Here is a 72,089-nt window from a genome sequence, read left to right on the forward strand (position 1 = left end):
AAATTATCCACACTTGAGTTCGATGATTGATTTGATTAGCTTGATTATTGATTGACTAGCTTTATTGCATTGTTACTTCCTATCATTCACAGTCGGTCGTTGATTCACAGTTCGATTATCGGTCGATTAGTTTGATTATACAACACTTACTCCAAATAATATGAAAATCAAAATGAAACTAAAATGAAATTAATCTTTATTAATCTTTAATTCCAATAACAGTCAACACTTGACTTTGACTTTGACTTTTGGAAAACACGGGGTGTTACAGAACCCTTCCATCAAAATTCACCATATGGACTTCCTTACCCTTTCCTTCAGCCATTTTGTCTCGGACTCCCTTTACCAAATGAGCGAGTTCTCCGGACTTAACAGCCTCTTCTATTCTTTTCTTGAGTTGGAAGCAATCATTGGTGTGGTGACCTTTTTCTTCGTGAAACTCACAGTATTGGGTGGAGTTCTCATTTTTTCTGCTTTTGGGGAGAGGCCTAGGAGGCCGAAAGTTTTGTTTAACTTCTTCTGTTGCAAGGATTTCTTGAGGGGTCTTTGTGAGGGGTGTGAAACTTATGCCTTTCTCTCTGCTTGAAGGGTTCCGGCCTTCAGACCTTCGAGGATCTGAACCCTTTGGCCGCCTGTCATAGGAGTTGAAGTTCCCCCTTTTTCTAGCTGGGCTATTGCTTCGCCAGCCGGATCCTCTTTTCCTTTGTTCTTTAATATCTACAGCCTCCTCTCCCCGGATGTGAGCTTCGGCCCTTTCAAGAGCCTCTTCCAGGGTCTTGGGCAGGGATTTGTTGAAATCTCTTGTGAGATATTTAGAGGTGATGGCATTCATGAAACCAGCCACTCTCATTTTCTCGTCCGCCCCTACATAAGTTAGACCTTCCTTTTTGTATCGTTCAATGAACGCACGAAGACTTTCATCATCTCGTTGTTTTATCTGGAAGATCACTGTTACGTCTTTGACATATCGCCTTTGTTGGGAGAAATTCGCCAGAAAACCCTTGCTTAGGTCGTCAAAGCTTCGAATGCTTTGAGCAGGTAGATCGTTGAACCAGATTCTGGCGGATCCAACAAGAGTTTGCATGAACATCAGGCAGCATTCAGCGTTTGACCATTTCTCTATCCGGGCTGCACCAGTGAAGATCTGAAGATGGTCCTCAGGATCTTCAGTCCCATCATACGTTCTGATGTGGGACAACATCTTAATCTTTGATTGGAAATCATAATCGGCTATCTGCCTTGAAAAGCATGAAAGGTTACTTGGCTTGTAAGGTTTAGCCAAGTCTTCTTCAGCCCTTGCATCCACATTGTTGCCATTGCCGTAATTCCCCTGAGTGGCTAGCACTTGATTAATGAAGTGTTGCCACGGGAAGTTGGCCATCATCTGGGTCATCATATTGGGCATGAGGTTGAAGCCTTGAAGGCTTCCTAGACCAACCGAGCAATTTATTCCGAGAGGGGTGCTCATAACAGCGCTTCGTGCTAAAGGGAGCACGGACAGAGCTTGCTCCCACGTGGTTGTTACAGATGCTGGATAGCTTGTTACTGGGGACTGTAGGAGCTGGTCAAGTGTTAGCTCATGTCCCAAAGGAGCACCACTAGTAATCGGTTGGGAAGAGAAGATAGGATGCACCGTAGGATTTGTCATAGTGGACAGATAAGGGTGAGGATTTGAAGGATTACTGGGACCAGCCTCACTTCTTGTAGTAAAAGGAGGTAGAGGTGGTCCGGGAGACAGTGTTGGTTCGGGTTCATCATAGTCTAAACGAATCCTCACTCCTTTTTCTCTTTCTTTACTCACATGCTGGTTGAGAAGTGACCTTAATTCAAGGAAGTTGTTTGCAACCCCCTCGGGGGTAAGTTCAACACGTGCTGGGGTGTCAGAGACACCGATATTGGGAGATGGGACCCCGGATCTGGACGGAGTCGGTGTGTTGGAGGTGAGGAACTCGGGTGTGCTCCCCGGAGTTGAGAAAGATGTTGGTATAGCCACGTGAGCTTGGCTACTACCCGGGGTAGAAGTGTTTGGAATCTGATTTACTTCTCCCGGAGATCCACTTTCAGACATGGTGATTTTAAGTGAAGAGAGCTACACTACTAGGTCCTTTTTTGAGAAGAAATAGCGGCGTAGCCCCACGGTGGGCGCCAACTTGTTGATGCAACAAATATAAGACCAACGGTAGTAGCTGGGTTGGTTAGGCAAAAGGGTTGAAGGGTTCAACTTTGCCTAACGCAGGTCGCGGGGTCCCCCACGTTTGCAAGACGTGGAAGGAGGTTTACTAGTTTGTTGTTGTTATTTGCTGAAGATTCCTTCTCTGAAATGTACTCAGATTCGGAAGTGGGAGCAAATGGAATGTATGTGGTGGATGTGAAAAGGAGTGACTTGTATGTAAGCAAGTACTCCACACGAATGACCAGAGATTAGAGAATCAGAGCTGCCCAGGAGATGTTTTCTGAAGTAAATGAAGTGTCAATTTATAAGAGAAGACATCTCCCGAAGTAGAATGTGTTAGACTAGTAACCTTGCTTGTAGTGGAGGGTTTCCCCTTTTGGGGGGTTAAAGGCTTTTGACCCCTGGATAATAGCGTGCATTGTGCAGACCTGCTTTGCTTTTGCGGCTATGGGTTGGTGAAGCGATCTCCGGATGTGACTGGCCACTGTTTCCGCCTCGCTTTTCCCATCTCACAACTTTTCAACCATTGAACCGTTTAACTATTTGAACATTTACATATTTAGTCATTTTATTTAGTCTTGGGCTACCCCCATCATTATTACTAGTTTTAAGCCAAGCGGGCTTGTTTAATCTCAACCCTAAGCCGAAGGCTAACTAGCTAACCGATACAATCAAAGGTAATTATAATATAGCATCATCTATTGTAATTTTCAAAAGAATTTGTTTACTTCTCCGACACACTTATACTTTATTAATATAGCACCAACTCTTTTTTATGAACATGAGATTAGTGTTTTAGGATTTGTCATTACCTTAATTATATACAATTAAGGATAATTTAACTACAAATATTCATTTCTTGTTTCTAATGAATTTAAAGTTTTAAATCCACTATAATGAAAAATTACCCTTTGTATCTCTATGAAAATAAAGTATGGTATTAAAGAATGAACATGTAATTTACATGGTATGACCAATCTAATATATATGGTTTGAGTACAACTATAAACATAAAACATAAATTGTTTTAGTCAACTAACCCAAAATTATGATAACATTAAGAATAAAATAAACCATTCATTTCTTCAGTTATAAAAATATTATAGGACAAGAAACTTGTTGAAATGGTGTTTATTCGTTTTTTCTAACATTCTAAAAGACATATAATAAGACTTGTTTATTTATAGAACCTACACATGTATAAATCATGTGCAGGTATATTTCCCGTATATGTGAAGGTAAATGTTTAAAATGCAAATGAAAAAAATTGTGACTATAACATCGATGTTTGAATGCAAGAAGTATTTTTTTTATCAAAACCAACCATGATAGAAAAAGTAAATGATTTTGATTTGTTATCGTAATCTAATTACAACTTGTTGATGGGTTACACAATGGTTGTGTTTTGAGATAGATATGGTTGTCTGGACCAAGTAGATTAAATCGCAGCGTACATATCATTTTTGGATCATTTTTTGTTTGCGAAACATGGATTAGGCTATAGGCTATAACTGTGTAAATTTGAAGTGACTATGCACTTTATTATTCTATTGTTGTGTAAATTTGATAATTGACTTTTCTATTATTCAATAATAATTGTAAAAAAGAGTCCGCCACAATCGCTTTTTAGGGTGTGTTGTATTTGAGACATCATTTTTTTACACATCGGCAACTCTTATAAAAAATGAACTACTAAACTTATATAAAGATAGTAACGCTATAAATAAAATAACTAATGTTGTTATTTTACGGCTAAATTCTTGATATCTACGTCTCCACAATGATTAAAATCCTTGGTTCACCATTTGTACTCATTCATCACTGTCTTTAACATTACTTTATAAAGATATAGAACTAAACACCAAAATTTAAATGATATATTATAATATGTTTTTTAGTATTTGATTTCGATCATTACTAAACCTACCCGTGTGGTTACACGGGTCCTACACCTAGTAAAATTATTATAGGACAAGAAACTTGTTGAAATGGTGTTTATTCGTTTTTTCTAACTAAAAAACATATAATAAGACTTGTTTATTTATAGAACCTACACATGTATAAATCATGTACAGGTATATTTCCGATATGTGAAGGTAAATGTTTAAAATGCAAATGAAAAAAATTGTGACTATAACATAGATGTTTGTATGCAAGAAGTATTTTTTTTTTATCAATTCTAACCATGATAGAAAAAGTAAATGATTTTGATTTGTTATCGTAATAATTTAGTCTTTGTAATGAACCCTACATGTGGGTGTCTTTTGTGTTCATTATAACACTAAGGAAAAACAAAAGGTAAATTAGTTGCAAGTTTTGGTAACTACGATTCAGTGTGTTTATAACAGTGTGATCATTATTTTTTCAGAAAATCATGAGAATAACAATTTCATGGCTATATTATAGTGTGTTTACATATCACGTATTCATTTTATGTTTGCATATCATTATAAATGGCTCAATTTACTCTAGGAAAAAATGTTGATAAGAAAAAATAGATATGCCAAAAGTATATTCACGTCAAAAAATAAGATATAAAAAAAGTAGGGTCCTAATAAACACACACCCTAAAATTTTAATTTCACATCATGTATAGGGCCATATAATGTTATACGGCCGTATAGAATAACCTGGCATTACAAATATTAGGCTGTATAATATTATATGGCTCGTATAGATGGATAAAATATTAGGTCGTATAACATTTTATACAGATCGTATAACATTATATGGGTCGTATAACATTCTATACATAGGCCCCGTATACATGGAGACAAAAAAATATTCTCTGACATTTTTTTGTGCAACAGTTAGTTATACGATCCGTATAACTCTATACGAACCATGTAGACGTAGGGGTGTGAAAATAAGATTTAAAGGTGTGAGAATAGTATGAGAAAAAAATATATAGGTGAAAAGATAAATATTCGACAAAAATTGTGCTTATAGTTAAAAAAAAAAGCAGTAAAAGGGAGACTAGTTTTGTTTTGAAAATTGTTCACAATAATACATGAGTATAAGGCTATAGGTATACTTTCACACCCTTAACTATACGTAGGCGCCACATCACCTACTTAACCCTCTTTTACTTCACTTTACACTAAGGAAATAGTTTAACTCTCATTAACGCCCCTTAAATTAATATATATATATATATATATATATATATATATATAGGGTAAGGATCCTGTAAAAAGTGCTCAAAGTGTAAGAAGTGTGAGAAGTGTATTATAACACTATATATAATACTATATAACACCATATAAACACCGTATAACAATATGTAACACCATATAATACCATATAACACTATGTAACACTATATATCATTATATAACAAATATAACACTATACATCTATCATAGACATGCTATCAGACAACCTATAGTGTTATATTTGTTATATAATGATATATACTGTTACATAATGTTATATGGTATTATATGGTGTTACATATTGTTATACGGTGTTTATATGGTGTTATATAGTATTATATATAGTGTTATAATACACTTCTCACACTTCTTACACTTTGAGCACTTTTTACAGGATCCTCTACCTATATATATATATATATATATATACACATATATAGCATGTTGTGTGCATGCAAATTTTGCAATGCATGATTCCCAACCTCTCTCTCCTAGTTAACTTCTTAACATGTGATGCTTTTAATGTCTTTTAACACCCTTCAGGAGCGGTACAACAGATGTTAACGGATACCAACTAGGATTAACACATATGAGTGTTAGAGTATACCAGGTGGCCTAAAGTAGATAGCGAAAGAATTTTCCGTATTTTATAGCTATAAAAAGTATAATTTAACTTGCATATATATTAATATTAATTAATTCATAAATATACTAAAATAAAATACAATTATTTTTTTGTAAGTTTCTCTAATTTTGTAACATGAAAATTACACTATAAGTAGTGATTATTTTAAGGGGAGGACATAGGATTCTTGAGAGTTGCAGGGTTGGAAGTAGTTTGTTTGTGGCAGTGCACGTTGGCCCAGTGACAAACACAGTTTGTGAATCGCAACAAAAACTAATGGAAAAGGCTGCTCAAATTATATAAAGAATCTTGTGCACATATGGTGGAATAATGAATGCTTATGTTTTTAAATAATATTTAATACAATTTTCTTATATTTAATTTAAGTTTTATTGATGAATATATCGTTTTCTGGAATGATATGTATGAAAATAAAATATTACTTTATATGTATTTTATTTATTGGTTTAGTTTCTAATGATAATTGCCCATATTTAATATTATATTATCTTATTAGATGAACACATGATTTATGATGTGGTTAAAAAAATTGTGTACATAGTATTGGGACTTAAAGCAATAGTGTATTCGGATTCGGGATTCGTCTAGGTGGTGGTTAGCGTCATTCTTTATCTTCTCGGGGCTAAAGCGGAGGTTGTAAACGCAAGAAACCCATCAGAAGGTCAATGAGGTTGGAGTTTTGTAAACTCTTTGATGCTCAACTCATCACATATCAAGAAGTATAAAAAACCATCATGTGTAAGTAAATATATATGATGCATATAAAAAGTTGTTGAGGTCTATGTAAGATTAAATATATTATGTTTAATATTTAATCTATAGCCATCTTAATCATTTACATTATAGAGATCAAAATATATTAGAACCTATTATTAATTAGTTGGTAATTGTTGATGGACCATACTACCCTTAGTAACTAATTAGGTTTCCTCCTGTGTGCTTATATAAGGAGAATAAGGTGGAGGTTTAAGGGTTACTCAGTTTCACAATTCACACCCCATAAGCCATAACATCATCACGAAACCTCCTCTCCTAAACCGATACCCTTCTCGGTTTCTAAGTCACCATCATCAGTCAGCACCCTAAGGAGGAACCAAATCAAGATGACAGGCATGTCGAACTCTCTCACTGGATTCTCCTCTGCACTATCTGCTGTCACAGGTATGATTTATTTGTTTTCCTTCATGCACAAACAGAACTGAACCAACATGTGGTATCAGAGCATATGTTGATTAGTCAGTTCTGTTTTCGTATCCATAATTCTGGGATTGAAACTTGGAAAACGGAATTTTTTGAAACCGTATGAACATGACAGCCGATTTCGAGTTCATCAAGTTTGCGACTCGAGATCTCTGTTTTTCGATGAAAAGGTCATTTATTTGTTCACCGAATTAACTGGATTATAATTTTAGCCGAAATCTGTTTAGTAAAATTATTAAAATTCAGGTTTCGGGTTCCAGAATTTTATTTTTTATGATTAGGGTTCATCATGTTTATGTGAAAATTCGAATATTCTGTTATGTTTTGGAATATGATTTGGATTATTAAGTGTTTTTCCTGATTTTGATCTAATTTTGTCCTCTAAATTTTTTAGAAAACTGTTAAAAGATAAAGAGATTTAAATTTCGAAATCAGTTAACAGAATTAGATCAGCTTAAACAGGAAAGGATATCTTTTAATCCCTTAGATTTCGAATTTTCGGTTATGATATCACAATTACAGCTGTTAACGAGGTTGCTACTCGCAACCATGAGGTTGCTACTCGCAACCACGAGGTTGCTACTCGAGACCACGAGGTTGCTACTCGCAACCATAATGTCATTAGTCGAGACCATGAGGTTGCTACTCGCAACCATAACGTCATGACTCGCAACCATGAGGTTGCTACTCGCAACCATAACGTCATTAGTCGCAATCATGAGGTTGCTACTCGCAACCAGAATGTCATCACTCGCAACCGTAGTTGCGACTCGCAACCATAACGTGATTAGTCGAAACCGTAGTTGCGACTCGCAACCATAACGTGATTAGTCGAAACCGTAGTTGCGACTCGCAACCATAACGTGATTAGTCGAAACCGTAGTTGCGACTCGCAACCATAACGTGATTAGTCGAAACCGTAGTTGCGACTCGCAACCATAACGTGACTAGTCGAAACCGTAGTTGCGACTCGTAACCACAACGTGACTAGCCGAAACCGTAGTTGCGACTCGCAACCATAACGTCATTAGTCGAAATCGTGGTTGCGACTCGCAATCTCATTATTTTAAGCTGTTTAAATGTGAACTAAGGAAAAATTTTTGCTATTAAATAAATGGTTTTGTAATTTACTTAGTTAATTAATCAGAATCAGATAATGTAATGTTTTACAAAACCAGAAATAGCTTAACTTGAATGAGCTTTTGATATATCATTTCTGGCCAAAGCTGACTTGATACATCTACTTATCATTCAAGTATTACGAAAGCTATGCTAAGTGTGCATCATAAGCATGAATGTTTTAATATCTGGCCAAAGCTGATTTAATTCTTTCATAGATGGCATACTTAGCAAGTGCATAACTAAAGTGATTGTTTCAATTTCTGGCCAAAGCTGATTTGTTACAACCACTTTGCACATATGCTTAAATGATTACACTTCTGGCCAAAGCTGTTTTGTTTTCGTTTAAGTAGAATTTTTAGTTAAGTCTATTATTTTGATGTTAGTAATAGACATTATCACAGCTTCATTATGTAAAATGGTCATTATTTTGCCTGCCTTAGTTTAACGTGCCCATAGATCACATTAGTTTTTCTTCCTTAGTATCATAACTTGCTCATCTTATTTCCACTATCAGCACCCAACTGCGGGATTCCACCTTTGACTGGTGATAACTTTGCTGCTTGGAAGGATGCTCTCATGCTTACTCTCGGATTGCTTGATTTCGATTATGCTCTAAGAGAGAAAAAGCCAGCGGACCTTACCACTCAAAGTACTGCTGCTGAGCAGTTAACTCATGAAAAGTGGACTAGGTGTAACCGCATGTCTCTCATGTTTATGAAGCAATCCATAAGCAATGCAATCAGGGGAGCTATTCCTGATTCTGAAGATGCTAAAACCTACTTGGAGCATGTGGAGGCTCAGTTCAAAGGGACGTCTAAGGCGCACGCTAGTACTCTTATTCTCAAGCTGGTGACAACTAAGTATGATGGGAGGAGCGGCATTCGCGAGCACATCATGATGATGAATGACATGGCCAATAAGCTGAAGGGGCTGGAAATGGAAATCAGTGATGGTTTCCTTGTTCATTTCATCATTACTTCGCTTCCTTCTTCTTTTGAAGCATTCAAGATCAACTACAACACTCAGAAGGAAAAATGGACGATGAGTGAGCTGGTCGCCATGTGCGTACAGGAGGAGGAGCGTATGAGGATGGATCGCCATACTGATGTTGCCAACTTTACTACCTCCAATCCTAAGAAAAGGAAGCACAATTATCAGAGGAAGGATGCTTCTAAAGTCCATAAGTCTAATCCTAACTCTAATGCAAGTGCACCTTCCAGCACAATTATCAGAGGAAGGATGCTTCAAAACCAAGACAACGCTGAACCCGATAATCTACTCAGGAGGTCATCCAGGCAGAGAAGGCCTCCTAATTGGGATGATTATGTTACCTACCTGACTGAAATGGATCCCGGAAAGCTCAATGATCCTATCTCTTACAATGAAGCCATTAGCAGTGATCAGTCTTCTGAATGGAATAAAGCAATGATTGATGAGCTTGATTCCATGAAGAAAAATGACGTTTGGGATTTGGTAGAATTACCCAACGGAGTCAAACCCGTAGGATGCAAATGGGTGTTCAAAACAAAACTGGATCCGAATGGTAACGTTGAACGCTACAAAGCGAGATTGGTTGCAAAGGGCTACACTCAGAAAGAGGGAATTGATTATCAAGAGACGTTTTCACCTGTCTCTCGTAAAGATTCATTAAGGATCGTCATGGCCCTAGTAGCTCATTTCGACTTAGAGCTGCATCAGATGGACGTTAAAACCGCTTTCCTTAACGGAGACTTGGACGAAGATGTTTACATGAAGCAACCTGAAGGCTTTGAGCCTGAAGGTCAGGAGCATCTAGTCTGTAAGCTGAAGAAATCCATTTACGGGTTAAAACAAGCATCACGTCAGTGGTACCTCAAGTTTGATGAAGTCATGAAGAAGCAAGGTTTTATGAAGAATCAAGTGGATCAATGCACCTACCTCAAGATGAGTGGGAGCAACTTTACTATACTTGTCCTTTACGTTGACGACATTCTATTGGCAAGTAATAGTTTAGACATGTTGCATGAGTCGAAGCGGTTACTCTCGCATAACTTCGACATGAAGGATCTCGGAGATGCGTCTTACGTCATTGGCATCGAAATTCACCGAGATAGAAACAAAGGGATCTTAGGATTGTCCCAAAGGGCCTACATAGATCGTGTCCTTACACGATATAACATGCAACAGTGCAAACCCTCCATCGCTCCAGTAGTTAAGGGAGATGTTTTCGGTTCGTTTCAGTGTCCGACAACAGAGGTTGAGAAGGAGCAAATGAGCCAGATACCTTATGCATCAGTAGTCGGGAGCTTGATGTATGCTCAAGTCTGTACTCGTCCAGATATCGCTTATATTGCTGGAATGCTAGGCCGTTATCAGACTAATCCTGGCCTAGATCACTGGAAAGCAGCTAAGAAGGTACTTCGATATCTGCAAGGGACGAAAGACTATAAGCTGACTTATAGAAGAAGTGATCATTTAGAAGTGGTGGGCTATTCTGATTCTGACTTTGCCAAATGCAAAGATGACAAGAAATCCACTTCGGGCTATATCTTTATGTTAGCAGGCGGCCCTATCTCTTGGAAGAGTCATAAACAACAGTTGACCACAACTTCCACAATGATGGCAGAGTACATTGCTGTCTATAATGCAACCTGTCATGGAATGTTGATTAGAAATCTGGTCACTGGACTCAAAATAGTTAATTCCATTTCTAGACCATTGAAGCTTTACTGTGATAATTCAGCTGCCGTTAGTTTCTCGAACAGTAACAGTTCGACTGGAGCTGGTTTATATCTCGATACGAAATATCTATTTGTACGTGAACGTGTTGAGGAAAATAATCTTTGTATCGAGTATATTAGTACTAAGGATATGCTTGCGGATCCGATGACTAAAGGTCTCCCTCCTAAGGTTTATGAAGAACATGTTCGTAATATGGGATTATGTAAAGACCTTATTTGAGCATATTGTACTAGCTTATGTTTTATGTTTAATGAAATTTCCTCAAGTTTGATTTTGTATGTCTATTAGAATATGTTCAACCGGTATAATGGCATATAGACAAATAAAAGTTACAAATCAAACAAAGGGCTTATGCGTATTTTGATCATAACGACTAGGTTTTAAATTAAGGCTATAGTATGATTAATGGGGGTCCTGAGTCGCATAATGATTCAACGGCTGTATTTCTCTGCTATAGTACTTGTTTAAGGCTAAAATGAGTGTTAACTCCTGATCAGGCTTATCTAATACTCATAGTAAATGATTACTCGGCTAAGTGGGAGAATGTAAGATTAAATATATTATGTTTAATATTTAATCTATAGCCATCTTAATCATTTACATTATAGAGATCAAAATATATTAGAACCTATTATTAATTAGTTGGTAATTGTTGATGGACCATATTACCCTTAGTAACTAATTAGGTTTCCTCCTGGGTGCTTATATAAGGAGAATAAGGTGGAGGTTTAAGGGTTACTCAGTTTCACAATTCACACCCCATAAGCCATAACATCATCACGAAACCTCCTCTCCTAAACCGATACCCTTCTCGGTTTCTAAGTCACCATCATCAGTCAGCACCCTAAGGAGGAACCAAATCAAGATGACAGGCATGTCGAACTCTCTCACTGGATTCTCCTCTGCACTATCTGCTGTCACAGGTATGATTTATTTGTTTTCCTTCATGCACAAACAGAACTGAACCAACAGTCTATGTATGAGCCAAGTAGGAGAGTCTCGAAAGAGAGAAGACTCAATATGGAGGGTTATGTTCACTTAGGGACAAATAGGCTAATTTCTAATAGGCTTGAATGGTGTGACTCAACTCAATCAAAGGCACTATACACCAAAAGTGGATATACCCTATGTGATCCGTTTTAGAGCTCTCACATCATTTTCATTATTTATATTTATATAATTTAACTAAAAACATCATTCTTTTTTACTTTTGTTTATATTTTAAAACAGCTCACATCCGATTCTCCAGTTCTATCCATATCTTATTCACATACACTTATTTTAAAGTGAACGTCAATTCGAGTCCATGTGGTACTTCAACTGTCACTTCGAGTCCTTACTTCTAAAATTCGTCAGCTTAAGTCCCCCGGCTTTTCAATTGACATCAATTTACCCCTGCCGTATAACGCCGTTAAATTGCACCGTTAACGATTAACAATTGAAGGACAAAATGGTTAATTCATCCTAATTACTTAATCACATTAATTTCGAACCCCCCTTCTTAACCCCATCAAATCATCCGTCTCTCATTTCACACACACCTTCCAACCTCTACACTTCAACCACCAACCGACGATCATCGCTCACCAGTCACCGGACCTCCCCTGCACTTGTTCACTGTCGCAGTTTGAGACCAATATGTTGTTAAGATCCATGATCATGAATGCATCCATTACAGGTGTAATGTGTTAATCTAGGTTTACTTTGGTTGAATGATTTTGGTTTAATTTAGTGTTAACTGGGTTTACTTTGGTTCAGTGTGTTGATTTCAGTATAATGTGTTAACATAGGTTTACTTTGGTTCAATGTGTTGATTTGTATTTACTTTGGTTGAATGTGTTACAATAATTACGAATTAAATCCTCCATGTTGACTGATTTTTTGTAGTTGAAGTGAGAGTCAACTTGACCCTCACACACGTGGTGCTTCACGTGGTTGTGTTGCTAAGTGGTTAATGAAGGATATCCGTGGTACAATTTTACTTTTATTTTATGAACCCGGTTCATATTAAATATGTGTTTATTTTGTCACAAAGATTTAGTCAAAACATTTTTGACAAATAAGAATGCATGTAGAAATAGGTTATTCAAAAAAATCTTTAACTAGCTAAAAACATATACACATTTTAGGCAACAGAAGCGAATGTAGCAAAATAACACGAACATTTTATACCAAGGAGCACCCGTAATGGAACAAGATCACCAACATGCAAACACGAAATAAAACATCAACCATAAGGGGTTTAGATATACCTTCGGTTAGTGAATAAACGGTTGAGATACCGAGGTTCAACGAACGAGTGCTAGTTACACGAACGAGAGATACGCGAATGGGTCAATGGCGGCGGAGGTGGCCGGGGTCTGGTGGCGGCGGCAGCCGGCGGTCCGGGCCGGCGAGCTCTTGGCCGGTTGGGCTCTTGGTCAGTTATGGGTGTAGAGAGAGTTTTGTTAAATTCTTGTGTTCTTTTCTCAAAACAAGACCCACATTTATATAGGCCATGGACAACTTGTATACTCGCCAAGTGTCAAGACATGCAAAATTGCATGTGTTTTGATTGGCCACAAGTTAGGTGGATGACAAGTGGTGAGAAGATTCCTTGCATGTAATTCCATTGGCTGAAATCTAGGTGCTCGCCAAATGGCGATGCAAGAGAATTCTTGTCCCACCCGATTTACGAACCCGTCTCTTAGTTCAATACCCGCGTATCGTTCGTAGTTACCAGTTAAATCAGTTAAGTGGATTTTAGTTTGTTGACCACGGTGTAACTCTTACGGGTCAAGACCCGGTCGGCAGCGTTGACTTATTGAACCGGACATAAATATCCAACAGCTCCCACATGGACGGTCTCTGATAAGATCTCAACGCAGACAGCCAGCGGTGCTCTAGCTACACATAGTTGCCCCCAACAGGTCATGACACTTTAAAGTCACTAACCAAGGTATCTTCCCTTCAGCAACGGCTTGCTACTTGAGACAATAGACTTATGGCAATCGTTGTCATCTATCCTTTCTGTAAAAGACATCAATTGAACAATGAGACATGGATCAGATTCAATCTCACATGGCGTTCAATCATTATTGTTTTCGTTTACAGAATCAAAGTGGTCCAATCAAACACACAGTAAGTTTGGGTAAGGCCTTACACTTCACCAGTTTGAATCAACGAGGGCGCCCAGATGTCTAACTGTTACATATAATGTAAGAGTACAGAATTCCATCTTGACTACATACAACTCCGACTGAACTTCAGAACCACTCCCAACCAATGCCTTTATGACTGGCAGTTACGCGACAGCGGTTGACACTGATCAAAGAATAGTCTTTAGTAAAAGAAAGTTCTAGTATGTATCTCAGGTCAGAGGATACTAAATGAGTATGCCCAAATCAAAACATCTTATGACTAAGATCCATGAAGATGATTTGATGCGAGTTACATCCAGCGTCATTCACAATGAGGCCTGTGAATTTGGAAGTCAACTCCTTGAGTCCAAAATCAGAATAGTCTTAATTCAGAGTCGTTCCCACGAGTCTGACCGACTACGGATAATTTAGAATACAAGATTCATGGATTAAACGTATCAAATTTGAACACAGTTGTAGGATTCAAGAATTGCATTTAACTAGTAAATCAAAATGAATACAGGAATACAATTGTTTGATGTTCGTACATCCAAATACTAAATTAAAACATTTCACTAGCTAATCTAAGCCCAATAGCGTCCATATGACGGTCATGTTTCTCTTGAGTCATTGGCTTAGTAAACGGGTCAGCGAAGTTTTGATCTGTGTCAATTTTGCTTATAACGATGTCTCCATGTTCCACAATCTCACGTATGTAGTGAAACTTTCTCAAAATGTGCTTGGCTTTGTGATGTGATCTAGGCTCCTTGGCTTGAGCAATAGCACCTGTGTTATCACAAAATATCTGGATGGTTTTCATGATACTTGGAACCACATCGAGATCAGTTATGAACTTCTTCATCCAAGCAGCTTCCTTTGCGGCATCCGATGCGACAATGTACTCAGATTCCATGGTAGAATCAGCTAGAACACTCTACTTGGAGCTTTTCCATGAGACAGCTCCTCCGTTGAGAGTGAACACGAAACCCGTTTGTGAGCGAGAGGTATCTCGATCAGTTTGAAAACTAGCATCAGTGTAACATTTTACAGTGAGCTCCTCATTGACTCCTCCAAATATCAAGAACATATCCTTTGTCCTTCTCAAGTACTTAAGGATGTTCTTAACTGCAGTCCAGTGGGCAATCCCAGGGCTCTGCTGGTAACGGTTGGTCATGCTCAAAGCATACGAGACGTCTGGTCGAGTACATACCATAGCATACATGATAGAACCAATCGCTGAGGCATATGGAACTGCTTCCATTTGCTTTATCTCACGCTCCTCAGAGGGAGCTTGTGATTTGTCCAAAACGGTTCCTTTAGTCATTGGAACACATCCTTTCTTGGAGTTTTCCATCTTGAAGCGTCTCATTACTTGATCTATGTATGTGCTCTGAGTTAGCCCAAGAAGTCGCTTAGATCTATTCCTATAGATCATGATTCCTAGAATGTAAGCGGCTTCTCCAAGATCCTTCATAGCGAAGCAAGATCCCAACCAATGTTTAATCTCCTTAAGCATGGGGATGTTGTTTCCAATGATCAATATATCATCTACATACAAGATGAGAAATGATATAGCACTCCCACTAGCCTTTCTGTAAACACAAGGTTCATCTTCGTTCTTGACAAAACCAAACTCTTTGACTTTCTGGTCAAAACGAAGATTCCAGCTTCGAGATGCTTGCTTGAGTCCATAAATGGACTTGTTTAGCTTACATACCCTAATAGGATGTTTTGGATCGATAAAACCGTCAGGTTGAACCATATAAACATCTTCGGAAAGATGTCCATTAAGAAAGGCGGTTTTAACATCCATTTGCCAAATTTCGTAATCATAGTACACAGCTATGGCAATTAATATCCTGATCGATTTGATCATAGCAACGGGTGAGAATGTTTCATCATAGTCAATACCTTGAGTTTGAGTGAAACCTTTCTTAGCCGTGCTTTATGTAACATCCGTCTCAATTTAACATGTTTGTAACCTTAATTATGCATTTTATATGAAAAATGTGACTTTCTAAAAACTTTGTCAAGTCAGAGTTCATACGTGTTTAAAGTAAACAAAATATAGTTCCAAATGTTTACATAGTTCACTTAAAACGAAAACAACATAAGTCATTGCGGAAGCTTCATTTGACATGTGTTCGGTTCCCTTGATTGCTTGATCGTCTTCCGGATGCTTGCTATACTCACCTATGATCAAAACCAACTTAAAAGTTAGTTTTGACAGCTTATAAACATGTATAAATAAGTTCGAATATCAAATAATGATAATCAAAATAAAATTTCCAAAATCATGCCTCCCGCGTGTCGCGGAAGGCAACCTTTAATCTGTCGCGAGTCGCGACACCTGTCGCGTGTCGCGCCCCAATTGAGGGACCCTAGGGAGACTAATTTCCAGCAGGTCCGTTTCTGAACCTGCATTTTCTGCCCAGCTCAATTATTCAACAAAAATCGAACTTTAAACGGCCATATCTTTTTATCTACTAGTCCGTTTTAGGCGATTCTTTTTCCTATGCGTTCGAAATTTAATTCTCCATCTTATGGAGTTAAAACCTGACATTCCACTAGTTCAAAAATTCAGATTTCAAGCTCTCGGCTCGAAATCTCTTTTAACACTTTTGACCCGTTTCATGATTCCTTAAACCACTTTCACCCATCATTTTGCTACATTAAAGTATCTACTTTTATTTCGTAATCTTAGTACTAGTTCCTAAACAACCTCTAAGGGTCGTTTGCCCGGTTTACCCATCAAGGGCTTTTTGGTCAATTTTAATCCTTCATTTTACGACGAAGGACTTTCGCTAATATTTGACCGAGAATATCGCTTTTAACAAAAATTCTAAATATGCATACCTGGCTTGAGTCATAGGATTGACCCGTTTAAATATCTTTCACTATTAGTTTCTAATTAATACCAACGCGAACCGTATGATATTTCCTGTAATCACAAAACTCAACAAGCGATTATCAATTAATATTGTCAAATGATCTCGCCAATGTCATTTGACCCGTTTAGTCCGAACAACCCTTTTCTGTTATGAGATGATATCTAGTTACCATCTCGCCCTTTTACCCATTCCAGTTTACACCATAACGTAGTGTTTCAAAATTTCTTATTAGTTCATCGTCATATGACTAATTTACCAATTTACCCTTTTTGCCATTGTTTATGATTTCTCACCATTGCACTAGTTCCGACTCATATTATTTGCGTTGGAACATTATAACTCTATTACTAACTTTTCCTTATTCATTTTCAATACACACAACTGATGTATACTAAAAAGGGTGTAAGCTTTTACTTACCTCGCATCCAAATTACGCTTTCCTTTTCGTACTTGCTCCATTTGACCCGCTTCATTCCCAAGCCTCCATCTAGCTTGTCAAGAGTCAAACTATCATCATAATTCACAAGGTGGTTAGATTAGTCATTATAACCACGACTATTCCACCTTACGTATTTTCTATGTCAAAACTACTATTCGACTCCGTCCATGGTTAGTTTAACTTTTCAAAGGTTAATTACCCTTAATTATATGATATGTGCATATAAGCTAAATCGACTTCATAATTAAAATTTGTATTACCCCACATTACACGTAATTAGTCGAACTAGGAAATTACGCGTTTGATTCATAATTTCAACATATGAACATTGTGGGCATAATTTATAACATCAACAATCAAGTTTCGTATCACTGAAAATAGGCTGTTTTTGGTGACCTGTTTAACCTGTTTACAAGTCTTCAAAAATTATGATTTTTTTATGTGGCGTACCTATCAGAGGGTTAGACCTTGTGTTAAAATTTCACGATCTAACTCTTTACCAAAAATTCGTAAAAATTCATCTACTAAGCTGCAATCAGATTCGTCACTTCTGACTGCAGCTTACGGAAAAATTCATTAAAAATTTCTCGTTTATCCGATTGACGAAATTCCAATTGGCGATTCTTCTAATCACTTAATACTTTCTACAGTAAGAATTTGAGATCATAACTCAATTCCTAAATTGAGTTATGACATTCGTAATGGGCTGCAAATTCTGCCAGAAAATGCAGCTTGAACCTTTGATACGGAAAAATTCATAAAACGCTCAATTTTCATCGAAAAAATGCGATTCCAGTGGGGTTTTAAAGATATTTCCTGGAATTACATTTTAGACTCAAGAAACAAACGTTTTTGTCATGTTTTGTCCACGTTATAGCCAATACAAGTCGGCTGTAAATTCTGATCAGAAGCTGTTTGAATTCAGCTTTCAATCGAAACATGTTTATGACATTATAGCACTATTTTTAGCCATCAAAAACCCTAAAAACATCACATTACACGAATTTAGCATCATCACACTTATCACCTTCAATGGTGATCATGAATTCACAAGATTTAGACCTAATTTCATCATATGCTTGTCTAGGGTTTACTCCTAGACACTACAATGTTCCTATTTCATCATATAACGAACATGCAACCATCTAATTCGAATTCTCTAAGTTCATCCAGAAATTTAGATGGAAATTTTCTACAAAATTTACATACCTTATGACCCTTTTTCAGAGGAGATCACCAATCTATGCTCAGATTTTGTTTTAGAACCGATTTTTGCCTTCAATTTGTGAGATTTGTTGAGTTTAGGGTTTGAGGAATCCTGTGTCGCCCCTCTGTGTTTGATCGAACCAGACATACTGGTTTTAATTTTTTTTATTGTTTTAATTATTATTAATTTCAAACTTAACAACTTTGGTCCCCCATCTATTATTTGGTTCATTATTAACTAGGTCACAATCTAATTATTTTTAACAATATTCCCACTAATTAACTATGTTAAATGTTCCTAGTTAACTTAGTGGGTTCGGGAAATTTATGATTAAGTTTATTTTAAGTCCCGTTAACTCGGGCCTCTTATAAACTTATTTCCTTAAAAGCTTTTATTCACTTGTATTTAATATTAGGATTATTTATTTAAATCCTAATATTTACCGGGTTACTTTTACCCGTCTTTTAGTATTAATGGGGTTTAATTACCAAACCCGTTTTCGGGGTGTTACACTTTATAGGTTTGTATATTTCCATGCATGTCGGTTTTTCTCTTGAAAACCCATTTGCTCCCTACTGCCCGAGATTGGGGGGGGGGGGGTAGCTCAACCAAGTCCTAGACTTGATTGTCACGCATGGATTACATCTCGGCTTTCATGGCCTCTAGCCATTTCGCAGAATCTGGATTAGAAATAGCAGATTTGTAACTAGTAGGCTCGTCATCAGACTCGGCTACTGTCAGGACTTCTGAACCCTCAACATGCCAAAGGTATCTATCGGGTTCTTTACGAGTCCTGATGCTCCTGCGAAGGCTTGTGTTTGGGTCTGATTCAGTATCTACAATTTGTTGTGATTCAGACGTTCTGACCTTGTCAACGGTTGTTTGTAGTCCTTGAACTTCTTCAAGATCTACTAAGTTACTTCCAGTTCCTCGACTAAGAAGTTCATCTTCAAGGAACCTTTTAGCCTTCCTTTTGATGGAAATCGTATTTGCATCAGGATGGTAGAAGTAATAACCGTATTGGTTATAGTATCCGACGAAAACAACCTTTTCGCCTCGAGGGTCGAGCTTGTCATCAGAGTCACTTGTGATGTAAGCATCACACCCCCATACTCTTAGGTAACTCAAATTCGGCTTATGCCCATGCCATATCTCATACAGAGTTTTGTTTACCTTTTTGGTCGGCGCTAGATTTACGAGTCGAGCAGCAGTCATAAGAGCAAAACCGCAAAAGGAGTGAGGTAAATTTGTTCTACACATCATCGATCGAATCATATTTAGTAGGGTTCGATTTCTCCTTTCACATACGCCATTAAGTTGGGGTGTGCCTGGTGGAGTGGGTTGTGAAACTATTCCACGTTCCTTTAGATGATCGAGAAATTCCAAGCTGAGGTATTCACCGCCTCGATCTGAGCGAAGCATTTTAATCTTTCAATTAAGTTGGTTTTCAACTTCGTTTTGAAACTCTTTGAACTTTTCAAAAGTTTCATGCTTATGCTTCATGAGATAGACATAAGCATATCGACTATAGTCATCGATGAACGTAACGAAGTATCTCTCGTGATTCCTAGTCATGGTTCTAAAAGGACCACATACATCTGAGTGTATGAGTCCTAGTAGATCACTGGCTCGTTCACCAACATGGGTGAAGGGATCCTTGGTGAGTTTGCCAGCTAAGCAAGACTCGCAATCATCAAATGAGTCCGTTCCGGTGGATTCAAGAATCCCCTCAGATTGGAGCCATTTTACGCGTGCCTTGCTTATATGGCCAAGTCTACAATGCCATAGGAATGAATCACTAGCACCATTTTTCTGACATTTAGAAAGGTGATATATGTTACTGCTAGGCTGAACATTAATTTCATAGATACCATTTCGAGGTTTAGCCTCAAAATAGTAAATACCATTTAGATAAGCAGAAATAGCAACACCATTAAAAACATATCTAAATCCTTGTTCAAAAAGCAACGAAACTGAAATGATGTTCCTGGTTAAACCAGGTGCATAAAGATAGTTGTTCAAAACAACAACAAGACCAGAAGGACATGTAAGATTAAATGTGCCAGTTGCCAGAACTGGGACTCCTTTCCCATCGCCAACAATGAGCTCCATGTCTCCCGGCTTCAGTTTCTTCCACTTCTCAGGCTCCTACAAGACATTAATGATGTGATAACCACACCCGGTATCAAATACCCATGTGTTGCTTGAAACAGTGAAAAGTTCGATAACATATATTAGAATACCTGAAAAAGTGCCTTCTCCATTAGCCTTATTCACTTTGAGCTTGGCAAGATACTCAGGGCAGTTACGTTTCCAGTACCCCATCTTGTTACACTCATAGCATTGCCGCTCTTCTGGAAGAGGGGCTTTCACATCTTGCTTGCTTTTGTTGGTGGCAGGTTTGGCAGCAACAGGAGCCTTTCCTTTGTTTTTGCTGTTATAACTTTTCTCTTTGTTTTGGGCTTTTTAACACCACCAGATCGAACCATTAACACTTGGCTTACTTTGTTGGAAATGTTCATCTCTGCCATTTTGAGCATCCCATGTAGCTCTGGCACTGTCTTTACCCAGTCATTCATGTTAAAGTTCATAACAAATTGATCATAGTGACTGGAAAGAGAGTTGAGAATGAAGTCAACAACCATCTCATCTTGGAGAGGATAACCAAGTTTGTTTAGTTGGTCGATGTAGCCTTTCATCTTGAGGACATGAGCACTAACTGAGGAACCCTCTTGCATTTTACAGCTTATGAGCTGTTTCATGGTGTCATAGCGTTCCTAACGGGCTTGTTTCTGAAACATGCCCTTGAGTTGTTCAATCATGTCGAAGGCATTCATGTCTTCCATATTCTTCTGAAGATCTGGAGACATGGTGGCTTACATGAGGCAAGCAACTTCCATGGCATCTTCTTTATGTTTGTCGAAAGCCTTCTTCGCAACCACAGTGTTGTTCTCGAGTGCGGTTGGGATCGGGGTTTCCAAAACATAAAGCCTTTTTGCCATCTTGAGAACGATTCTCAAGTTGCGGTGCCACTCAAGAAAATTGGTGTTATTCAGTTTGTCTTTCTCAAGTATGGACTTGAGAGCAAAAGAGGAGTTGTTTTCAGATGACATCTGTTTAAGCAAACAATTATTTAATTAGTATTTTTAATGTATTTCCTTATTTAGTGAGGTGAGATAATAAGGAACGAGAATCCGGTTAGAAGCTCTTTCTAAAGGCAGCTGGGGCATGCAACATTAGCAAGAGGTTCAAGCGGACTGACAGCGATTCTCAATTGTGAGAAAAGCACAACTCCCGGGGTTTATGAGGCTGCGAAGACAACCTTTGTCCTTGCATTGATACGTTTGGCCTCATCTATGCCACTTTTGTTCTCGAGACGGCTGGGGCATGCAACATGAGAAGAAAAGTAATAGTCGTCCTAAAACGTTCACATGTGGAAGGGCCGGATGTGTCAACGGAACCCTTGCACCTTAGAAGGATAAACTAGACACCAAGTGTCGTGCTGTGGCTCCAACACTGATGGTTCACATTATGCCCCAAGTGTTACTAGTAGTAGGATGGCATAGACCATTGATTTTAATTTTTACCAAATAGGGTCGTTATAGTCGGTTTTAATCTAAATATTAAATTTACGACATAACCAAAAGGACCCTTTCGCCTCTCGGGACAATTAGTTTTAGATAACCTATAAAACTAAGTTTGTCGCGACTTGGAATAACCAATTAAAGTTAATAGTGAAAACTATTAAGTTTATGAGTTTTAAAGATGTGAGAAAAAAAAAACATGTTATAAAACTCTAGTGGTTAGAAAATATGCAAGTTGCTAGAACTTGCTTTTTTCCGATTTCATTTTTAAAAAAAAAAATTTAAGAATACGTTTTGGTATTAGGTTGGAGTGTCACAACATTTATCAAAGGGCAACCATAATAGCAAAAATGAATATGTAAATCATATGGGCATGAATATGATCTTGCTAGAGCCAAGTAGCAAGATCAAAGGGGTTACGGTCACAAAACACAAAACAACCACAAGGATGGACTTGAGTGCATCTTGTTGTCTTGAGCGACTCCCGCTAACTCCAAGACTCCTCTTGGCATTCGGTTTTGCTTCGGGTCTTCGGTTAACAATATTTAATAAGTAAATATAACAAAGACAAAGAACCTTATCTATTACAACTTTGAACCACAAAGCGTGCCAAAACTATAAACTAATCTATTACAACTTTGAGCCGCAAAACTGGCCAAAACCATAAGCAAAACCAAATATAAACACAACCACGAGGTCGGGCCTGATTTACATATTCAACATAACCAAAAGTATGTCGGACAATTTTTGGTCAACAAAATACTAACAACTAAAATATGACCATATATATATATAGCCCAAAGATAAAAATAAATCAAAAACTTTAGACTTTTAAAGTTTGTGATTTATTATTCCGGTGAAAAAGACCGGTTTCGATTTGCATGTGGTGAGCATCGGCTCTGATACCACTAAAGGATATCCGTGGTATAATTTTACTTTTATTTTATGAACCCTGTTCATATTAAATATGTGTTTATTTTGTCACAAAGATTTAGTCAAAACATTTTTGACAAATAAGAATGCATGTAGAAATAGGTTATTCAAAATAAACTTTAACTAGTTAAAAACATATACACATTTTAGGCAACGGAAGCGAATGTAGCAAAATAACACGAACATTTTATACCAAGGAGCACCCGTAATGGAACAAGATCACCAACATGCAAACACGAAATAGAACATCAACCATAGGGGGTTTAGATATACCTTCGGTTAGTGAATAACCGGTTGAGACACCGAAGTTCAACGAACGAGTGCTAGTTACATGAACGAGAGATACGCGAATGGGTCGAGTAGCGACGGAGGTGGCCGGGGTCTGGCGGCGGCGGCAGCCGGCGAGCTCTTGGCCGGTTGGGGTCTTGGTCGGTTTTGGGGTTATGGGTTTAGAGAGAGTTTTGTTAAATTCTTGTGTTCTTTTCTCAAAACAAGACCCACATTTATATAGGCCATGGACAACTTGTATGCTCGCCAAGTGTCAAGACATGCAAAATTGCATGTGTTTTGATTGGCCACAAGTTAGGTGGATGACAAGTGGTGAGAAGATTCCTTGCATGTAATTCCATTGGCTGAAATCTAGGTGCTCGCCAAATGGCGATGCAAGAGAATTCTTGTCCCACCCGATTTACGAACCCGTCTCTCAGTTCAATACCCGCGTATCATTCGTAGTTACCAGTTAAATCAGTTAAGTGGATTTTAGTTCATTGACCACGGTGTAACTCTTACGGGTCAAGACCCGGTCGGCAGCGTTGACTTATCAAATCGGACATAAATATCCAACAGTTACTGTCCCTTCTGTCACAGCCCCCGATCCATATCTCCCGGGAACGGGCGGCCGTGAGCCAGTTTCGGTGGTATCACATTTATTTATCCAATTTGGCAGCGGAAATTTTCATCAGGACCGTAGTTAGGAAATATTTTAATCAGAGTAAACCACCATGTTTTATAACATTAAACATATGGGTAAAACCAAGTTTTCAATACACACGTTTCATAGGAATAAATCCTATTTATTTGAATGAAAACATCCATTTTATTATTAGGTAACTTTATTGCCACTTTTCCAAGCCTCCAGTGCTGTCCAGCTGGCTTCTATTTGGCTTTCACATTTTGTTACCTGAAACGCGTTTTAAAAACATTTTGTCAGTGGGAAATACTGGTGAGTGATTCCCAGTTTAATCAAGTTTAAGTAAAAACCAATTTGCAGTATTGAGGGCACATCCGCAATTACATTTGTATCCAATACATCACAATTAACATCAGTGGTACGGTCATACTCAACTTATGGGATGTTACCACGCCAGTAACCAATTTTGTATACAAAACCCCAACATACCCACTATAATTGTATTCTTTACAAATACTCAATAACTGCTTTGTATATATTTAATTAAGTGAGGTTTTGTAAAAACAGTAAACAAAAAGGTTTACAAAAAGTGAATCAACTCACATTGCTGTTTTAGGTTTTTCGTAAGGGTTTCCTGGAGATAATCTATAAATTACACAAATGCACGTGTGTTAGTATAATAACCCATTTTAACATTAGTAATACCCTCCCCGAGACGGCATTCCAACGACTACATCGGGCAGAACCACGACAGCCGTTACGGAACCCTAGATCAATCGGGCAGCGTATCTAATACGTCTCCAGGGGTTACAATACTTACATCGTAGCAGAACCTCGCTATTTTAGGGGGTATAATGCCCGGGTATAGTAACGCCACTACAGAAATTAAGAAAGAAAGAAAGGAAATGAACGACGGAAACTGAAAGCCCGTTGCCTTCTTATATAGGGCTGTAATCACGTCTCCACGCGGCCCGCGTAAAGAACAGGCCAACCCTTACGCGGCCCGCATCAACCTGGGTCAACGGCGTAGCTTGGTCCGGTCACCATATAGGCTCGACACGCATCGGACACGTGGCCGCACCGGGCTATGCCACAATTCTGGACACTCGCGGCCCGCTTTAACTTAACCAAACTTGTACGCGGCCCGCATGAACTTATGATTTAAGAGAAGTCTGGTTACACCCTTGCGCGGCCCGCATTATATTGAGGTGAGGTCCCATGCGGCCCGCCTCAACTTAATTTTTATTGTTTTTAATTTACTTTATATATATATAATCTATTTTGGGCTCGGTTTTCACATACGGGGTGCATATAAAGACATATTGATATATTTAAAGATATATTAGGGTGTCGGAAATATTATGAGGATGTCGGTTTTACCGAGGGTTGTTATATCCTCCCCACCTTGTTTTAGAGCTCGTCCTCGAGATCTACTGGAACAAGTGTGGATATTTCTTTTGCATTTCTGATTCAAGTTCCCATGTGTATTCAGGTCCTCTTTTAGAGCCCCACTTTACTTTGACCAGAACTAATCTCTTATGCTTGAGATTCTTAATTTTTCTATCTTCAATCTGTAGAGGCTTCTCTACAAATTTGAGTTGTTCATTAACCTCTATATCTTTGAGAGGTACTACGAGTGATTCATCAGCTAAACACTTTTTGAGATTAGATACATGAAACACATCATGTATTCTGCCATTTCCTCTGGCAGTTGTAGCTGATAGGCTACCGGTCCTACTCTTTCAAGAATTTTGAAAGGTCCAATATACCTGGGACTTAGCTTTCCTCTTTTGATGAATCTTACCACTCCTTTCCAGGGAGAGACTTTCAATAATACTTTATCTCCTATTTGAAATTCTAATGGTTTGCGTCTGTTATCGGCATAACTCTTTTGTCGATCACGTGCTGTTTTCAGTCGTTCCTTGACTTGAATAATTTTATCAGTTGTTTCCTGTACTATCTCGGGTCCAGATAATTGTTTTTCCCCAATTTCTGCCCAACAGACTGGGGTTCTGCACTTTCGTCCATAAAGTGCTTCGAATGGTGCAGCATTGATACTTGTGTGATAACTGTTATTATAAGAAAATTCTATTAAAGGTAAGTGTTCGTCCCAGTTACCTCCAAAATCAATTACACAAGCTCTAAGCATGTCCTCCATTGTCTGAATTGTCCTTTCGCTTTGTCCGTCCGTTTGAGGATGATAAGCTGTGCTTAGATTTAACCTGGTTCCCATTGCTTTTTGGAAACTTGACCAAAAATGAGCAGTAAAACGGCTATCTCTCTCGGAAACAATTGATAAAGGAATGCCATGTAAAGAAACGATTTCATTTACATATAATTTGGCTAATTGTTCCATACTAAAGGTTTCCTTCATTGATAAGAAATGAGCTGACTTGGTTAACCTATCTACAATCACCCAGATTGTATCATTACCTTTCCTTGTTTTAGGTAATTTGGTAACAAAATCCATTGTTATCAATTCCCATTTCCAAACTGGTATTTCTAATTGTTGTAACAAACCTGAGGGTTTCTGATTTTCAGCTTTAACTTGTGAGCAAGTTAAACATTTAGAAACATAAGCTGCTACATCCTTTTTCATTCCTATCCACCAGAAATTTTTCCTTAAATCCTGGTACATTTTATCACTTCCTGGATACATCGTATATTTAGACTTATGGGCTTCTTCTAATATACGGTGACGTAAATTTCCTAATTTAGGTATCCACATTCTCTTTTTATGGAACCTCCAAATTCCATCTGTTCCTTGTTCTAATTCCTTAATCATTCCCTTTAATTTTTCAGTATCCTCCTTGATTACTGATTCTTGTGCTTTTCTAATCTGATTGTTTAAATCTACTTGTAGATTTAATTTAAGAGAATGTACCCTTTTTGGCTTTTCGTGATACTTTCGACTTAAAGCATCAGCCACCACATTGGCTTTTCCTGCATGATACTAGATATCACAATCATAATCACTAAGCAACTCCATCCAACGTCTCTGTCTCATATTCAATTCTTTTTGCCCGAAGACATATCTTAAACTCTTATGATCCGTGAATATGGTAAACTTACTACCATATAGATAATGTCTCCAAATATTAAGGGCAAAAATTATGGCTCCTAATTCCAAATCATGGGTCGAATAATTTTCTTCATGACTCTTAAGCTGTCTAGATGCATAAGCTATAACCTTTTGACGTTGCATTAATACGCATCCATAACCTAACTTAGAAGCATCACAAAAGACTACAAAGTCTTCAGTTCCTTCTGGTAACGCTAGTATCGGTGTATGGGTTAATCTTTGCTTAAGAATTCTAAAGGCTTCTTCTTGTTTTGGTCCCCATTCAAACTTAACAGATTTACAGGTTAACTTAGTTAAAGGGATGGCTATTCTAGAAAAATCTCGGATAAATCTTCTATAATAACCGGCCAATCCTAAGAAACTTCTAACTTCAGTTGGTGATTCTGGGGTTTTCCATTTGGTAATCGCCTCGATTTTCGTTGGATCTACATGAATTCCTTCATGGTTAACTAAATGTCCGAGGAATTGTACTTGTTTTAACCAAAACTCACACTTTGAAAACTTAGCATAAAGCTTCTCTTTTCTCAATAAACTTAAAAGTAAGTGCAAGTGCTTTGCATGCTCATCTTTACTTTTAGAGTAAATTAGAATATCATCTATGAAGACAATTATGAATTTATCCAAATATGGCTTACATATTCGGTTCATCATGTCCATAAATGCGGCTGGGGCATTGGTTAAACCAAATGGCATGACAGTAAATTCATAATGACCATACCTTGTTCTGAATGCGGTTTTAGGAATATCCTCTTCCTGTACCTTTAATTGATGATATCCTGATCTTAAATCGATCTTAGAGAAAAATCGAGCTCCTTGAAGTTGATCAAACAAATCATCGATCCTCGGTAATGGGTACCGATTTTTAATCGTGACTTTGTTCAATTCACGGTAGTCAATGCACATACGCATTGATCCGTCCTTCTTTTTAACAAATAAAATCGGTGCTCCCCATGGCGATGAGCTTGGCTGTATAAATCCTTTCTCCAACAATTCGTCTAATTGTTTCTTCAGTTCTTGCATTTCAGCGGGTGCCAAACGGTAAGGTGCTTTGGCAATCGGTGTTGTCCCTGGTAATAGGTGAATTCTGAATTCAACTTCCCTGTCTGGTGGTAGTCCTGGCAATTCTTCTGGAAAGACATCTGAAAATTGGGACACTACTGGAATGTCTTTTAACTCTTTTCCTTTAGTGTTAGTGATTATAGAAATAAAATACACTATAGATCCTTTCCTTATATAACTTGCAGTTTTCATCACAGAGATGAATTTAGTGGATCTAGATGGCTTATCTCCTTTAATTGTGATCTTTTCACCTCTTGGTGATTTTATTTGTATTGACTTTTGATCACATAAGATATTTGCTTTATTGGCTATTAACCAATCCATTCCTAATACGACATCAAATCCTACCAGATTCATTGGGTAAAGGTTTGCAATAAACTTTTGATTAAAAATTTCTATTCTTGCTCCCTGCAAGATTTCAGAAATTCTAACGGTTTCTCCATTTGCGGTTTCTACTAGACATTCTTGTGGTAGTTTAGTTAATGATTGATTTAGGAGTTTGCAAAATGAAGTATTAATAAAACTTTGGTTGGCACCAGAGTCAAATAATACTTTAGCAAAAATATCATTAACTAAAAACGTACCAGCAATGACGTCCGGAATTAGTCTAGCTTCGTCTGCAGTTAGCACGAATGCTCTAGCATTTTTAGGATTTTTGTTGGTTGCAGTTGGAGCCAATTTCGGACAGTTTGTCCTAATGTGACCTTTTTCTCCACAATTGAAACACATTCCATTACTGGATTTCTTCTTGCAATTCTCTTCCTTGTGTCCTTGGGCCTTGCAAAAATTACAGTAAGTAGAGCATCTTCCAGAATGCTTCTTTCTGCAGGCTTTGCAGTATGGTGCAGAGGTAGAACCTACATTCCTACGATTGGAATTCCCAGAACGGAATTCTTGAGTAAGCCTTTGGGTTAGGTTTCTCCTCTGGTCTTCTTCTCTAGTACGGATTAACTCATCTGTCAAGGTATTGGCTAGTTCTACAGCTTCCTCTATGGTTTGGGGTCTAGCTGCCTTGACTACATGTCTAATCTCTCCAATTAATCCCCAGATATAACGGGAGATTAATACCGGTTCGGGTGATGCAAGGGTAGGTACTATTCTAGCATATTCAAAGAATGTGGTAGTGTAACCCTTACTGTCTACCCCGGTCATTCTAAGATTTAGAAACTTATTTGCTATCTGTTCCTTTTCATTGGGAGGGCAGAATTTCCTTTCTACCATATTTTTAAATTCCTCCCATTCCATGTTATAAATCCTATCACTTCCTCTTGACTGGAGGATAGTGTTCCACCATTCTAAGGCTGCGTTTTTAAACAGATTTGAAGCAAACATTATCTTATCTTCTTCAGCACATTTGCTTATTTTTAAAACAGCCTCAGTTTTCTCTATCCAGCGTAGAGCTGCAATGGGTCCTTCATTGCCCGAGAATTCTATTGGTTTACAGGACCAGAATTCCTTGTAAGAACAACCATATGGCATGGTTCTTCTTCTTTTGGGAATGGGCGCTTGAAGTACGGGTCCATTGTTCACGCTGTTTTCCAGTTCACTTGGTCGTTTACTGCTATGCTTACTTTTATTATTCGCTTCTTGAACCGTTTGAATAATAAATGGCATTGCATCTATAATTCCTTGTGCCACTATATGTTGAACGGCACTATTATCCATTTGGTTTCCATTGTTATTGTTGTCCGGATTCTCATTAACCACGTTAATGTTACTCTGGTTATCGTTATTCAGATTATCCTGATTTTCCTCGTCGGCCATCTGAATTTTAAACAATTTACCAAATATTAATATCACAATTAATATTTGAATATAGCCAATCACATGTCACGCACTTTTAACCAAAAGCGTCGAGCATTGCGACTTTTACTCTATTTATATAGTATGCATCATTACACACTAGTACTGAAATTTAAATTACAATACCGGCTGAAATGTAAAGCTACACACATATATTATTTTATTATTATTATTATTACTGTTTTTACCATCACCTTCACTGATATGGATTCATCCAAAAATCCATATTACGCTCATCGTATTTCCATACGAGGCGTTCTCCCACCTGTCGCATACGATCACTGCTTTCTAAAATTTCCTCCCCAAAAGTCCTAAGTTCCTGGACATTTTCTGCACTCATTGGGGGTGCAGGTTCTAGGACTGGGTTTGGAAACTGAGGTACGGGTTCCTGATACGGAGGCATAGGGGCCTGGTACGGGTATGGATTCTCTAAAATTTCCCTAACATATGCATCACTAATGTTGTAGGGATCTTGAGGATCTAACCCTGGATAAGCTCCTAAGTTGGGCATTGGCACATTTTCCTGTATTGGGTTTTGTTGCACGTAGTCCCTAACATCGTCCCACCAGGGGTCGTAGTTGTTTGGGTCTAGAGGATCAGGTGCAGGTACCCTAGGTATCTCCTCCGGGTTGTAATCAGGCATTTCTATCTGATTTTCTATTTCCATGGGTTGGTCAGGATTTTGTGGTTGTGGTGCTAGCATTTGTTCCAGGTTTGGGTCAGCAGCAGTGGTTGCTAAAATATGGATATTAGCAATACCCCTATTGAGCATATCCTGATTATAAGCATCAGTTTCTCTTTTTGCTGCGGCTAACACTCGCTGTTCCTGCAACTTTTTCATTCTTTTCCTACGCTCGTGCGCTCCCCTACTGAACCATCCCCTCTTTTTCTTAGGAAATTGCTCTTCAGACTGAGCCTTAAACACAAAGATCCCTTCTTCTGTGTCAGCAGAATACCCTGAGAGGGCAGGCTGAGAAGAGGAGGTGCCTTCGCTCCTAGGCGAACCAGACAGTTGACGATAGGCGTCAGAAGGTCCTTGGTCGCTCATACTGTAAACTAACAAATAGTCAGATAACACATAGCAAGAAATACAATTATACACGTATTTCCATAATTTATTTCCTAACACTTTGAATTTTGATGTCAGCAGAACACTTCTGTGGCTGAATCAGTGGCATAGCTCTGATACCACCTTCTGTCACAGCCCCCGATCCATATCTCCCGGGAACGGGTGGCCGTGAGCCAGTTTCGGTGGTATCACATTTATTTATCCAATTTGGCAGCGGAAATTTTCATCAGGACCGTAGTTAGGAAATATTTTAATCAGAGTAAACCACCATGTTTTATAACATTAAACATATGGGTAAAACCCAAGTTTTCAATACACACGTTTCATAGGAATAAATCCTATTTATTTGAATAAAAACATCCATTTTATTATTAGGTAACTTTATTGCCACTTTTCCAAGCCTCCAGTGCTGTCCAGCTGGCTTCTATTTGGCTTTCACATTTTGTTACCTGAAACGCGTTTTAAAAACATTTTGTCAGTGGGAAATACTGGTGAGTGATTCCCAGTTTAATCAACTTTAAGTAAAAACCAATTTGCAGTATTGAGGGCACATCCGCAATTACATTTGTATCCAAGACATCACAATTAACATCAGTGGTACGGTCATACTCAACTTATGGGATGTTACCACGCCAGTAACCAATTTTGTATACAAAACCCCAACATACCCACTATAATTGTATTCTTTACAAATACTCAATAACTGTTTTGTATATATTTAATTAAGTGAGGTTTTGTAAAAACAGTAAACAAAAAGGTTTACAAAAAGTGAATCAACTCACATTGCTGTTTTAGGTTTTTCGTAAGGGTTTCTTGGAGATAATCTATAAATTACACAAATGCACGTGTGTTAGTATAATAACCCATTTTAACATTAGTAATACCCTCCCCGAGACGGCATTCCAACGACTACGTCGGGCAGAACCACGACAGCCGTTACGGAACCCTAGATCAATCGGGCAGCGTATCTAATACGTCTCCAGGGGTTACAATACTTACATCGTAGCAGAACCTCGCTATTTTAGGGGGTATAATGCCCGGGTATAGTAACGCCACTACAGAAATTAAGAAAGAAAGAAAGGAAATGAACGACGGAAACTGAAAGCCCGTTGCCTTCTTATATAGGGCTGTAATCACGTCTCCACGCAGCCCGCGTAAAGAACAGGCCAACCCTTACGCGGCCCGCATCAACCTGGGTCAACGGCGTAGCTTGGTCCGGTCACCATATAGGCTCGACACGCATCGGACACGTGGCCGCACCGGGCTATGCCACAATTCTGGACACTCGCGGCCCGCTTTAACTTAACCAAACTTGTACGCGGCCCGCATGAAATTATGATTTAAGAGAAGTCTGGTTACACCCTTGCGCGGCCCGCGTTATATTGAGGTGAGGTCCCATGCGGCCCGCCTCAACTTAATTTTTATTGTTTTTAATTTACTTTATATATATATAATCTATTTTGGGCTCGGTTTTCACATACGGGGTGCATATAAAGACATATTGATATATTTAAAGATATATTAGGGTGTCGGAAATATTATGAGGATGTCGGTTTTACCGAGGGTTGTTATAGTTACCCCATCCTCAACCTACAATTTGAACCTGGATGGAAACAAAGGATCGACTAGTGCATTGCAATAACGATGTTTATTTAATAGTAGCTAGGTTAAGTTAACAGTAACTACTAGGAACTTGATGATCATGGTGTTAAAAGTAAGTAACTTTTACTAAGATCATTCGGTATGTAAGAAGTTACAATTGATGGTTGATTTAAAATACGAGTAGTATGGTATGATTTAGATTAATTATTGTGGGTCAAGTTTTTCTAGAAAGGCTTCTAACTGTAAGAAGGATTTATAGAGTGACAAGTGTCCAATAACCTAATACTAAACCCACTAGATCACCACCAAAAACCTAAACACCCACCCCACCCCACCCCACCACCTCCCAAAAACCTAACCCTCCCCCTCCCACCATCCAAAACCTAAACCCCCCAACCCCTCCCCCCCCCCCCCAAAAAAAAAAAAATAAAATAAAATAAAATAAAAACTAACCCCCCACCCCCACCACAGTGTATGGGTCAATGATTTGCAAGTTACTTACAAGTTACGTGTGATACAAGCAATTTATGTGTTATTGTGTATGTACAAGTTGATGTATTTGTTTAACTATTTTATAATTAGTTACTAGTTATACTTTACCCCCTTATAGAAAAACTAACCCTCCTCCTAATTTTTAAACGGTCATAACTTTTTGGTACGTTAATTTTTTTTTTTTTAAATTACACCGTATAAATGAGTATTTTATTCTCTTTAAATTGAGTATAGTATTGCTATAGTTTTTATATTAAAAAATTGTATGTTACGTGATTAACAGTGTATAAGGGTGAGTAATAACTAAATTGTTAATCGAAACCGAACTGAAATCAACAAAAAACTGAATTAACCGAAAACTGATTAACCGAAACCCGAATTAACCAGAAACGGTTATCAATTTTTTTGTACCCTCATTTAACCAAAATTAACTAAATCGAACCATTCATATTTTCATATATTTCTAGCTTTATATTCAGTTCATATATTTCATATTTATACCCCCATTTTATATATTTATACCTCTATTTTATGTACATATACATCAATTTCATGTATTTATACTTAATTTCATGTATTTCTAATAAAAAATTTTAGCCTAAGTTTGGTTTTGGCTATTAACCGAAATTAAATGATTCAAACCAAAACCCGTCAATCTAACTGAATAACCCAAACCGATTAACTGAAAACGGATTGGCTAATAAAATAGACTAATTGATGACCTCGATTTTGGTTGAGGATAATAATCTAACCAACCGAACAATACAAACCGTGGCAATGTCTGTGTTTCCTGCCACATCATGCGCGCACCTATTGGTTATTAACCAAAATCGGTTATCCGTGAGCGATAACTAAATCGTTAACCTAAACCAAACCGAAAACAGACGTTACCGAACCGAAATCAACCAAAAATTGAATTAACTGAAAACCGAATTAACCAAAAATCGGCTATCAATTATTTTATACTCTCGTTTAACCAAAATTAGCTGAACCGAACCGAATCATTCATACATTCATATATTTCTAGCTTTTATACCTACGGTTCATACATTTCATATTTTATATCTCCATTTCATATATTTATACTTTCAATTCATGTATTTATACCTCAATTCCATATATTTCTAAGCAAAAGTTTTAGCCCAAGTTTGGTTTTTATCAACTAAAATTAAATAAACCAAACAAAAAACCGTCAATCTAAAAGAATAAACCGAAGTGATTAACCGAATACCGATTGGTTAATAAAAATACACTAACCGATGACTTTGGTTTCAGCTTCGGTTGAGGATTATAACGGAACTGACCGAACCATGCACAACACAATGAAATGGATTACCCGAACCATGCTACAATAAATCTTATATGAATAAGAAAACTACCAGAAACAAGTATCGCAATACGATGTGTCGCTCCTACCACATCGCACGGACATCACGCTAGTAATTATATGAGATGTAAATAAAACAAGTTCGGATTTACTGTAAAATGGGCTTAAGGCCACATTATAGAGTATCGGTACAGTACTACAGTGAAACATTAAGTTCTTAAAATGTTACATTCAATTACTTAATCATAGTATAGACTATAGAGTGACTGAACTTTAAAATGGGCTTAAGACCACATTATTGGGCCTACACTTAAGATCTGGGTTACATTTCCTACATGAAAACAAAGTACCGTATCCTAGTGGTGCACAAATCGGGTTGTCTAAATACCCGGTTCCGGGTATGGAACCGGGTTCGAGTACGATCGGGTTCTACAAATCGGGTATTGGCAATACCCGGGTCGGGTCCGGGTCCGAGTTTTATATAAAAAATGTATACCCTATATACCCGGGTTCGGGTAGGGTTCGGGTCGAGTTTTCTAATACCCGGGTATTATAATACCCTATTTTCGGGTTCGGGTAGGGTCGGGTATGGATCGGTTTGTGTTCGGGTTTGGTGCAGGTATGCGTTGGGTATTCATTTTTTTGGATAAATCATAGAAATATAAAATGGAAAACATTTTTATTTCATAAAACATAGAAGTACATGACACCTAAATAATCATTGAACCGGATCGAATAAGATGATGAACATAGATAGCTTCGAATAACTTGATCATCTTCGTTTATTTTTCGTCATCAAAGACCCCTTTTATAGGGTATAGAGATGCAATGTAAACCAAACAAATGATCATAATACACTTTCTAACGGCTATATAGCCGTTACCAAGGGATAAAACTCGAAAAAACACAAAAAAAAAACGAAAAAACCTAAACAGGGTATTGGGAAACCCGGACCGGGTATTGAAAAAACCTGGTTCCGGGTTCGGGGTTTATAACAGAAATGCATACCCAATCCCTACTCTATGAGTAGGGTCGGGTTCGGGTATAAAAAACCCGGGTTTTATAATACCCGGTTCCGGGTTTTATTTTCGGTTCCGGATCCGGGTTCGGGTTTTTTGTGCACCACTACCGTATCCCAAGTGAAATCAGCCTATGAATATTTGCTTATTAATTTTCCCCATTTTTTCTCATTAATTAATAAAAAATGAAAACATATCTCATTAATTAATTAATATTAATTAATAAAAACATGATTCCAAACATAAATAGTGATTAAGTTCTATATCTTTTTTTTGGTAAAATCAGAACTTTTAATACTTTCTTCATATATATTTTGTCTTTATTACAAAAAGATTATATTAACCTAAATCTAACGACTCTAATGATACATTATACATAATGGACCATCCCTAATAACTCATAGGTTGATACGTCCCGGTCAAGTAAATGACAAGGAGCAACACAAAACTTGGAACGTATAAATACGCGTGGTGATGCATGAGAATCAATACGCAGTGCAAAGAAAAAAGACACGTTAGAAAAAGAATGCGTACGAATCTGTAACATGGTATTGGAAATGGAATCTGTAACGAGTGCTTGCGGTGCATCAATTTACTTCGCGGAAAGATAAATGGGTATGAAGAGGATACGATTCAAACAAAGTATCGGTGTAACCAATATAAGTTACTATACAAAGGTATTTCCGCGGGTACCACATATAGTTTTGAAAAGCCTAAATGGGTTCCAACCAAGTGTAGGAGGGCTAAGATGGATCGACTTCCAACCTTGGTGGTTTTAATAAAGAAATATTCAGGTAAACTCCCAATTATACCCTCTTTGTGGTGATGATATGGAGACTACGGCTCACTTGTTTACTTCATGTTACATCGCAAAGGTTAGTAGTTGGTGCAAGATAAATCAAAATTTTGCCTTTTCAGTTAGAGATTTATTCAGTCGGTGTTTGAGTGATAATATAGAAAGGGAAGCAATACATGGATTACATGATATCATTCTGATCGCTTGTTTGAGCATATGGAAAGCCGTAAATAAGGCCCAATTTTCCGATAAAATAGCGAATGCGGAATCAATAATGGGGATATAAATTCTCTTGGGTTTTTATAGTACAAATCTATAAATCTCTCTTTTGAAAAGATTGGTGTCGTTTTAATATGTTGTATAATAATGGTATAATTATGTTTCTTTTTGTTGTTGCCTTGTTGGGCCTGTTTTTGAATAAAATTTGCCTCTAGTTAATGTATCACATGTTTTGATAAATGTTTTGACCGGTTATTTAATGTACATTTATATCAGTTGTTTGTTTCTAACATATTTGAAATTACTCATTATTCATAAATAAATATACTAGAAAAGCCACCTATATTGTAACTGCTTTGTAAGTGTCACTCACCAATTATTACAAAATGTATTATCAACCCTTTATTTTGGAGATGATGATATATGAAGATACGTTGGTGTCGAGTTTGGTAACGTGTGAATTCGAAGGCTTCATAAACATGTAAGGAGTGGTCTTGGCACCCATTAAGCTAGGGCGAATCAAGACCTTTTTCGATACAGAAAGCCTAACATATGGAAGACTAGATCGCGCGTTACATTCAAGGTTGGCATACAAGTTCTTTTGGAATGGATAGTATGTTAGATGTTTGAAAAAAAACATCCTAAAACTTGGACCTTTGGATTGGCCTATGGATTGGCCTCTGCATGTTACTTTAAACAAGTTGTTTGTCAGTGTTGTTTTTTGTCTTCTGGCCAGCATTGTTTTCGATACGACACTCAAAGTAAGACATTCGTCGCGTGTGGACCCCGAGAGGCGGTCCATTACTTCAAACATATGCCTTGTTTGTATGGTTTAGGGTGCATAGTCGCCAATGATAGTATCTAATGTTGTTTTGTTCTCTAGGTCTCAAAATGATCAAGATTCAAGAGGAGGTGATAATACTACATTTTACCTAACTAAAAAAACCTAATTGAGCTAAGATGAGTTCATATGTATCTACAAAATAACACATCATCATCATCATCAACATCATACTCACTAAATCCCACCAATAGCAAATCTAAGTTAGGGTCTGAGGAGAGTAGATGTAGACAGTCTTACCTCTACCTCGTAGGAATAAAGAGGCTGCTTCCAGTGAGACCCCCGGCTCGATTGTAGTTTTGTATCAAGCCTTGAACGTAAGACACATAACACTCAAACAATCGGGACAGAGACTGATTGGTGCATGTACCCCCCGTGTCTTTCAGCTATCAACGTCACCACATGATGCATGATTAACCATCCACCGCTTTTAACGTTATTTTCACGAAATTAGTAAAATACCGTTAAAGTTAGTACCATTTCACTTTTGTCCCTCGACCGCCCACATATATATACATTATATGTGCACACCGCAAGCGGGACATTATCTACAAAATAACACAATTACACTAAAATTTCTAGGTTGATATTTTGATGGAAGTAATAGAGTAAGGGGCTGTTTCAGCTTTTAACAGGTTTTTAATCGTTCGGACATCTTATTGGCTTGTTAGACTGTTTGTTTCGTTATCAAATGTATAAAAAAAATTAAACTAAACATTGTTAGGAAAAAAATGTTGAAACTAAAACAATCATACTAAAAAATGATCACACAAATAAATCTAGGTTACATACTCACTCTCCAAAATTGGTTTAGTCCGAGTGCTCATCGCCACCGGGACCTCCGCCCTCCCGACAGCGGCGACCGCCAACGGAACACCGTGATCCGCCGCGACCGTCATTTTCTCAATCCTCTTAGTCCCCCTACACCACCTCACCCACAACACCAACACCACAACCAACGCTGCCAACAAAACCCCACCGGCCACCGACCCACCAACCCACCACCCCCTATTCCTCCCTCCCCTACCACCACCACCATCACCACCGGCAATCGGATACTCCGGCACATGCTCCGGCGCCGGCGCCGGAACCGGCGCCGGCGAACTCTCAACAACTATCCCAACATGCCCTTGTGTCACACAACTACAAACACTCCCATTCAACACATGATCAAACACAACCCCACCAAATAAATCAAAGAAAACACAAACCGGTGAATACCCATTTCCCAAAACCTTTAAAGTTTCAAACTTTATCACAATGGGGTCCTCCGGCGCCCGGAGATCCAACTCCGGCAACCCTTTCGCCGTCATATTATCCGCATTGTAACCCAACAAACCCACCACCGGCGTTAAATACAAAAACCCGGGTAAAGGGTAATAAACTTGTGACCAATTACCCAAATTATGATAGACCAAAATAACCCTCTTAACATAAGGATTTTCAACAATACCCTTTGGGATATTAAACTCTTTATACCCATTATACCCTCTTTTTCTTAAACTACCACTTCTTAACCTAAGGGCAGAAATGGTAATGCCGGTTAGATTAACCGGTACATTGCCGGTGTAAATGGTGCCGGTTTTGGACCGGTGATGGGGAAATGATTGGAATGCATGGTCTTGGAGGGTGGAATCAAGAAGTCTTGAGGAAAATGGGGTGGGTTGTGAGGGGAAAGATGGGATTTTGGTGAGGAAAAGTATGAGAATTGTGGAAAAAGATGGAAAAGAAAACATGGGTTTGAGTAAAAATGAGTTGTTTTTGGGTCTAAAGGTGCATCTCAAGACTCGTGAGTGAAGAGTAGGTGTGAGGACACGGAGAGCATAACGGTTGGTTTGTTCTTGAAATAAGTATGAAGTAGTAGTTTTTATTACTTTATGTCCATTTTTCTTTTATTACTTTTTGTTTCTTTTTCTCTTTTGGGGTTTTCCTTCTTTAGGTTTTGTTATTTTATGTTAAGTTTTAAGAGTATTTACATTCAATCCTCCAAATTATATTAAAGAGTTTTTATTTTAATGAAATGGTTGTAGCTGGTTGTAAGTAGAGAAGAGAGAAAATGTTACTGGTTATCTGTAAATTTGAGCAAACATTGTTCATTTTTTATAATTTTTTAATATATTTTGAAAGTGGTTGTGAATGGAAGAGAAAATAAAACACAATGATAAAAATATTAAAAAATATTATTTAATTGAAAAGAAGAGAGAAAAGATAATAATTATTAATGTAATATTGGGTAAAAAATGGGGAGATTTCAGATTTGTCATAAGTGGTATTCAATACCATGTTATAAGTGGTATTCAATACACAATAAGGAGTTAGGATTACAATATATATGGACTCTATAGATACACATTGACTACCTAGAGAATACATAAATTACAATGAGACAACATAAGTTAATTTAATCTAACAAAATTGAATGTGAAATGTGAATGCTCTAAACATTGTCATTTATATAGCTCCTTAACTTTTTAACAACTTTGTATGTAATTTTTACTCCCTAGAGTTTTACATGTTTTTTTTATGTATGTATCTGTATAAATATAACTTGGCTTACGTTTCGACGTATATATTTTCATGAGTTTCGCTGGGTCAAATATAATACGTTTTCGTCCTTATTTTTTTGTACGTTTTCAGCAGGGGCGGACCTAGGTTATGCCCAAGGTGGGCGGGCGCACCCCTTGAAAAAAAAATTTAGTGTATATTTTAGGCAAAAAACCCGACCGCACCCCTTGAAAATATGTTTGAGCCACTCATCCACACCCCCAGTAAATAATTCCTGGGTCCGCCACTGGTTTTCAGTTGACCACTTGGTGTTATAAATTTGTGTATTTGCTTTACGTTTCCCCCGGTTTTAGTCGTTCAGTTAGCACGGTTTTACGTCCCCTTCCCCCAACACACACACTGGTAGCATGTTTTACGCCCGACCCGCAACACGGAGGCTTAAGACTAGTTATTATTTAATGGAAATGGGATTTTAGAGGAAGATGTAAATAATATAGTTTAGGTTTTTAAGTAAGTGATATATATATTGTTCAGTTTCATTTTCGTTTTTGGTAAAATAATATTGTATTTTAATTGTTGTCGGATGCCTTTCTAAAAAAAATTGTTGTCGGATAACATATCTTGAAGGCGGCTGAAACATATTCGTTTTGTGTGTAAATTTTATTATGTTAATATGTTGTAAGAAAATAAGTTTTTCATTTTGATATTTAATTAAAACTACTAGAAAAAAGGTCACAATAATAAAGCTTAGTAACCAGTTACATGATGAAACTGTTATCTTTACTAAACAAAAGTAATAATAATCCTTAAAATTTTAAGCCGTGTTTCTATAATAAGTGTTTTAATATCCGATGTATATGGTGGATTGTTAGAGGTTTTTTGGGGCGCCCCTGCTGATTTGGTAGGGGTGTGCGTGTGTCTAATGAAGTTTATACTTTATAGTAACCGTTTTAAAGAATCTTCGCCCAACATTGACCTTTAGGTTTTCGCCAATATCGTCTGGGTTATTAAGTTTGTCAATTTATTTGTGTTTGGTCTATTAGCTTGTAAATAAATCGACAACATTAATAGTGGATTGGGATTTGGGATGGTTGTTTCGATCGATATATAGATAGAAACAGTGTCATTTATTTGCTACCATTTTTGCCAGATCGTACAATAAGCACGGATGATCAATCAATCTAAAGATACAAAATTATATGTTAGGGAAACTTAATAAAGATAAACTAATATATTTCTAAATATTCATATACATGCACCTTGTAGGATTTGAACCCTTATTACTTGATTAGAAGGGACACACGTTATACCTTTTGAGAACAGTAAAAAGTTTATGATTAGTTTCGAATATGTGGATTAATAAAAATTCCAAGATTAAAACTATCTAAAACCATGGATGGAGATCGCAGTCCCCATAGAGTAGCTGACAATCCCATTAGAGATAGTGACAATCCCTGTATGTAATGGAAACAATACATGACATAAGTCACCAATGTACAAGTAAAAAAAGGTTGTGGAAAACGGGGGGCATGCTAATTAGCATTATCATCTGGGTCATTGGACCGAGTCGGGGATCTCACTGGAAACAGTCTCTCTATTCCTATATGGTAGAGGTAAGACTGTCTACATCTTACCATCCTCAGACCTTACCTTAGCTTTGCTATTGATAGGATTTACCGAGTATGATGATGATGACCTGGGTCAGTGGGCGTGTCTAAACATGCTACATATCCCCTATGTGAGAGGAAAATAACTTTTTAATGACGGACTCCTCTCAAGTTTGTAAAAGGGGACGGGGTACGTTTACAACACCCTTTTAAAATGCACATCAACCCAATCCATTCCCTAATACTCTGCATATTATTACACTTTTTGCACCATCATGTTACATTCAGTTTAAATGATAGATTTTTTCACAAACATAATATATGTTAATAAAAAGGATTCAATAACATTGAATGATGAAGAAAGGTCCCCTTCCCATATGTTGGATATATCATGATCTGACAGTACTGAAATAATAAAAAGCCAACACCACCACCACCAGTCAACTTCCACCTCACTCACCTCCCAAATTTACTACACAAATACCCAATAATTCCACCAATACAACTTTAATCATTAAACAAATTACCACCCACCACACTATTATATATTTTACCTAACTTTTCCATTTTGCACATAATTCAAGATTTGACCATTAAAAAATTTTGATGGGCGGGTGACAAGTCTATGTGCTAATGAAGACTTCTCAGTTGAGGGAAAAAAAAGTTGAGTTAGCTAGATGCTAAGTAAGCAACAATCGTTCACCTTTTTTTAACGGAGCCTTCCGTGCGGCTCCACGCCCCCCTTTTGCCCCTTTTCTGACAGTGCCCCCTCTTTTCTCCTTGCTCACACCGGCAATTTGCCCCAAAACCACGCCACACCCCAACTGTAACGATGTTTGCACCTCAACCAGTGGTGATGTGGCACCAATGGCGCCCCATAACATGTGGCCTAAGCGTTTGATTCACTCTAGTATAACAATATCAGATTGAACCATCTTTCGATGTTTTCTACCTTTAACCTTCTTGAAGACTAGGGGTGCAAACGAGCCGAGCGGCTCCAGAAAAAGCTCAAAACGAGCCGAGCCTTATCGAGTCAGAGCTCGATCCTGGCATGTGAAGCTCGTCGAGCCTTAGTGTAATATTAGGTTTTATTAATAGTTAATAACATTTGCCCTTATTTAATGTTGTCTAGTAAACGAGTCGAGCCGAGCCGAGGTTATTTAAACTTGTTTACGAGCTAAGCCTGAACCTAAAAATAAGCTTGTTTAGTAAACTAGCCTGAGCCCGATCTTCACTTATTGAGCTCGCGCTTGGTTTTAAAATGCGCGCATAATGCGTGATGCGCTAATGAGAGCGCATCGCAACAGCTAATGCGAGGCGTTTACGTGATGCGAGAATATTGCGCGCATTTTGCATAATGCGCTCATCGCATAATGCGTTCTGATGCACGCAACATTGTTTCTTATGCTTTTTTCCAGATTTTATGAACTGTGTTCCGTTTTTTCTATAATTAACATCTTCGTATGCTTGATTTGAACCAAAAAACACAACTCTTACCTTCTAATTACGTCAGTTGTTTTACTTTAAGTATGTTTTTATAAGTTTTTATGTATAAATAATTTTTAACTATTTTTTTTTATAAAGAACGCATCACATACGTGATGCGCTCGCATCGCGCATCATGCATCAGATTTTTGGACTAAACGCATCGGAGCGCATCACGCAATTTAAAACCAAGAGCTCGCGAGCCTAAACAAGTTTATTATTTATATTATTTATAGATAATAAACAAGCCGGGCTTGGGCTCCGCTCGTTTGCACCCTATTGAAGACTACCTGCCCAACGTAACCCGGCAAGCTGCGACACGCTTGATCGGTTGATCCCATTGGTTAGCAAGCTATTAATTATTCTGGTAACGGGTTCTCAAGGTACAAAAAAAAAATCCAGACAATGTGAACAACAATTTTTCTAACAAAATAGAAAAGGTAGACATTTTGGTTTCTAATTATTTAATCATCTCGTTTCTTGATAACTGAGCAAACAGATGCAATAACAAACTATTTACATAAAAGGAGTATTGGGTTGGGTCTCATGTGCCTGTCTGTTTGTGTTTAAAGTATTTGAATTTGTTGATGTCAATGAAGGGGGTGAGGTTGGTATTATAATGGATTGTAGATTATGTGTTGATAGATTGTTAATGGGGTATACTTGGCTCACCTCTTCATTATTTTCATCTATGTAAACAACATCTTGCATTGTTAGTTGATGGTATTCAACTATTTCTCTTAAAAACCGGTTTTCTCTCGCATAAACTGAATTCTCCTGCGCTAACCGCGCTTTCTCTGCTAAAAGCGACTCCAGTTGCAGCCGTATCTGCAACGTAAATGAAAATTATCAGTAATGGGCCCATTTGGGTTATGTTTAATGTCTCACTGCCAGTTAAAGGAAAGAGGTCAAATGGTCTAAACAGGTTGAAAACGCATACAACCACCTAAATCAGTATAACTACATACAATAATACACACACGCATGACGCCTATAAGAGCCTGATGTAGAGGTGCAAATGAGAAAAAGCTTGAAACGAGCCGAGCCTTATCAAACCCGAGCCGAGCTTGAGCTTAAAATAAAGCTCGTTTATTTATCGAGCCCGAGCTCAAACCTGACATGTGAAGCTCGTCAGGCTTGTCGAGCCTTAGTGTAATATTAGTTTTTACTAATATTTAATAATATATACCCCTCATTTAAAATTGTCTAGTAAACGAGCCGAGCCGAGCTTATTTGTTTACAAGCCGAGCCTGAACCTAACAAAAAATAAGCTTGTTTAGTGAACGAGCCTGAACCCGAGCTTCACTTATCGAGCTCGCGAGCCTAAATGAGTCTATTATTTATATTACTTTTACTTAGTATATTAATTAATAGATAGCCGAGCTCGAGCTTGAGAAACTACCAACGAGCCGAGCTCTCGCTTTGAACACAAAGCTCGAACTGAACTCAGCCGAGCTCTCATAAGTTAATCGAGCTCGGGCTCGGCTCTGCTCGCTTGATCCCCTAGCCTTATGTATTGAAAGTTAAAGCAAAACAGCAAAAGGTACAAGTATTTACGTGGTTCTCACAGTTATTTACTAAAAAATGATTTTGATATATCTGTGTGTATAGATATTTATATAATTGTGCTCCTGTGTGGCTAAGAATAAAATAGTCTTTAGAGGTATCTAGTTGTAGCTTGTAATTTTCTCGGGACAAGAAAACACTGGTTTGATGCTATAATATGAAATCTAGGTCACATGCTCACACGTGCTGAAGATGATAATGTCATTTTCAGATGAGGTGGAGATGTAGGACCCATTACTGGTGGGGTAATTTTCAAACATTTAAGTATAGTGACAAATCATATATGCCAGGGCAACGATTCACATTAACATATTACTGAAAATGAAACACCATAAATCGGTTTAAATCAGTTTGGTTTTCAGTTCCACAGTTTAAAAATTTTTGGGTTCCATTTGGGCCCGGTCCAGTCCAATTCAAGCCCAATGCACACCCTTAGTCCAGTAAGGGTTTCTCTACCACTCGATATTTCAGGACATGACCGGACGTCCAACGGTCTCCTTACCGGTCCACTAGTAGGACCGGATGTAAGAACCGGGTGATGCCCGTAAACATTATAAAAATAAATAGGTTAAAATTGAAATTTTTTAGTAAAAAACCGGTACAACCGCTAAAAATCCGGTTCAACCGGCTGATTTTCCGGTCCGACCACCGGTTCAACTCAAAAGCGGTCCGGTATGGTGAACTGGACCGGTCAGACCTCCTTCGGTTCGCGGTCCGGTTTTCAAAACATTGCTACCACTCAACATGTAAGAAAAAAGATGAGGTAATTTTAAAGAAATCAAACATACCAGATCATCATCTTCAGCATTGTCTCCGTCTCCACCACTCTTCTCCCTAAGACTTTTATTTTCCACTTCTAACTGTGCACAACGCTCTTTCGCAAAAGCGAGATCCGCCTTCACAGTTTTCAATTCCCGAAGTAGAAGCTTTGCTTTGGCAGCCATCGCCATTGAAACCTGTAGTGAAAACCGAAAACCAAATCACGCATCGTACATATATTAAGCAATGAGATACAACCTATTTTGAAAATACAATCATGTGTTCTAATGCATTACAGACGCATTCCCTTTTTAGCTAATTTTGTAGGTTTGACCCATTCGTAAGTAGGCCTGTAACTAAACTGAACGTTCATGAACTGTTCGTGAACTTGTTCGGCGGGAAGTTCGTTTATGTTTGTTTCTTTAATAAACGAACGAACATGAACACAATTTTTTGTTCATTTAAGTAAACGAACAAACATGAACACACATTTTGTTCGTTGATTTATGTTCGTGAACGTTCGTTTATGTTCGTTTATTTACATTTGTTTATGTTCGTTTCAATTTAAATACATAAGTAGTTAAATTCATAAAAATATTAAACATAAAAAGAACTTTCTAACCACTTATATAAATATAACTAATTGCTAATTAGCTTTCTAGTAATATAAATTGGGTTTTCAAATGGAATTTATCATAATTAATCACTAATTTATATAAAAAATTACTCTATGTTCTTTTATGTTTAGTAAATTATGCTCACTTGTGTTCATTTATGTTTCTTCAGTTATGTTCATTTGTGTTGTTTATTGTTTGTTAAATTATGTTTGTTTACATTCATGAACCGTTCATTTAATTTTTAAAACGAACGAACATAAAAGAAACTCGAACATGCCCATTTTCTTAATAAATAATTAACATGAACAAAAAATGTGTTCGCTTATATGTTCGTGTTCAGTTAAAGTTAAATCAACAAACACGAACATGCATCTGGTCGTGTTCGTTCGGTTCATTTACAGGCCTATTCGTAAGTAAATGGGTGGAAATTGCCACCTCAACAATACGAGTTTAAATGGGATCTAATGATACATATTTGAAAACTTACATCTCTAGATGCCTTCAACTGAATTTCTATATCCGTCTGTGTTTGGGGTTGAGTTTGAGTTCGCATCTGCTGTAATTGCTTATTAATCTGAACACTAGAAGTACTATGAGTCTCAGGGACATTGAGACCACTTTTTTTCTTTATATGTAGTTTGCGTGTTTCTTGAATTATGTCTGCTGTTCTATTCTCCACAATCGTCCTGCCTTCCTGTTAGAATAAACAATAAACAAGAACAATATAACAACACATATATAATATCAGTTATGAATCATCTTTTTTACGGGATCTTTACAGCATTTGCATACCTCAAGAGCATTACCAATGTAACTAAGAGATGATGTAATCACTCCTAAACCCTTCTGCAAACCAGGATTTTCAGGCTTTTGATGACTTTCTGGCACCTGATGCTGGCTAGAGTACTGAAAACAGATTGAGAATAATAAGAACAATGCTATTAGTTTGTGTGTTCTATGAATTGTCACAATCACGTTTGATAGTTGTTACATCCACCATATGATTAAGTGTGTTTAGACGTGACGAAGGTATGTAAGGAAAGGACATATAGTACATAAGCGTTATTCAAACTTTGAAGGGTGGATGTGGATGGGTTTTTGTTTGGGGAAACGGCCAAACGGGTCGAAGTGTTGAACAGACTACATGTCTACCAAAGTTTGTTTTTAATGCGTACAACACTACAACCTCCTATATCGTTGATTAAAAAACTTACAGTTAGCACACCACCTGTTTATAAATAAAAAAGTTACAAAGAGGTGGACAGAAAAAAATTTGTGGGTCAATACAACTCGATAGACCCATTGAGACCGAACTAGAAAACACGTGTTTCAACCCGAACCAGTTTTCAGTTGTTAATGTTACCTGAGACCCATCCATCTTTCCATCTCTATATCACTATATGCCAGTCATAAAAATTACTCGTACAACAAACTTAACATCCACAATTACCTGACTTCTTGTCTCTGCATTAGACATTTGCTGCCTCCTTCTTTCTGGTGTTTCATATTGTTGCGCCACATCATCACCATCCTCGATAATGGATCTGGCTTTCCTAGCCAAAACACCCCAAAATCCACGCTTCGGTTTTTCAAAACTCTTCATTGATGTGTAATCATATTTCACAGATTCATCCTAAACAGCATAGAAACTCGTTAACTCATCAACACAAGAAAAAAGTAACCAAAGGTTAGGTTTTATTTTGAACAGAAAAATGGGACACATCATTACTAGAAACCAAAGGATTACAAACAGAACACTTAACTACTATTACAATGGTCTCATAAAGATTATGACACTGACAAAACCAATATTAGAGACCCGCCTTAAACTATCACATCGAATATGAACTGAATAGTAACAGAATATAACTGAAACCTTCCAACCCATAATTAGCATTTTGGATCCTGTTTCTTTGTCAGAGTCCTTTGGTTGTTTGTTGTATTGATCCATAAAACGAGACCTTTATGACTTTATGTTGATCCTTGTAATCTTGGTTTGATTGTTTGAAGTTAACAAGTTAAAATATCATCTATAAATACTTTTAAAAATGATCGCCTCAACACGTGATGTGCGCGCCTTGTGCGTTGCAATGGATCGCAACAAGTTTTTTATAACCAAGCTTGTAATATATTGGTCTAGCAGCATAACATATTTGAAATATAAACACCTAAACCCTAAACTTATCATTCTTAAATCCAATAAGAAGAAACCATGGCTCGAAAATGTAACCGTAATCCTGCTTTAATCAATAACACCATATCTCAAGCATAATAATCAAACAGATATACACAAATACAACTATGACAATCAAACAGATGTCAACAACGAACCTTAGGAGCAGATGAGTGCGAAGATCGAAGTGGATTTGACTTAACATTCCGTGGTGAAATCGCCGGTTGACCATAAGCCGAAGAGAGAGATGAATCACGGTTCGCCGATGACGCTCTAATCGCTTTAGCAGCCAGAGACGGTGTTTCCGACGCGGCGGCACCCTCTTCTAGAGCCGTCGGAGAATCGTGACGCCTTGAATTAGGGTTAGGGTTTGCAAATTCTTCTACAGAGGTTGAATCGGTTGCAAAACCTTGACGTCTTCTGTACGCCATTACGTTGACTAACAGAGTTATTCCACCGCCGCCACGACGGAAACTGTGAACGCCGGGAGACGGAGATGATGATGTGGAGATGTGAATTATGGTCAACAAGTTACTCCGGTATAGGGTGGTTTCCGGTGGTTGTTTTTCTGTCACCGACAGTTGCTAGCTTTCAAATCAAATGGTCAACTTTGAAGTTTTAAGTTAATAAGTGCACGAATATATTGTTGTCTTATCCACAAACATATAGATGCAAGAACTTCATAAAAATAGAAGTAAATAATGATTCAAAAAATTTATAAATTTAAGAGTGAATTTCAAATTTTATTCTTTATCTTATTTTTACTCTGAATTTCAGACGGTGTTCTTTGTTTTTTAATTGACGAGTCTTGTACTTAATGTTTTAAAATCTTACACGTTATGTCTTTTAGCTCTAACCTAGTTAGATTTTTCTGTTAAATCTGGCCATGTGACTTGCACATGAGTGTATTATTGTCATTTTACTTTTCAGAGACTAGTTGTGTAAATAAATTAAATACCTAACATTTGAAAATAAAAAATAGATATATCTCTCATCTCTCTCTCCCACTTACCACCACCATCCACCTCACATCACCTATTGCCATCACCATTTTCAGTCGTTTTTCTCTTGCACAACTCCCAAATCTCCAAACACTTTCCCCATTTCTTAGATCCAACCAACATGCACCAGATAACAAGGACAACGGTCAGAACACGTGGATCCAACCAGCGTGCGCCAGCTCCCCTCTCGCCCAGAAGCACCAACAGTCGTGGCAGAGGGAGCAAAACGAATATTTCTTGTCGTCGACTTCCGGCCCAAGGCCCATCAGCCCATCTCCTTCCTCACCACTCCGGCTATAAATAGGAACCTCCATCCACAGGTTTAAGGATCCACTTCCTTGCTCTCTCACTCTCTTAATTACTTAATCCTCAAAACAGATACTTATTCTCACGTTGGATAGTGGTTACGAGAAGAACCCCCTATTCCCCTCCTCGTAACGAGCTTAACGGAGTGTTTAGTGTTTTGCAGGAGAATCATCAACACGGCTTGGACCAGGCAAAGAAGATTAACCTTATTTGTCGAGGCACAATCCCAAACTAATCGCCAGATTAGTTCCGTGTTTCTTAAGTATTGTAATTATACGAGTAATAAAGTTTAAGTTTGCCTACGTCTACTCATTCGATTGTGATTGTGTTTTCCTTCCTTACAGATTGACTTTAACTCTGATTTCATCGCCTGGCATTTTTTCGAACACCTTCCTTGCATGGCCAAATTCAGGTTGTATTTTTTTTCGTGTTTTAATTCAAGACATTGTTTCGTATTTTACTGTTGGTGGTGTTAGATATGCTTCATGTGTTAACGTCAAAGTATTTGGTTACAAAGCCTTTGTTAAATGTGCTTCATGTGTTGTTAACGTCATAGTCAGGTGTTGCGGGTTGTTTATTGGGTACAAAATTGTTAAATTATAAGAAGCATCTCCTTTGAAACTGATGCTACTTTTGGTTAATTGTGAATCCATGAGAGTTAACATAAAGATGGATGGAGTTAGTCTAATGGACTTAAATTGCAATAAAATAGAAACCTTATTATGTAAATTGCAAGACTTTTGGATTTTGTAAGATATAACAATAAGCACTAAACCAAAGGGACCAAAACCGCAATTACCTCAAAAATTTAATACAGAACATGTTGAATTTCTCATGTGATAAATATTTTCTAAAAAAAGGGAGAAGTACAAGAAACTACAACTATATCTAGAGAAACCATTCTTTCCTCCGCAATCTCCTTTTGAAGCATATTAATCAACTTTACTGTTAAAATTTCAATATAGCAAATATATAAATATATACACACATATAAAATCCAAATGGTAAAAGATTAAAAGCACCCGGTCATAATCAATATAGCCAATTCGCCGGTACTCTCATTCAATTTGTAAGGCATGGTCTCAACAGATATGGATACCTTAGATATTTTTTGTATCAATCTGAAATGATAAAAGTATAAAAATTAGAGAATAAGATGAAATTTTAGTACCTGATACCAAGTGCAGATGCAGTTGGAAATTTGGTGAATGGATATTAAATATATTTATAATTTAATGAAATTATAAATATTAATTAGAATATTCATGTGGTAAATAAAAAAGTAACTCTTGAGTATTTAATTAGTTTTATTAGAGTTTTTAAGTCTCTAATTAAGTGACTAATTAAATGAATAATTAAGTGAATCCTTTCACTAGTCTTGTTCAAATAGTAGACTATGTTTTTTTTTTTTTTTTTTTTTTTTTTGTTACAACAAGAATAGGATATTGCTTGAAACATGAAGAATACTAGAAGTAGTATGAACACTTGAACACCAACTAGAGAGATGAGTACTCTCTAATTATTTCCACCACATGAGTTCAAACACTACAATTACTGGATGTAACCTTAGGCCGGTGAGCCATCTCCGGCAGTACAGACTGCTTCGGCTGTTGTACCCTGGGAGACAGACGCGTCATCTTTAGTAGAGGCGCGAAATCTGTTTTAAGGGAAGCGTGTTGAACACGTGCCTCAACCAAAATCGTCAACGTTTTAGTGTGCTCTTTGTTGCAGTCAATGAGTATTTTTCAAGACTCAAGATGATGAATACTCGAGTCTAGGATGCTATCAAGTGCGCGTGAAGCACCCACCAGAGATGCGGCTTGAATCAAGATTGGTATATATAATTATATTTATATTCTTTTATTTAGTTATTGCAACCGGTATTGTACAATGATATTTCCTACGAATAACGAGAGTTTCGTTATGATATATTTTGTAATTATATTTTACAAAAGGTGAACCTATTTCCTACAAACTTAAAACAGATTTCATGAGATTGTTGCTACAATCTTAAAACCTTATTTATAAGGATTTTGGGTTCACAAAAGGATTTATAATAAAAAAAAATATTTTAAAGACTATGATCTTGTAAATATTTTCTTTTGGGAAATATGTATGTGGTACAACTTGTTGTGTTTGGATTTCTTGAGATTGAGATACAATCTTAAATCCTATACCGTGGTACAAAACTAATGTTTTTGGTTCAACCGTTTGGTTTTTAAACGATTTTGGGAATCGTTAATTTTTTTCTAACTTTTGTGTTAGATCGGGTTTATTAGTGTAAACCATACGTTTTTTGTAAACGTTAAATTCTCTAACATGTGTGTTAGACCGGAATTATTGGTGTCAACCATACGTTTTTTGTAAACGTTAAATTCTCTAACATGTGTGTTAGACTGGAATTATTGGTGTAAACCATATATTTTTTGTAAACGTTAAACTCTCCTAAGTAGAGTTTTTTTTATTACTTTAAATAAGAGTTTTATGTTACTTGATTAGAGTTTTATGTCTCTAATTAAGTCTCTATTTAAAGTAGACTCTTCATCCACCCATGGATTGATATGAACAAATAAGTCTTATAATGATTTTTGTAATCATTTGTCTTCTAACATGTGTGTTAGAAACGTTCATGAAACGCGTTAGTTTGGAAGCAATTTTTTAATTGTTTAGTTTCTAACGTGTGCATTAGAAATGACTTATTTATTTGAACCATATATGTGTTTTTAGAAAGTCGAATTAACATTTTGTGAAAATGTTAATATTTCTAACGTGCGCGTTAGAATTTCTTTCATTTTAACATGATTGTTAAAAATAATTAAAATACAAATGCTTTGAAATGTTTTATGTAAACATTTTATATGAGTAATTTGTTGTAGCATTGATTTTAATGCTTTGTATGATTTAGAAATAAAAGGTCATACATTGAAGTTGATGTTTGATTGACTTCAAGAATTAAATCACTATAAAGTGATAGTGTAGTTGTGTGGGATTCATCACCAACTTTAATTTGTGATTTCTAAATCAATTTGAGTGAAATTTTAATTACTAATTAAACTCTTCATATTGTGAAACTCTTGAGTAGAGTTTTAATGGTGACATTTGATGAGTTTTATTAGAGTTTAAATATATAATTATGGAGACTCTTAACTCTTTATATGTGAAACTATTGAGTAGAGTTTTAATGGTGACATTTGATGAGTTTTATTAGAGTTTAAATATATAATTATGGAGACTCTTAACTCTTCATATGTGAAACTCTTGAGTAGAGTTTTAATGATGACATTTGATGACTTTTATTAGAGTTTAAGTCTATAATTATTGAGACTCTTAACTCTTAATATGGTGAAACTCTTGAGTAGAGTTTTAATGATGACATTTGATGACTTTTATTAGAGTTTAAGTCTATAATTATTGAGACTCTTAACTCTTAATATGGTGAAACTCTTGAGTAGAGTTTTAATGATGACATTTGATGAGTTTTATTGATGACATTTAATGCTCTAATTTGGTCATGTTTTGTATATATAAAATGACTTAAATTTTCTAACATGTGTGTTAGAAAATGTGTATCACGAATACGAGGTTAGAGATTGTTCATAATGAACAGAAATGTTTTATGTAAACATTTAATTGCCTATGTGAGCATTAAAGATGATGAGAAATGGTTTATTTTATAGACTATATCTTTGGAAAACATTTTATGTAAACGTTCGATTCTATAATGTGCTTGTTATAACGTTTTTTTTTCTAACATGCGTTTAGAAAATGTTATTTGGTGAAAAACAACTTGGTGTTGTTGTAACAAATTTAATTGTTCAAGTTTACTACTTAAATGTAGTATTTGTAACAACTTGGTGTTGTTTTGAGCATAATTGTCCAAGTTTAAAGTTTAAACACGAAATGGGGAACTTGTACTTACAAGTGCATGGAGTCTTATTGAGGTAGTACCTCAAGACATGCCATGGGATGATATTGTTGAAAAGATTTCGGTCAGATTATAAAGTGTTGAAGATAAAAGCACTTTGCTATTTGATGTCTATATATTGTCTATGCTTTCGTTTAAATTCAAAAGTGATTGGCACTTATGATTTAGTTTCCAATGTATTTTATTGTTTTGTGTTCAATATCTTCGGATAACACATGCAATTTTTTACAAAGAAATAAATCACTAATGGTTGTGACGTATAAATTATTTTTGTGGAAAATAATTATAACGTCGGTTATACATTGTTTAAAATAATATGGTTTTAAACGGATAGTACATGAAAATACTTGGACATAAACAACTTGAGAGTTGTTACATTGACTAAAAGTCAAAGACGAAACATCAAATGTATAACCACATCATGAATGAGTAATGAAAGAACGTAGTGAGTGTATTGAGATGAAATACACTAACGACATTCATGTCGCATACTTCATTAGAAGTCATTGAAAAATTCACAAGTGTGAATTCTAACATATGAAAGTAAAAGTACTATATGTTATTGTATACCTTTAATAAATCTTGCGAGATTTATAAGTAGATGCGTCTACCACTTGATTACTGTTAGATCTATATGGAGATTTTACCTTCATTTGGGAGAGCATCCTAAATATACATATCTCCTAATGAATAACAATAGATGTGTGCAAATCACTTATGGCAAAATTATGAATGCCATGTTGTTGAGTGTCGATCTAGTTGATTCTATCTCACACATAATAGTGAGTGTAGACAAGGAACCTTCATCTTGTTGGTGATGAATGTGTTCACCAAGTGACTTGGATTAAGACTTATGTTTAAGTACTTATGAGTCAATGGTAGATTGTTGGAGATCAAAGGTAATCAAGTTATGTTCCTTAAATGAATGATGAAATTTAGCTATGTGCTATATATAATAATTTGTGAGACCTTCCTAAATATTGGTGTTTTAGGATTATGAATAAGTCTCATTATTTTGTCTTAACAAGGGATGAATGTTACAAAGTGATATTATGATATCCTTAGGGCTGTGAAGAATCAGAATGATGCATCTTCTGTTCACATGCTAAAGTATTGTAGTCTAAAGCATGCTAGACTAGTACTTGGTTAATTATGGGTCTTGACGGAGGCTAATTAACTCTAAACATTCAAATGTGTATGAACACAAAAAGAATTTGTGTATGGAAAAAGTTGAGAGAGAATTTTCATTCATTATAAGGAAATGACATGTAACTTTTAAGAGTTTATTCGAAAAGCTAATGAGGAGAACTCATTGTCTAAGCTTATTCTAGATGCTAAATTAGAATTATTCTAAGTTGGTGACAAACTTATGACAATGGCATGTGTTGCTTTGGTCAGCTCGGAAGCTTGTGTAAGCTAATGCAATATGAGTTGAATTCACTGATACAATAAGGTTGGTCTTGTTCAATCATATGTGTATAAATGTCGCCATAAGTGGTGTTACGGAAATGTTGATCAAATGGCAAGAAATGTGGGGGAGGAACCATTTAAGAAACAACCCTATAAGGGTATGTAGAAATGGTTCTCATTAACACATCTAAATGTTATCCAATAACACTTAAATGTGGGGGGTGTCTTGCATTTGTTTTTAGCAATAAGGATTTTGTAATCCAATCTAACATTGCAAATAGACGACTAAGTGGAGGACACAAAGGTCGTAGTGTATAATGGAGATGTGTTTGCCTTAAATGATACACGTATCTTACAAAGACATATGTTATAACCAGATTCAGATGCCCACTGAGGTTATAGTTGTAACACCCCGTGTTTTCCAAAAGTCAAAGTCAAAGTCAAGAGTTGACTGTTATTGGAATTAAAGATCAATAAAGATTAATTTCGTTTTAGTTTCATTTTGATTTCATATTATTTGGAGTAAGTGTTGTATAATCAAACTAATCGGCCGATAATCGAACTGTGAATCAACGACCGACTGTGAATGATAGGAAGTAACAATGCAATAAAGCTAGTCAATCAATAATCAAGCTAATCAAATCAATCATCGAACTCAAGTGTGGGGATTTTAGTACTTTTTATACGTGTGTGTGTGCCTTATGTGTTACTTGTGCATGTTTACTTTTGTGTTAAAGTGTGTGGTGAATCAATCAAATCAATCAAGAATCGAAGGTGAATCAAACTCAATGGAAATCGAACCCGAAATGGTTGTAAGGATGCTCGTATGTTAGATATAGTAGTTGAGACTAAAAGTAATTTGATTAGGAATTCTATCATTCTCAAATCATCGTTCATCGAAGTCGAAATATCAAAAATCGTCGCGAAACACTCAAAACCAGGCAAGCCGATCGAACAGGGCAACCTGATCGAACAGGCTAGCCGATCGAACAGGGCAACCTGATCGAACAGGCTAGCCGATCGAACAGGCTGTTCGATCGGGCAGCTGCTCGATCAGGGATGCTGTTCGATCAGCTGACCTTTTCCTCTTTTGGAAGCCTATAAATAGGGCTGTCCTTGTCAAACTTTCCACTTTTGGAAAAGCTCTGACCGACCAGCCTCTTCTTCTCACTAAATCTCAGATTTCTCTCAAACCGGTAAGTATTTCGCTCTAATCCTTGTACGTTCTTGTTCATTAATCGATTCTACATCTTTCTATCTTTCAAAATCTGAATTTCATCCATGAAATCACCAAGATCTAGGTGTTCTTGGGTGATGTCATCATGTGTTCTTCAAGAACACTAAGTTTTGGCATCATTCCACCATGAATAACTTAGATCTAACCGATTTCCACATAAATAACCTAAAATCTTCCAAAGATCTTAACATTTCACGGTGGAAAAGGATTGGAAGATGGGTTTTCATCTATCTTTCAACTCTTTTACACTCAAAAAGGTGAAAACGAGACTTGAACCGACTTACAAATCAATCTAAACAAACACATGGTTCAAGATTCGGGTTCTACCGAGAGATATACCGATTTCGGGTTAAACGTTAAACTTAAGTTCCAAACCGCCTCTGGCCGAGCTTGGGTGATTCCTGCTCGAGTCAGTAGACTAAGTAGGGACTTCAGCTTTGTGGTTCAACTCGTAGTCAAAATATCCCTAAAACATCAACAATTAACGGGAATAACCAAGTGTTAAGTGATAGGTTAACCGAATCGAGAAGCTGGCCGAACGGCTAGGCTGTTCGATCGAACAGCCCAACCGAACGACTATGCCAGCCGATCGACTAGGCTAACCGATCGACTAGCACTTAGTCCCACAAACTCATGAAGTGTAGTATTGACGAGGTACTGTTCGATCGACTACGCCACTCGATTGTAATCATTACTGCTCGAATCATGAGATACTATACTTCAAAACACTTAGACTTTTCGAAACATTGGAATGTCACCCGATCGAGCATGCCAACCGATCGAGTGACATATTTGAAAACATTGAAGTGCTAGCCGATCGGTTGGGCTAACCGATCGAACAGCTGTTCGATCGGCCAACCTGAAAGGTAGTACAAACCATCATACACAAACACATCCTTCACATCAAAGGAAGAAACAATCCACTTGAAGGAACCAGCCGATCGAGCCAGCCGGCCGATCGAATGGATGTTCGAACGAACTTTCAAACCAATCGAACAGCCCACTCGATCGAACTGCTGTCCGATCGAATGGTCTACCCGATCCAAGTACATTGGTTACTTTTTCCGCGTTACTCATCGTTGTGTTATCGAACTATTCAGGCTAACCTATTCTCAGTGCTCCTCTCAATCCACGATCAACCACTGTGAGTATACTCGATCCCTTTTTGCTTTCAGCACTTTTGGGTGTTACATACGTAATCTATCAAATTCACAAACAACACAAACTATTTGAACGCTAACCTACTTGCATGTATTACTTGTCTAAATGATTGCTGTTTATTATGTTTACACGTGGAGTGCTATCTGCCTGCTTTAGCAACGTAGTACTATAGTTTGGACTCAGCACCCGTTCACACGGGGGTTGCTAAGGACAATTACTTGCATGGATTACGGTGGTAATCATGTATTGCGAACTGTCTCGGACAGTCAACTTGAAGTCATTGGTATCGATGGTCCCATGTTGATAATTTACATGCATCGTTTGCCCTTGTGTACGTGCTTGGTTATGCGTAAACTATTCGAACTCTATATGCTATATCAAACTTGTGTACTCACCTTTACATTATATGTATTGACTTTTATTTTAACGTATGTGACAGGTGTTTAAGCTACTAGCGTGCTAGGGAAGCGAGGCAATAATAAGCTTCTAGGAGCCTGTGACCTTAGGACAGTGTCCACATACCTGCTCCAGGGTCATAATTATCTGTAGATCTTGTACTGGCACCTGTAGTCAGTAAGATCTATAGTTAGCCGTTTAGAAGTCTTAAGACAATATTTAATTCGGTCTGTAATAATTAAGAATTTGAGTTGTCGGAACAGTTCCCATATTGTTTAGTTGATTTCTATGATAACTTGTTATTATTTGGGACACGGTATGGGACGTGTTATATAACTGAATTGTATGATAGTTGTTGTGGAAACTTCTGAACAATCTGTTTCGCTCAGTGCCGCGCCCCGATGATTCCGCCATCGGTTGGGGTGTGACAATAGTCTTAGAAGTTGACAATAGGCAAAATTAATTTACGAGTTAAGAACACATCATGACAACTTGTCACAGCCCCCGATCCCTATCTCCCGGGAACGGGCGGCCGTGAGCCAGTTTCGGTGGTATCACATTTATTTATTCAATTTGGCAGCGGAAATTTTCATCAGGACCGTAGTTAGGAAATATTTTAATCAGAGTAAACCACCATGTTTATAACATTAAACATATGGGTAAAAACCCAAGTTTTCAATACACACGTTTCATAGGAATACATCCTATTTATTTGAATAAAAACATCCATTTTATTCTTAGGTAACTTTATTGCCACTTTTCCAAGCCTTCAGTGCTGTCCAGCTGGCTTCTATTTGGCTTTCACATTTTGTTACCTGAAACGCGTTTTAAAAACATTTTGTCAGTGGGAAATACTGGTGAGTGAATCCCAGTTTAATCAAGTTTAAGTAAAAACCAATTTGCAGTATTGAGGGCACATCCGCAATTACATTTGTATCCAAGACATCACAATTAACATCAGTGGTACGGTCATACTCAACATATGGGATGTTACCACGCCAGTAACCAATTTTGTATACAAAACCCCAACATACCCACTATAATTGTATTCTTCACAAATACTCAATAACTGTCATTTGCATGGAAAGGTATTTAAGGTTTTGTAAAAACAGTTTACAAAAAGGAGATTACTCACATTGCTGTTTTAGGTTTTTCGTAAGGGTTTCCTGGAGATAATCTATAAATTACACAAATGCACGTGTGTTAGTATAATAACCCATTTTAACATTAGTAATACCCTCCCCGAGACGGCATTCCAACGACTACGTCGGGCAGAACCACGACAGCCGTTACGGAACCCTAGATCAATCGGGCAGCGTATCTAATACGTCTCCAGGGGTTATAATACTTACATCGTAGCAGAACCTCGCTATTTTAGGGGGTATAATGCCCGGCTATAATAATTTCCTACAGAAAGTGTGATTTGAGAATCGAAAATTGAACGAGACGTACTGAAGGCCGATTGCCTCTATTTATAGTTCTGTAATCTCGGTCTCTCGCGGCCCGCGTGGGGTTTGGGCCTAGTTTACGCGGCCCGCGTCAAAGTGGGTCAACGGTATAGCTTGGCCGGGTCACCCACTAGGTTTGACACGAGTTCGACACGTGGCCGCACCGGGTCATGCCACAATTTGGGTCGCTCGCGGCCCGCGTTATCTTACCCCAACATGTACGCGGCCCGCCTGAACTAATGGTTTAAGAGAAGTCTGGTTACACTCTCGCGCGGCCCGCATAAGCTTGAGGTGAGGCCCATGCGGCCCGCCTCAACTTAACTTTTATTGTTTTTATTTATTTTATATAATATAATCTATTTTGGGCTCGGTTTTAAAATACGGGGTGCATATAAAGACAAATAGATGTATTTACAAATATATTAGGGCGTCGGAATTATTACGAGAGGTGTCGGTTTTACCGAGGGTTGTTACATCCTCCCCACCTTGTTTTAGAGCTCGTCCTCGAGATCTACTGGAACAAGTGTGGATATTTCTTTTTCATTTCTATCCACCAGAAATTTTTCCTTAAATCCTGGTACATTTTATTACTTCCTGGATGCATCGTATATTTAGACTTATGGGCTTCTTCTAATATACGGTGACGTAAGTTTCCTAATTTAGGTATCCAGGTTCTCTTTTTATGGAATCTCCAAATTCCATATGTTCCTTGTTCTAATTCCTTAATCATTCCTTTTAATTTTTCAGTATCTTCCTTGATTACTGATTCTTGTGCTTCTCTAATCTGTTCATTTAAATCTACTTGCAGATTTAATTTAAGAGAACGTACCCTTTTTGGCTTTTCATAATATTTTCGACTTAAAGCATCAGCCACCACATTGGCTTTTCCTGCATGATACTGGATATCACAATCATAATCACTAAGTAACTCCATCCAGCGTCTCTGTCTCATATTCAACTCTTTTTGCCTGAAGACATATCTTAAACTCTTATGATCTGTGAATATGGTAAACTTACTTCCATCAAGATAATGTCTCCAAATCTTAAGGGCAAAAATTATAGCTCCTAATTCCAAATCATGGGTTGAATAATTTTCTTCATGGCTCTTAAGCTGTCTAGAAGCGTAAGCTATAACCTTTTGGCGTTGCATCAGCACACATCCATAACCTAATTTAGATGCATCACAATAAATTACAAAGTCTTCATTTCCTTCAGGTAATGCTAATATAGGTGCATGGGTTAATCTTTGCTTAAGGATTCTAAAAGCTTCTTCTTGTTTTGGTCCTCATTCAAACTTAACAGATCTACAGGTTAACTTAGTTAAAGGGATGGCTATCCTAGAAAAATCTCGAATAAATCTTCTATAATAACTGGCCAATCCTAAGAAACTTCTAATCTCAGTTGGTGACTCAGGGGTTTTCCATTTAGTAATTGCCTCGATCTTTGTTGGATCTACATGAATTCCTTCATGATTCACCAAATGTCCGAGAAATTGCACTTGTTCTAACCAAAATTCACACTTTGAAAACTTAGCATAAAGCTTCTCTTTTCTCAATAAACTTAAAAGTAAGTGCAAGTGCTTTGCATGCTCATCTTTACTTTTAGAGTAAATTAGAATATCATCTATGAAGACAATTATGAATTTATCCAAATATGGCTTACATATTCGGTTCATCATGTCCATAAATGCGGCTGGGGCATTGGTTAAACCAAATGGCATGACAGTAAATTCATAATGACCATACCTTGTTCTAAATGCGGTTTTAGGAATATCCTCTTCCTGTACCTTTAATTGATGATATCCTGATCTTAAATCGATTTTAGAGAAAAATCGAGCTCCTTGAAGTTGATCAAACAAATCATCGATCCTCGGTAATGGGTACCGATTCTTAATCGTAACTTTGTTCAATTCACGGTAGTCAATGCACATACGCATTGATCCGTCCTTCTTTTTGACAAATAATATCGGTGCTCCCCACGGTGATGAACTTGGCTGTATAAATCCTTTTTCCAATAATTCATCTAATTGTTTCTTTAGTTCTTGCATTTCAGCGGGTGCCAAACGGTAAGGTGCCTTGGCAATTGGTGCTGTCCCTGGTAGCAGATGGATCCTGAATTCAACTTCCCTGTCTGGCGGTAATCCAGGCAATTCTTCTGGAAAGACATCTAAAAATTGGGATACTACTGGGATATCTTTTAATTCATTTCCTTTAGTGTTAGTGATTACCGAAATCAAATATACTACAGACCCTTTTCTTATACAGCTTGCAGTTTTCATCACAGAGATGAATTTAGTGGATCTAAAAGGTTTATCTCCTTTAATTGAGATCTTTTCACCTCTTGGTGATTTTAATTGAATTGTCTTTTGATCACATAAAATACTGGCTTTATTGGCTATTAACCAATCCATTCCTAATACTACATCAAATCCAGCCAGATTCATGGGATAAAGGTTTGCAATAAACTTTTGATTAGAAATTTCTATTCTTACTCCCTGTAAGATTTCAGAAATCCTAACAGTTTCTCCATTTGCAGTTTCTACTAGACATTCTTGTGGTAGTTTAGTTAATGATTGATTTAGGAGTTTGCAAAATGAAGTATCAATAAAACTTTGGTTTGCACCAGAGTCAAATAATACTTTAGCAACAATATCATTAACTAAAAATGTACCAGCAATGACGTCCGGAATCATCCTAGCTTCGTCTGCAGTTAGCACGAATGCTCTGGTATTTTTAGGATTTTTGTTGGTTGCAGCTGGAGCCAATTTCGGACAGTTTGTCCTAATGTGACCTTTTTCCCCACAATTGAAACACATTCCATTACTGGATTTCTTCTTGCAATTCTCTTCCTTGTGTCCTGGGGCCTTGCAAAAATTACAGTAAGTAGAGCATCTTCCAGAATGCTTCTTTCTGCAGGCTTTGCAGTAGGGTGCAGAGGTAGAACCTACATTCCTACGATTGGAATTCCCAGAACGGAATTCTTGAGTAAGCCTTTGGGTTAGGTTTCTCCTCTGATCTTCTTCTCTAGTACGGATTAACTCATCTGTCAAGGTATTGGCTAGTTCTACAGCTTCCTCTATGGTTTGGGGTCTAGCTGCCTTGACTACATGTCTAATTTCTCCAATTAATCCCCAGATGTAACGGGAGATTAACACTGGTTCAGGTGATGCAAGGGTAGGTACTATTCTAGCATATTCAAAGAATGTGGTAGTGTAACCCTTACTATCTACCCCGGTCATTCTTAGATTCAGAAACTTATTTACTATCTGTTCTTTTTCATTGGGAGGGCAGAATTTCCTTTCTACCATGTTCTTGAATTCTTCCCATTCCATATTATAAATCCTATCACTTCCTCTGGATTGGAGGATAGTGTTCCACCATTCTAAGGCTGCATTTTTAAACAGATTTGAAGCAAACATTATTTTATCTTCTTCAGCACACTTGCTTATTTTCAGAACTGCCTCAGTTTTCTCTATCCAGCGTAAAGCTGCAATGGGTCCTTCATTGCCCGAGAATTCTATTGGTTTACAGGACCAGAATTCTTTGTAAGAACAACCATATGGAATGGTTCTTCTTCTTTTGGGAATGGGCGCTTGAAGTACGAATCCATTGTTCACACTGTTTTCTGGTTCAGTTGGTCGCTTACTGCTATGCTTACTTTTATTATTCGCTTCCTGAACTGTTTGAATAATAAATGGCATCGCATCTATAATTCCCTGTGCCACAATATGCTGAACGGCACTATTATCCATTTGATTTCCGTTGTTATTATTGTCCGAATTCTCATTAACCACGTTAATGTTACTCTGGTTATCGTTATTCAGATTTTCTTGATTTCCTCCGTCGGCCATCTGAATTTTAGACATTTACCAAATATTAATATCACAAATAATATTTATATATAGCCAATCACATGACACGCACGTTTAACCAAAAACGTCGAGCATTGCGACTTTTACTCTTTTTATATAGTATGCATCAATACACACCAGTACAGAAATAAAATTTACAGTACCGACTGAAATGTAAAACTACAATACTAATAGTATGCATCCGTAGTTTTTTTTTTTTTTTTTTTTTTAACACATACACACATATATATTATTATATTATTATTATTATTACTGTTTCTACCATCACCTTCACTGATATGGATTCATCCAAAAATCCATATTACGCTCATCGTATTTCCATACGAGGCGTTCTCCCACCTGTCGCATTCTATCACTGCTTTCTAAAATTTCCTCCCCAAAAGTCCTAAGTTCCTGGACATTTTCTGCACTCATTGGGGGTGCAGGTTCTAGGACTGGGTTTGGAAACTGAGGTACGGGTTCCTGATACGGAGGCATAGGGGCTTGGTACGGGTATGGATTTTCTAAAATTTCCCTAACATGTGCGTCACTAATGTTGTAGGGATCTTGAGGATCTAACCCTGGATAAGCTCCTAAGTTGGGTATTGGCACATTTTCCTGAATTGGGTTTTGTTGCACGTAGTCCCGAACATCGTCCCACCAGGGGTCGTAGTTGTTTGGGTCTAAAGGATCAGGTGCAGGTACCCTAGGTATCTCCTCCGGGTTGTACTCAGGTATTTCTATCTGGTCTTCTATTTCCATGGGTTGATCAGGATTTTGTGGTTGTGGTGCTAGCATTTGTTCCAGGTTTGGGTCAGCAGCAGTGGTTGCTAAAATATGGATATTAGCGATACCCCTATTGAGCATATCCTGATTATAAGCATCAGTTTCTCTTTTTGCTGCGGCTAACACTCGCTGTTCCTGCAACTTTTTCATTCTTTTCCTACGTTCGTGCGCTCCCCTACTGAACCATCCCCTCTTTTTCTGAGGAAATGGCTCTTCAGACTGAGCCTTAAACACAAAGATCCCTTCTTCTGTGTCAGCAGAATACCCTGAGAGGGCAGGCTGAGAAGAGGAGGTGCCTTCGCTCCTAGGCGAACCAGACAGTTGACGATAGGCGTCAGAAGGTCCTTGGTCACTCATACTGTAAACTAACAAATAGTCAGATAACACATAGCAAGAAATACAATTATACACGTATTTCCATAATTTATTTCCTAACACTTTGAATTTTGATGTCAGCAGAACACTTCTGTGGCTGAATTAGTGGCATAGCTCTGATACCACCTTCTGTCACAGCCCCCGATCCCTATCTCCCGGGAACGGGCGGCCGTGAGCCAGTTTCGGTGGTATCACATTTATTTATTCAATTTGGCAGCGGAAATTTTCATCAGGACCGTAGTTAGGAAATATTTTAATCAGAGTAAACCACCATGTTTATAACATTAAACATATGGGTAAAAACCCAAGTTTTCAATACACACGTTTCATAGGAATACATCCTATTTATTTGAATAAAAACATCCATTTTATTCTTAGGTAACTTTATTGCCACTTTTCCAAGCCTTCAGTGCTGTCCAGCTGGCTTCTATTTGGCTTTCACATTTTGTTACCTGAAACGCGTTTTAAAAACATTTTGTCAGTGGGAAATACTGGTGAGTGAATCCCAGTTTAATCAAGTTTAAGTAAAAACCAATTTGCAGTATTGAGGGCACATCCGCAATTACATTTGTATCCAAGACATCACAATTAACATCAGTGGTACGGTCATACTCAACATATGGGATGTTACCACGCCAGTAACCAATTTTGTATACAAAACCCCAACATACCCACTATAATTGTATTCTTCACAAATACTCAATAACTGTCATTTGCATGGAAAGGTATTTAAGGTTTTGTAAAAACAGTTTACAAAAAGGAGATTACTCACATTGCTGTTTTAGGTTTTTCGTAAGGGTTTCCTGGAGATAATCTATAAATTACACAAATGCACGTGTGTTAGTATAATAACCCATTTTAACATTAGTAATACCCTCCCCGAGACGGCATTCCAACGACTACGTCGGGCAGAACCACGACAGCCGTTACGGAACCCTAGATCAATCGGGCAGCGTATCTAATACGTCTCCAGGGGTTATAATACTTACATCGTAGCAGAACCTCGCTATTTTAGGGGGTATAATGCCCGGCTATAATAATTTCCTATAGAAAGTGTGATTTGAGAATCGAAAATTGAACGAGACGTACTGAAGGCCGATTGCCTCTATTTATAGTTCTGTAATCTCGGTCTCTCGCGGCCCGCGTGGGGTTTGGGCCTAGTTTACGCGGCCCGCGTCAAAGTGGGTCAACGGTATAGCTTGGCCGGGTCACCCACTAGGTTTGACACGAGTTCGACACGTGGCCGCACCGGGTCATGCCACAATTTGGGTCGCTCGCGGCCCGCGTTATCTTACCCCAACATGTACGCGGCCCGCCTGAACTAATGGTTTAAGAGAAGTCTGGTTACACTCTCGCGCGGCCCGCATAAGCTTGAGGTGAGGCCCATGCGGCCCGCCTCAACTTAACTTTTATTGTTTTTATTTATTTTATATAATATAATCTATTTTGGGCTCGGTTTTAAAATACGGGGTGCATATAAAGACAAATAGATGTATTTACAAATATATTAGGGCGTCGGAATTATTACGAGAGGTGTCGGTTTTACCGAGGGTTGTTACACAACTGATCTCAAATACGCAAAGTTATTTGCTAATGTTATGGATCCAACAACCTGAGGGTTTATTAGAGATCAAGTTGTGGAATGGGACTGAAGCCCTTGAAAAATGAAGTTCATATGATGGAAACCTAACTCAGTAGACTGGAGATCCCAAGAATTGAGTTCAATAGGAAAACCTAATTGTATGAATAAGCGAGGTCACTGTGGGGGAATAACCTTACGCATTTAATAAGGTAGTTTATTATAAAGATTAATAAACTTCCTAGTCCATTCCTAAAAGTGACAAGTGTGAGGCTAAGCATAATATGTGGTAAATAATTTGGATAGATCATGATAACCACAATGCTTTTAATGATCTAAGGAGAATCACCTATGTTAGAGAGAAGTGGGGTCGCTTCGAATGAAATTGAGGGCACAATTCCTAGAGCTCTCGCAGAACCAGGAATGTGTTCCACGACCATTATTGGACACGACTATGAGGAGATGACCCGGCTAGGGAGAGTCTTGTGTGAAGTGTATTGTCGTCTACACAAACCGCAGACGAGTTCAAAGACATCGAGATCTACTCAGAGCTAGTGGGCTAAGTGCATTTCATGAGCGAAGGTTCAAAGGGTAACACCTACCTATCGTATGCAAAACTCAACTGTCGAGGTTACATTGGAAATTTTAAGTGTTTTGAATGATCTCCATTCATGTGGGGGATTGTTGGAAATTTGGTGAATGGATATTAAATATATTTATAATTTAATGAAATTATAAATATTAATTAGAATATTCATGTGGTAAATAAAAAAGTAACTCTTGAGTATTTAGTTAGTTTTATTAGAGTTTTTAAGTCTCTAATTAAGTGACTAATTAAATGAATAATTAAGTGGATCCTTTCACTAGTCTTGTTCAAATAGTAGGCTATGTGTTTTTTTTTGTTACAACAAGAATAGGATATTGCTTGAAACATGAAGAATACTAGAAGTAGTATGAACACTTGAACACTAACTAGAGAGATGAGTACTCTCTAATTATTTCCACCACATGAGTTCAAACACTACAATTACTGGATGTAACCTTAGGCCGGTGAGCCATCTCCGGCAGTACAGACTGCTTCGGCTGTTGTACCCTGGGAGACAGACGCGTCATCTTTAGTAGAGGCACGAAATCTGTTTTAAGGGAAGCGTGTTGAACACGTGCCTCAACCAAAATCGTCAACGTTTTAGTGTGCTCTTTGTTGCAGTCAGTGACTATTTTTCAAGACTCAAGATGATGAATACTCGAGTCTAGGATGCTATCAAGTGCGCGTGAAGCACCCACCAGAGATGCGGCTTGAATCAAGATTGGTATATATAATTATATTTATATTCTTTTATTTAGTTATTGCAACCGGTATTGTACAATGATATTTCCTACAAATAACGAGAGTTTCGTTATGATATATTTTGTAATTATATTTTACAAAAGGTGAACCTATTTCCTACAGATGCCCACCATGAGGATGGCAAACCGATGTAAAACTGAATATTCCAACCGTGTACAAACCTCCCCGTCTAGAAGGTTTCGTGTATTTTGAATGGCTGAGATTTGATCTCATCTTCATCCGACGATAGAGATTGATTCTAGGACCCTTTGACTTTAAGAGGAACATTAGAATATATAATTTTTGCACCTGAAAAAGAATATTCGGTTGACTTTTTTAAACTATCAAATAATTGAGGCCGGCCAAAGTGGGTTTTAGAAATTAGAAGTTGAAGAAGAACATCATACCTTCTTTTCTCAGTGTTTTGTTAAGCAAATGAAGGTGGTGGTAAGAGAATCCACGATGGTGAGGCCAGCCGAGGAGGAGGAGACACAGGCGAAAAGGCTATGGCTATCTAGCCTTGACCTCATGGCCCCGAATTTTCATGCGCAACAAGTGTATTTTTACCGGCCCAATGGTGCTCCCAACTTTTTCGATACAAGAGTGATGAAGGACGCTTTGAGCAAGGCGTTGGTTGCGTTTTACCCGTTGGGAGGGCGGCTAGAGCGAGGCGAAGATGGGCGTATTGAGATCGATTGTCGAGGACAAGGGGCGTTGTTTGTGGACGCTGAGTCGGATGGCGTTATCGATGATTTTGGTGACTTTGCACCTGGATTGGAGTATTTGAAACTCGTTCCAACGGTTGATTACTCGCTCGGAATTGAATCCTTTCCTCTCCTCATCTCCCAGGTATAACTATACTTCTAAATTACATCAAATCAATCATAGTCTATCAGACTATCACATGCCACTGTTGTTCACAAGAGGCAAGAGCCTCTACCGCCTAACCAAAGCTGGAATGGCAGGCGTAATATATTTTACAAAGAGTTAAATTTCATTTTAGTACCTGTGGTTTGGGTCATTTTGTCAATTTAGTACAAAGGTTTGAAACGTTGTCATTTTAGTCCAAATAGTTTTAAACGTTGCCATTTTAGTCCACTGGGTTAACTCCATCCCTTTATTTTGTTAACTAGAAGGGCATTTCGGTCATTTTATATGTAATTCTGTTAACTAGAAGGGCAATTCGACCATATAAAATGATCGAATTACCCTTCTAGCTAACATAAAAAATAGACGAAGTTAACCCAGTGGACTAAAATGGTAAAGCTTGAAACTAATTGGACTAAAATGGTAACGTTTGAAACCTTTGGACTAAACTTGCAAAATGGCCCAAACCACATGGACTAAAATTGCATTTAACTCTTTTACAAATTTGAATATTATTTCTAATTAAAACCACAGTTGCAAAAGTCGCTAGGCGCTCCATAGAAGGTCGATTGGGAGTACCCAGACATGTTAAATTATAATGAAATTAGTTTTCATGAAAAGAAATTATATGTATGTCAAATATTATAACTTTATTGATATTTATAATTATAACAAAATGTGTGAATATCAAAAAAAAATGTTCAAATAGTAAGCTATTTCAAAAATTGATATTCATTTCTTGAAAAATGATAAGTACACGGATGGTCCCTGTGGTTTACCAAATTTTTTGATGTAGTCGTTAGCTTTCCAAAAGTATACAGATGGTCTTTGTGGTTTGCACTTTGTAACACATTTAGTCCCTAGCTTTTTCCAAAAGTACGTGGATGGTCCCTGTGGTTTGCACTTTGTATCGCATTTAGTCCCTAGCTTTTTCCAAAACCTTTGGATTTGTTGGTTGGGGATTAAATGCATTAAAAAGTGCAAACTACAAGGACCATCAATGTACCTTTGAAAAGCTAAGGACCAAATCCAATTTTTTGGTAAACCACAGGGACCATTCGTGTACTTTACTCCATATAATTCTTTAATATGATAGACATAGAAATTATGTTTTATTTTTTAAAGTCAAACTCGGCCCGAGTTGACCTACTAGATCCGATTCTGGCCGAGTTTGACCACGTTTGATAGACTCTGAGTAATTAGGCAGAGTTGAACAAAGTGACGTCGGCAGCCTACCTTGTAGTGATAACTCGGCGAAAACTCGGCCTCCAAAACCTTGTTTTACTGCATTGATTAAAATTGGCATGTATGTAATACCAAATTCATATGAGCAGGTAACTCACTTCAGATGTGGTGGAGTTTCACTAGTAGTTGCATTTCACTATTATGTTGTAGATGGCACATCCGCGATGCACTTCACAAACGCGTGGTCCGATATAGCTCGTGGCCTCGACATCGCTAACCCACCCTTCATGGACCGGACCCTCCTTCGTGCACAGGACCCACCACAACCCGTTTTTAAGCACGTTGAATACCACCAAGATCAAACAATGAATTCGCTACGCCAAGTCCCAATAGATGAACCCAAAACTGTGTGCACAATGTTCAAGTTAACACGAAACCAACTCAACATGCTTAGAGCAACATCAAAGGAAGATGGTAACACAATCCGCTACAGCACTTTTGAAATCGTTGCGGGCCATGTTTGGAAGTGCGTTTGTAAATCCCGCTGGCTGTGTGAAGATGTTGGCACCAAGGTTTACGTCGTCACCAATGGGCGCGCACGGTTACGCCCACAACTTCCACCGGGCTATTTCGGGAACGTTAACTTCACAACTACTGCCATAGCGACGGCGGGTGAAATTCAATCGCAACCTATCGGGTACGCCGCAAGTAAAATCCATGATGCTTTAGTGACCATGAATAGTGACTATCTAAAATCGGCACTCGATTATCTCGAACAACACCTTGATCAAAAGCCTATAGTTTCGTATGAATACGCGAATATAAGAATAGTAAGTTGGGGTAGGCTCGGGATTCACGATGCGGACTTTGGATGGGGCCCGCCCGTCTTCGTGGGGCCTTTACGGATCCGGTTAGAAGGTATGTGTTTTGTGTTACCAAGCCCCATAAACGACGGGGGTTTGTCGATCATCATTCGGCTAGAAGTTGAACAAATGAAGCTTTTCAGCAACTTGTTGTATGCAATTAATATGCTTGAAAGTTCATTATGAATTTTCATTTCAATAACTTATTTATGTTACCATACACCCGGAATGTTTATTGCAACAAACTTTTATGATGATCTATGTGTTTGTTGTTGAAGTATTCAAATTAGTATGTGCCCCTTGTCTATTGCATTTTATTAAATTACTTTTTGTTTGTTTTTTTTTTCTGCATGTTAGGGGTGTGTATGAGTCGGTTTTGGCCTAAAACCATAACTATGATTACGATGTCGGTTATGAAAAACCATAATCATAACCGATCGGTTATGACAGTTTTGGTTAATCGGTTTTGAAGGTTATAGCAGGTCAGTTAACCGTGAATGTAGGCCTAGCTGACAATAGCTCAAAACTGTTTTTGACCATAGAATAAATTCTTATTATGCACATCTATATATTAGAATACCACATAGTTTTAAAAATTCATATAATCTATAATATAAATATCAATCATTATTGAATACTAAAAAAACGATGTGATATAATTCAGAAATTCAAACAAACATTCAACCAAAACTATATGATATAACTCATAAATTTTTATAAATTATAAACCAAAAACATCAAATATTGAAAAATTAGTGAAAATGAACATCAAATATTGAAAAATGGTGAAAATTCGAAAATCCGACAAAAGTTTTACTCTGTCTATTCTGTTCGGTTATGGTGGGTACAAAAATGCTACTTTCGGTTTTCAAAAAACAATTAACCGACCCAATAGTTTTTTATGTGGTTCGATTTTGTCAATTAATTCGGTTTTTTTGCACACCCGTGTTGCCTATATATTGTTATTGAATAGAAGGGCAATCAATTCTAGCATCAATTCTTTACTATTGTTTTGTTCTTTTTACACCCTTATTACATGTTAAGACAATTTATAAGAGTTGTATAGTTAACACAATATTAATTTTAATTGTATAATAATATACCAACTTAAACATATAGTTTAGAGCTTTGAAATGATACCAATATGTAATATGTAATATAATCATTTCAATATTTATGTATTTCACACTAGATAATAAAATATAAAATAACTTGGTGAAAAACTTGTTTAAGTTTAAAAAATTTAAGTTTATTTAAATTTCAGTTCATTTGAATGTTGAAAAACTCTGTTATCCAACTCTTATTTCAGTTTATTTAAATTTCAGCCTATTTCGGCAGACTGCAGAAGTTAGAAAACAAACAGTCTTCTTGCAGACTGCAGAGGTTTGGTCCACCTCTTCCGCTACAGATGTCTGCAGATGTGGTCCACAGACTGCAAACATTTTACCTCTAAAAAAACAAACAGCACCTAAAAGTGGTATAATAGAAATATTGAATGTTATATAGCAGTCAGTCAGTATCACACTAAAATCGGGATTAAACATTTGAAACTATACAATGAAAGAGAAACCGATATCAACTAACCCTGACCCGAATTTGAATCACACAAGCAATGACTACTATATGTATATAGAGATTGATTTTAGGCTTCTAATTTGATGGCTGCATCAAGATCATCAACTGTGTTATTTTGCTGCGACCAGAGTTGTGCATATCTACCACCTTTTGACAATAAAACTTCGTGAGGACCCTGTTCGACCACGCATCCTTTCTCCAGAACAATAATCTGAAATATATAAAAAAAATTAACTAAAGATATATATCTCTTGGTCAAACTCTGGTCAACCAGTGTATGTGAAAATGGGTCAATCTGAAACCAAAAAGATATTTCTCTTGGTCAAATGGCAATTTCTAACAATATACTTATGAAATAGGACTTGCCTCATCACACTGCATTGCAGTTGTAAGTCTATGAGCAATAAAGACTGCTGTTCGGTTATCGGCAAGTGACTTCAACGCAGTCAGAATCTCTGCTTCAGTTGTGCTATCAAGCGCACTTGTTGCTTCATCACACAACCTTAAGAAAAAAAAAATTGAAACACAAGCATGAGAGAGGCAGGTAATGGTTACTTAACTATCCGTAACTTTAATTAATTAATTAATTTGTTAATTGGAATTCTTCAAGCCGAAATTTTATTAAAATAAATGAAAAAAAAAGAAACTTACAAAATAGGAGGAGCTTTCAGGAATGC

General features: G+C 37.4%; 4 protein-coding genes and 1 long non-coding RNA gene across 6 annotated transcripts in view; 1 reads left to right on the forward strand and 4 right to left on the reverse strand.

Moving 5' to 3' along the window:
* Window positions 1–16,156: 16,156 nt before the first annotated feature.
* Window positions 16,157–18,807, reverse strand: LOC110871344. The gene is made up of 3 exons (XR_002553665.2): window positions 18,676–18,807; window positions 16,993–17,534; window positions 16,157–16,329 (listed from the first exon to the last, which is right to left on the reverse strand). It is a non-coding gene; the product is annotated as an uncharacterized LOC110871344 (long non-coding RNA).
* A 2,742-nt stretch (window positions 18,808–21,549) lies between these two features.
* LOC110873435 lies at window positions 21,550–39,145 on the reverse strand. Its single transcript, XM_022122359.2, has 3 exons — window positions 38,206–39,145; window positions 37,887–37,957; window positions 21,550–21,786 (listed from the first exon to the last, which is right to left on the reverse strand). The coding sequence occupies exons 1-3, from the start codon at window positions 39,143–39,145 to the stop codon at window positions 21,550–21,552; spliced, it is 1,248 nt and encodes a 415-aa protein (XP_021978051.2).
* A 4,229-nt stretch (window positions 39,146–43,374) lies between these two features.
* Window positions 43,375–48,752, reverse strand: LOC110873434. The gene is made up of 6 exons (XM_022122358.2): window positions 48,280–48,752; window positions 47,399–47,581; window positions 46,741–46,854; window positions 46,436–46,642; window positions 45,361–45,528; window positions 43,375–43,834 (listed from the first exon to the last, which is right to left on the reverse strand). Exons 1-6 carry the CDS (start codon window positions 48,550–48,552, stop codon window positions 43,523–43,525), a joined length of 1,257 nt encoding a protein of 418 aa, XP_021978050.1. The 5' UTR covers window positions 48,553–48,752; the 3' UTR covers window positions 43,375–43,522.
* Window positions 48,753–67,216: 18,464 nt separating this feature from the next.
* Window positions 67,217–70,144, forward strand: LOC110873433 (shikimate O-hydroxycinnamoyltransferase). The gene is made up of 2 exons (XM_022122357.2): window positions 67,217–67,771; window positions 69,124–70,144. Exons 1-2 carry the CDS (start codon window positions 67,358–67,360, stop codon window positions 70,021–70,023), a joined length of 1,314 nt encoding a protein of 437 aa, XP_021978049.1. The 5' UTR covers window positions 67,217–67,357; the 3' UTR covers window positions 70,024–70,144.
* Window positions 70,145–71,301: 1,157 nt separating this feature from the next.
* Window positions 71,302–72,089, reverse strand: part of LOC110873432 (ABC transporter B family member 25, mitochondrial) — an 8,042-nt gene continuing 7,254 nt past the window's right edge. For both annotated transcript variants that reach the window (XM_022122355.2, XM_022122356.2), the window contains exons 18-20: window positions 72,064–72,089; window positions 71,779–71,914; window positions 71,302–71,623 (exon numbers count right to left, since the gene is read on the reverse strand). The exon at window positions 72,064–72,089 is cut by the window's right edge and continues 39 nt beyond it. In XM_022122355.2, coding sequence (XP_021978047.1) covers window positions 71,480–71,623; window positions 71,779–71,914; window positions 72,064–72,089 — 306 coding nt within the window. In that variant the 3' untranslated portion in view covers window positions 71,302–71,479. The remainder of the gene's footprint in view (window positions 71,624–71,778; window positions 71,915–72,063) is intronic.

This window comes from Helianthus annuus, chromosome 8 (assembly GCF_002127325.2).
Source record: "Helianthus annuus cultivar XRQ/B chromosome 8, HanXRQr2.0-SUNRISE, whole genome shotgun sequence".
Taxonomy (NCBI): Eukaryota; Viridiplantae; Streptophyta; class Magnoliopsida; order Asterales; family Asteraceae; genus Helianthus; species Helianthus annuus.

Bases quoted from the DNA above. Each gene is read 5' to 3' on its own strand.
- LOC110873433 (XM_022122357.2), top strand. From the start codon at position 67,358: ATGAAGGTGGTGGTAAGAGAATCCACGATGGTGAGGCCAGCCGAGGAG. The intron at 67,772-69,123 runs GTATAACTATAC...TCATATGAGCAG, and splicing joins TTCCTCTCCTCATCTCCCAG to GTAACTCACTTCAGATGTGG.
- LOC110873435 (XM_022122359.2), bottom strand. From the start codon at position 39,145: ATGTTTTCTTTTCCATCTTTTTCCACAATTCTCATACTTTTCCTCACC. The intron at 37,958-38,205 runs GTGAGTATGTAA...GTTATTTTGTAG, and splicing joins GACTAAACCAATTTTGGAGA to ATAATGTCCCGCTTGCGGTG. The intron at 21,787-37,886 runs GTACTAACTTTA...TTGCTTAAACAG, and splicing joins CGAGGGACAAAAGTGAAATG to ATGTCATCTGAAAACAACTC.
- LOC110873434 (XM_022122358.2), bottom strand. From the start codon at position 48,552: ATGGCGTACAGAAGACGTCAAGGTTTTGCAACCGATTCAACCTCTGTA. The intron at 46,855-47,398 runs GTAATTGTGGAT...ATCTGTTTTCAG, and splicing joins ATGCAGAGACAAGAAGTCAG to TACTCTAGCCAGCATCAGGT. The intron at 43,835-45,360 runs GTATGTTTGATT...TTTACGTTGCAG, and splicing joins ATGCTGAAGATGATGATCTG to ATACGGCTGCAACTGGAGTC.